The sequence below is a fragment of the Antechinus flavipes genome, chromosome 4 (assembly GCF_016432865.1).
Source record: "Antechinus flavipes isolate AdamAnt ecotype Samford, QLD, Australia chromosome 4, AdamAnt_v2, whole genome shotgun sequence".
NCBI classification, from domain to species: domain Eukaryota; kingdom Metazoa; phylum Chordata; class Mammalia; order Dasyuromorphia; family Dasyuridae; genus Antechinus; species Antechinus flavipes.
Window position 1 is genome coordinate 140,752,778 of NC_067401.1, and position 65,576 is coordinate 140,818,353.

A 65,576-nucleotide genomic window follows, 5' to 3' on the forward strand; every position below is an offset into this window, starting at 1 on the left:
GTTCCTGAGGAGTAATTTCCCCTCAATGTAAAGCTTCCTACCTAATTCAGAATTAGGGGTTTTTGCATTATTATCACCACTTACTATCTTTCAAGTATGTATCGTAAATAGACCAGTACAGAAGATTTATGGCTCAATCAATCAACAAGTTTATGAGGTAAGGAACTTTGGGGCCTCCTTCTAGCCCCGTGTGGCTTGAGGTTAAAGGGCTTTCACTTTGATAATCAGAGGCTCCTTATTGGCTACATAGCCCTAAGGGCTGATGATTCAGTGGATAGGGGTTTAGGCAGCCTTTTCACTATTCTCTACCTCCAACTGCACATCACCTCAGGACTCTTTGAGCTATTTCTCCAGAAGAGGAATGGGAGAAGGGCATCTTGCCCTCCATCCAGCACCTCAATCTCCATGCAACTGTGAGCACATGGTGTCAAAAGCACAAGTCCTGGACCTACAAGCATAAAGAGTGTTTTAGGCTGCCTCTTTTCTGTTCGTTCCTTTCTGGTCTTAGGCTAATGAGTATCTACTCTAAGATGTTAACACTATATTTTCAAAATTAAAGGGTACCCTTCACCTTTCTGATTATACAAAGTATATTACATAACATAAGGTCTTGATCAAAGGAGTCTCACAATTAGCTTATAGATAAAAAACAAAAACAAAAAGTCTTCATTGTAGACTTTGTTTCTGCCATAGAAGATGCCGACATACCCATTTGGTTCACCAAAAGTTACTAAATTAGGGATGAATTGTTGACTGAAACTGTTGGTTGAAATAAGTGGATTGTTGTGGCTCCAAAACTGAAATAATGGCTAAGAAGCTAAGCTAAAATACAGGAAAGATACAACCTAGATTTTTTTCCTTCCAGTGTTAATCATGAGGTATTCAGACAACATAGGCAAATAGTGTCACCACTCTAATAACATTAAGTGTGTATTCCTTACCTAAGAGAAAGGGGCGTGGAGAGGAGAGAAAGTTAAAACTCTCTGGAAAATGGGACTTATCAAAATATCAGGAGTTGCCCCTCTCATAACTCTAATTCATTTTCCTTCTAATGCTAACTATATTAAGTCTGAGGTGGTGGTTTAGAGCTCTCGAAAAAACAATTATCTAGCCTGAGGAGAATTATATGGATTGTTTTGAGATATGCTGGGGGAACCTTTGCTTTCTGCAAAGTTATGAGCGATGAGTCTTTTGTTTCATTTTCTGTAGGATGAAATAAAGGTTGCCCTGTACCCAGTATATTTGTTATTTATATTTATCATTATCTTAAATACTTATATAAAATCCTTTTACACTCATTGGTGGGTTGATGGAGGCTAGACATGAGCCCTATTCAGAAAGCTTCCAAGATCAGTTAGAGATAGGGGCAAAGTGTGCGAAAATAAGAGTGATGAGAAGGGCTTTACCTGGTTTCAACTCACTGGAGTATGGTTATATTAAAAACAAACAGTCTGATTGTTATAGGAAATATGCTTTATGAGATTGGTAGGGTGTACCTCTTCCATGGTCATTTCAAACAAAAGCTATTTTTTTTTACAAAGGAAATATTAAATCAATTATTGTTACCAGTGACTTGGATAGAGGCACAAATATTATGCTCATTAAATCAATAATGACCAAAAAAAGTGAGAGTGATAGTTCACATATTGGACAACAGAGTTAGAATCCAAAGAGATCTTGACTATCTAGAGCAAAGCTTCTTAAATTGTGGATTTCGATCCCATATGGGGACTTTTAAACTTTAGTTCACAGTTTGAAGAGGCAGCCAACCCCTATCCACTTTCCCCAAAGTGTGAAAATTGAGTAATGTTTAGAGTCGTAATTTCCATGTCCAGGGAAGTGGTAGTTTCAATGTACTCTGTGTCCTGCCCGGCAGAGACCACATATGAAGGGCTACATTCCATTCCAAAGAACAGAGATTCTCTAGAGAACATCCAAAGGGAAGAAAACAAGATAATGATGGGTCTAAAATCCATGTCATGTATCTGTACCTATAACTAGTTAAAGGAACTAGAGATATTTAGCCTGGAAGAGAAAAGACCTGGGGAGAGGGGAAGAGAGGAGGGAGGCAAGATAGCTGGCTTCTAAAATTAGAAAGACTGTTATGTCAAAGATGAATGGATCAGGAAAAACTTTATAACCAATAGAATATTCCATGGTTGACATAAGGGGTGGAGGGTTCCCTCCATCAATCAGAGGCAAGATAACCACTTGACTGGCATGTTATAATAAGGATTCCTTTCAGGCATGGATTGCATTTCACAAGTCTGATGAGGCATATCTGTAGTTATCCTTTTCTATTGCTCTGTAAGGTGATTTCTATTTGTTCAAAAGGTACTTCTGTAAGCACTTATAATTACTATCATTATCTTATTCTTATCTGTTATTGCTTTTGTAATTGAATACAGTGGTAAGAAGGTAGCTCATTTTTTGCAGATCATTACAAGTATTTTCACAGAAATTCTGGGAGCATACAAGATGATGGGGATGATGGTAAATTCTACAAACCTGCAATTTCCATCATTTTATTGCATGATTTGCATGAATCATTAAGCTTCAGGTCCTTAAGAATAATCCTTTTCTATAATTTATAGTGGTAATTATTTAATTCTAAAAAAAAAAGTGCCCTTCCATTTCTATAAACAAATCCTTATGATTTACTTATTCATTTGTTTCACACTTTGTCAACATACTGTTGATTGAGTTCATTCGAATGTTTGACCATGGTGAGTCTTTTGATTCTATGACATTAAATAGTTTCCTAACTCATTAGGTTACACTTAAATGTACCTGTTCTCAGCCTTTACTATTGCTTTATGAAGTGAACTTTTTTTTCCCAAAAAATATTTCTGCTTGTTTGTAATATGCTCTGAGAAGATCTCTCAATTCATTTCTTCCTTTTTAAGGAAGAAGTAGTCATTTTTCTGTTGCTGCCTCGGGGTGATAAGCATTGTGTTGTGTTAACAATATTTTGATTTGGGGGGGGGGCTCTCTATTATTATCTTTTTATCTTATTCCAAAGAGTTCAAATTACTATTAGGCTATTATTCTTTTATATTTAGAGTTCTATGGACTACTGCATAGTGAATGAATGAATGCAAAAACATTAACTGCTACAAGTGTACCAAGAATTGTGCTAAATTCTAGGAATTATTGAAGAAACATACTACATACTCTGTCATAGGCACCCATGTGTCAAAAATGATTTTTACTAATTTAGGTTATTCTATATCTTACATTTTTCTTCTTAGAGAGAAATGACCAAATTGATACTCTCCACATGCCCTTGAACAGTTCCCTAACTCCTAAGTCATTGCTAAGTATTTTTCACATGTAATCAAAAGACTGCTTTAGGCTTATAGTCTCAAGAGGCAGATTTTAAAAGACCTAGATTCTTTATGATTCCGCCTTTGTTCCCAATTAGAGTGAAGTCTTTAACAAGTAACTTTGAGATTGGGACCCCAGAACTGCATTAGGAGGGGGTCATTCTCTCTTCTGTGGTTTCTAAAACTCCCACACATAGTCATATACAAATATTTATGAAAAATAGGATTAAATCAGTCTGAAGCAGTATTCAGTAGAATTAAAGATCATACTTAGACACAGGTGCCAGTCCCACTCATCTTAGTAAAGCAACGAAAGAAGTTCCTTCTTATATGTGTGTGAGGGTTCTAGCATTAAAGACTAAAAACAAAACCACAGTCATATATCTTACTATTTTAGTCTCCTGGGAGGACAGGAAGTCACCAGGATGTGGTGGAAAGTCTCATCTTCTCTGAGTATTCTCTCTCATTTTTAAAGAAATCCTCAAAATTCCTATAGTAGGGGAACTTCTGTAATGCCGGACAAACTGAGGCAGGATAGAGATTAGAGAGTATTTAATAATTAAATAGGAGACATTTACTGGGACCAAATGGATCCATGGTTTGGTCCCAGAGCTGAATGAGACTATCGTCTCCAAGAGTCCAGCAAACAATGAAAGTTCTCAATGACCTATATATACACATGGCTCAGACTGAGGGGGTAGACTGAGGCAGGGGCAGAGTCAAGGTGCTGAGAGCCAGAACATGACTCTAACAGAGGGGAGTGAGCCTCCAGAGAGGAGACGGTGGTGGTGGGGCATCCCAGACATGGGGATATCTGACATTCCGATAGTTTGAAATGGGGAGAGATATTCTGATATTCTAAAACATAAGATCTTTTATCCTTATCAAATATTCTGATAAAGAGGGAGCAGAGGTTTTGCAGGACTGAGCTTTAAGAAGCAAGGAAACTGAGTCAGGACTGGGTCAGGATAATTATGGAAACTCAGAACTGTGGCATAACACTTCCACCTAAAATCTTTCTTTAGCTTCTTCTTTTCCTAAACTAGAAGGAAATGATAGAAAGATTGGTACACATATTCAACTAACTAGCATTTAGTAAGCTGCTAGTTTTGTGCCAGCCACTATATTAAACCCTGCAGACACAAAAAAAAAGGAAAATCGCGGCAAGGTTCACAAGAAGTTTAGGAAACAATTTAAGTAATAATTAACTTCATCAAAAAGAATAATATTTAGTTCTAGATACACAACTCAAAGAATCATTTTTCTAAAACCATTTAATTCCTCTTATAGAGTACTTAAGATTGTCTCACTTCCAGGTTCTGTTTGACCTTCTTTTTTCTGCTTTCTCTGTCAGAGAAAGTGGGACTGATGACTTTGCCAGTCCTGCCTCACTTAAATCCAATTCACTTGCAAATCAAGACATCCTCCTCCTGAAATCATTGGTCCTCTTTAAGAATAAAGGACCAACAGTAACAAGAAACAATCTAAATTACATTAACTAAAGTAGTCCAAGAATTGTCTTCCTCCTTCCTCCTTATTACCTTCATTGCTTTAGGGAATAGGAAGTGATCTTTATGTAATCACTTCTGGGCTTGGGAAAAGGCAATAATAACCTTAATTAGTTCTGAGGTTTTCCTATTCAAAAGTCTAGTTAACACAAATCTGGTAACGGTTTCTGTTTCTTTCTCTTTTTCCCTCCTATTTTTTCCAATGGTATTTTATTTTTCCAAATAAATGTAAAGATATTTTCAACATTTATTTTTGTAAAAACTTTGTATTCTGAATTTTTCTTCCACTCTTTCTAATCTTCCCTTTCTCCAAGACAGCAAGCAATCTGATGTAGATTAAATATGTGCAATCCTTTTAGATCCTTTTTATATTTCCATATTTGTCAGGTTGCACAAGAAAAAATTATGCTAAAAGGGAAAAAAGACCACGAGAAAGAAAGAATTAAACAAAAAGGTAAAAATATATGCTTCGATCTACAAGCAGTCTCCTTAGTTCTCTCTTTGGACGTGGTTGGCATTTTCCATCCCAAGTCTATTGAAATTGCTTTGAATCATAGAAGAAGAGCCAAGTCCATCACAGTTAATCATCACATAATCTTTTTTACTGTGATTGATGTTCTCCTAGTTTTTTTCACTTCACTAAGCATCACATATGATTCCAGACTTTTCTGAAATCAAGCCTGCTCATTATTTCTTCAAGAACATTAATATTCCATTACTTTTGTTTACCATAACTTATTCAGTCATTCCACAACTGATGGGCATCCATTCAATTTCCAATTCCTTGTCACTATATAAAAAGGCTGCTACAAACATTTTTTGCACATATGGATCCTTTTCCCATTTTTTACTATTTTGTTGGGATACAGACTCAGTAGTGACACTGCTGGATGAAAGGGATGTAAACAATTTTATAGCTTTTGGGGCATAGTTCCAAATTACTCTCCAGAATGATTGGATCATTTCACAACTTCACCAACAATGTGTTAGTGTTCCAGTTTTCCCACATCCCTTCCAACATTTATCATTATCTTTTCTTATCATCTTAATCTGAAAGATGTGAGGTAATGTTGCAGAATTGTCTTAATTTGCATTTCTCTAATCAATAGTGATATAGAGCATTTTTTTATATGACTAGAAATGGCTTTAATTTATTCATCTGAAAATTGTTAATATCCTTTGACCATTTATCAATTGAGGAATGACATATTCATATAAATTTGACTCAGTTCTTTATATATTTTAGAAATGAGGCCTTTATCAGAAACACTGACTATAAATATTTTTTATTAGCTTTCTGTTTCCCTTCTAATCTTGGCTGCATTGGCTTTATGCAAAAACATCTTAATTTCATGTAATCAGAATTATCCATTTTGTGAAGGTGGCCTAGCTGTACCTGATTTAAAATTATATTATAAAGCAGCAGTCACCAAAGCCATTTGGTGTTGGCTAAGAAATAGATTAGTGGATCAGTGGAAAAGGTTAGGTTCACAAGACAGAATAGTCAACTATAGCAATCTAGTCTTGACAAATCCAAAGCCCCTAACTTCTGGGAAAAGAATTCATTATTTGATAAAAACTGCTGGGATAATTGGAAATTAATATGGCAGAAATTAGGCATGGACCCACACTTAACACCATATACCAAGATAAGATCAAAATGGGTCCATGGCCTAGGCATAAAGAACGAGATTATAAATAAATTAGAGGAACATAGAATAGTTTATCTCTCAGATTTGTGGAGGAGAAAGAAATTTGTGACCAAAGATGAACTAGAGACCATTACTGATCACAAAATAGAAAATTTTGATTACATCAAATTAAAAAGCCTTTGTACAAACAGTTTTGTTTGCATTAGTTTTAATGCAAACAAGATTAGAAGGGAAGCAACAAACTGGGAAAACATCTTCACAGTTAAAGGTTCTGATAAAGGCCTCATTTCCAAAATATATAGAGAACTGACTCAAATTTATAAGAAATCAAGCCATTCTCCAATTGATAAATGGTCAAAGGATATGAACAGACAATTTTCAGAGGATGAAATTGAAACTATTACCACTCATATGAAAGAGTGTTCCAAATCATTATTGATCAGAGAAATGCAAATTAAGACAACTCTGAGATACCACTACATACCTGTCAGATTGGCTAAGATGACAGGAAAAAATAAGGATGAATGTTGGAGGGGATGCGGGAAAACTGGGACACTAATGCATTGTTGGTGGAGTTGTGAACGAATCCAACCATTCTGGAGAGCAATCTGGAATTATGCCCAAAAAATTATCAAATTGTGCATACCCTTTGATCCAGCAGTGTTTCTATTGGGCTTATATCCCAAAGAAATACTAAAGAAGGGAAAGGGACCTGTATGTGCCAAAATGTTTGTGGCAGCCCTGTTTGTAGTGGCTAGAAACTGGAAAATGAATGGATGCCCATCAATTGGAGAATGGCTGGGTAAATTGTGGTATATGAATGTTATGGAATATTATTGTTCTGTAAGAAATGACCAGCAGGATGAATACAGAGAGCACTGGCGAGACTTACATGAACTGATGCTAAGTGAAATGAGCAGAACTAGGAGATCATTATACACTTCAACAATGATATTGTATGAGGACATATTTTGATGGAAGTAGATTTCTTTGACAAAGAGACCTGAGTTTCAATTGATAAATGACGGACAGAAGCAGCTACACCCAAAGAAAGAACACTGGGAAACGAATGTGAACTATCTGCATTTTTGTTTTTCTTCCCGGGTTATTTATACCTTCTAAATCCAATTTTCCTTGTGCAACAAGAGAACTGTTCGGTTCTGCAAACATATATTGTATCTAGGATATACTGCAACATATCCAACATATATAGGACTGCTTGCCATCTAGGGGAGGGGGTGGAGGAAGGGAAGAGAAAAATCGGAACAGAAGTGAGTACAAGGGATAATATCGTAAAAAATTACCCATGCATATGTACTGTCAATAAAAAGTTATAATAAAAAAAGAATTATCAATTTGTATTTCATAATGTTCTCTCATTCTTCTTTGGCCATAAATTTTCCACTTCTCCATAGATCTGAGGTAGACTATCCTTTGTTCTACTCATGTGCTTATAAAGATAAGCACATATCTTTATATCTAAATCATGAACCCATTTTGACTTTATTTTTGTATAGAGTGTTAGATTGTGATCAATGCCTGGTTTCTGCCATACTATTTTCCAATTTTCCCAGCAATTTTTGTGAAATCATGAGTTCTTATGCTAAAAGCTGGAGACTTTGGATTTATCAAACACTAGATTACTATAATCCTTGACTGTTGTGTCTTGTGTATTTATCTAATTCTGAGAGAGGGAAATTGAGATCTCCCACTAATATAATATAGTCTTTTTCTTCTTGCAATTCACTTAACTTCTCCTCTAGGAATTTGGATGGTATACTACTTGGTGCACATATGTTTAGTGTTGCTATTACTTCAGTATCTATAGTATCCTCATTGTTGGTGGAATTGTGAACACATCCAGCCATTCTGTAAAGTAATTTGGAACTATGCTCAAAAAGTTATCAAACTGTGCATACCCTTTGATCCAGCAGTGTTTCTACTGGGCTTATACCCCAAAGAGATACTAAAGAAGGGAAAGGGACCTGTATGTGCCAAAATATTTGTGGCAGCCCTGTTTGTAGTAGCTAGAAGCTGGAAAATGAATGGATGTCCATCAATTGGAGAATGGTTGAGTAAATTGTGGTATATGAACATTATGGTATATTATTGTTCTGTAAGAAATGACCAGCAGGATGAATACAGAGAGGACTGGCGAGACTTACATGAACTGATGCTAAGTGAAATGAGCAGAATCAGGAGATCATTATATACCTCAACAACGATACTGTTTGAGGATGTATTCTGATGGAAGTGGATCTCTTTGATAAAGAGAGCTAATTCAGTTTCAATTGATCAAGGATGGACAGAAGCAGCTACACCCAAAGAAAGAACACTGGGAAATGAATATAAACTGCTTGCATTTTTGTTTTTCTTCCTGGTTTATTTATACCTTCTGAATCCAATTCTCCCTGTGCAATAACAGAACTGTATGGTTCTGCACACATATATTGTATTTAACATGTAAAGGACTGCTTGCCATCTGGGGGAGGGGGTGGAGGGAAGGAGGGAAAAAATGGGAACAGAAGTGAATACAAGGGATAATGTTGTAAAAAATTACCCTGGCATGGGTTCTGTCAATAAAAATTTATTTAAAAAAAAATAAATTTCATCTTAAAAAAATATCTATCTATCTATAGTATCCTTTAGCAAGGTATAGTTTCTTTCCTTACCGCTTTTAACTGGATCTATTTTTGCTTTTGCTTCGTCTGAGAACAGAATTGCTACCCATGTTTTTTTGTTTTTGTTTTTGTTTTTACTTTAACTGAAGCATAATATACTCTACTCCAGCCTTTTATCTTAACTCGATATATACATACATACATATATATGTATACATATATATACACATATGTAGATATAGATATATATACTTCAAATGTGGTTTTTGTAAACAACATATTTATAGGATTCTGGCTTTTAATCCACTCTATCTTCTTCTATTTTATGGGGAAAGTTCATCCTATTCACATACACAATTAAGATTACTACCTTTGTATTTCCCGCCATCTTATTTTCTCTCATATATACTTTTCTCTCTCCTTTCACTCTTCCCTACTCACCAGTGTTTTGCTTCTGATTCCCTCCTCCCTCAATCTGCCCTTACCTTTATCAGTCCTTCCCTTTCTTATGCCTTTCCCCTTTTTACTTCTACCCCACTTCTATTAGCTTCTCCTTTTTCTTTCCCTTTGCTCCTTCCCACTTCTCTATAGAGTAAGACAAATTCCATATCAAACTAAATATGTATATTATTCCCTCTTTGAGCCAAATCCAATGAGATTAAGATTCAAACAATGTTCATGCCCTTCCCTTATTTCACTCTACTGTAATAGGTCTTTGTTTCTTCATGTGATGTAATTTGCCCCATTTTGTCTCCCCTTTTTTTCTTTTTTCAGTATAATCCTATTTTTACCCCTTAATTTCTTTTTTATGTCATCATATTAAAGTCAACTTATACTTACATCCTACGTCTGTGTCTATGTTTACCCCTTTTAACTGCCCTGACAAACTCTTTTTAAGAGTTACAAGTATCATTTTCCCATGTAGGAATGTAAACATTTTAACTTTTAAAAAACGTAGTTTTTTTTTTTTTAATTCTTTCCTAGTTACCTTTTTATGCTTCTCTTGAGACTTGATCAAATATTCTGTTCAACTCTGGTCTTTTCATCAGAAATTACTGAAAATCCCCTATTTCATTGAATATCCATTTTTCCCCTGAAAAATAATGCTCAATTTTGCTGGGTAGTTGATTTTTGATTATTAATCTAAGCTCCTCTTCCTTCTGGAATATCATATTCCATGCCCTCCTCCAATCCTTTACTGTGAAAGTTGTTAGATCCTGGATAATCTTGATTTTGGCTCCTTGATATTTGAATTGTTTCTTTCTTGCTGTATTTTCTCCTTGATATGATAATTCTGGAATTGAGCTACAATATTCCTTGGAGTTTTCATTTTTCATTCTTTCAGGAGGTGATCAGTGGATAATTTCAATGTCAATTATTTTATCTTTTTGTCCTAGGATATCAGGGCAGTTTTCCTTAATGATTTCTTGAAAGATGATGGCCAGATTCCTTTTTGATCATGGCTTTTAGATAGCCAAATAATTCTTATATTAACTATAATGTTTTGTCTAGCTTTCTGGAAGGCCTTGGTACCAGCCCTGGTTTCAGCAGAATAATCAACACATAAATAATCAAGAATAAAGTCCAAAGTCTTTATTATCTTCTTCATAGTCTGTCTCCTTCACCTGGGACCAGGCTAGCTTTCTGGGGGACCTTCAGACAGGCTTTGATCTCAGTGGAGGAATGCAGAAAGCAGAAGAGCCACCAAGATAGTGGGAGATGGAATGACTCTCTTCCAAGCCTTGTTGGCTCTTATATACCTTATTGCAATTACATCATTACAGCATACTGATTATGTGTGAACTTAGAGAACCATTACATCACTATGCTAAGTACTAAGTATATGTAAACTAGATAACCATTGTCTTATCAATTCCTTTTAGTTAACACCTTGTTTCAAGTATACTTCTCCAGAGTTCTGGCTCTCTACAATTACTCTCCTGGATCTATTTTCCAAGTCAGTTGCTTTTTCCAAGGAGGTATTTTATATTTCCTTCTATTTTTTTCATTTTTTGATTTTGTTTGACTGATTTTTGATGTCTCATCAAGTCATTTATTTCTATTTGTGCAATTCTAATTTTTAAGTAATTATTTTCTTCAGTTAGTTTTTTGACCTTTCTTTGTCAATTGTACTTTTAAAGGGGTTGTTTTATTTAGTGGATTTTTTTCCCCATTTTTCCATTTTCCATTTTGCCAAATCAATTTTTAAGGAGTTGTTTTCTCTTTCCATTTTGTCAATTCTATTTTTTAAGGAGTTGTAGTCTTTAGTATATATATTTTTTTCCATTTTGCCAAATACATTTTTAAAATAATTATATCTTTTTAATTGACAGAACCCATGCCAGGGTAATTTTTTACAACATTATCCCTTGTACTCACTTCTGTTCCCATTTTTTCCCTCCTTTCCTCCATCCCCTCCCCAAGAAGGCAAGCAGTCCTATACATGTTAAATATGTCACAGTATATCCTAGATACAATATATGTGTGCAGAACTGAACAGTTCTTTTGTTACACAGGAAGAATTGGATTCAGAAGGTAAAAATAACCCGGGAAGAAAAACAAAAATGCAAACAGTTTCCCAGTGTTCTGTCTTTGGGTGTAGCTGCTTCTGTCCATCATTGATCAATTGAAACTGAGTTAGATCTTCTCTTTGTCAAAGAAATCCACTTCCATCAGAATACATCCTCATACAGTATCATTGTTGAAGTATATAATGATCTCCTGGATCTGCTCATTCCACTTAGCATCAATTCATTTAAGTCTCTTCAAGCCTCTCTGTATTCATCCTGCTGGTCATTACTTAAAGACAATAATATTCCATAACATTCACATACCACAATTTACCCAACCATTCTCCAATTGATGGGCATCCATTCATTTTCCAGTTTCTAGCCACGACAAACAGGGCTGCCACAAATATTTGCCAAATATATTTTTAAAGGAATTGCTTTCTTCAATTAATTTCTGTGCTTCCTTTTTCAAGCTATTAGCTTTTCTCCCCAAATTTTCACAATTCTTCTACATAGCTCTCATTTCTTTTCTTCATTTTTTCCTATTTCTCTTTTAAGATCTTTTTTGAGCTCTTCCAAGAGAGCCTTTTAAGCTCTCTTGGAAGTGAGAGTTCATGTCCTACTTCGAGGCTTGACCTAGAGGCATTTTGCCATTGCTGTCCTCTTCTGGATTTGCGTTCTGATCTTCCTTATCTCCATAATAGCTCTCTATGGTCAGGGCTCTTGTTGCACTTTTGCTCATTTTTTAAAGTTGAGCTTTGCTCCTAGGAGGGACTTTAGCTTCCTATCTTATGTACTTTCCTATTAAGTTAGACTTTAAGCTAGAATATGGGAGCTAATGGCAGTTTTGTTTCCCCAAGATAAAAACAAAACATTCCTTACTCTCCTGGAACTCACACTGGACTCAGGGGAGATAACACATAAAAAGAATTCAGTTGTAGGATATTATTATTCTGTAAGAAATGACCAACAGGATGATTTCAGAGAGGCCTGGAGTGACTTACATGAACTGATGCTGAGTGAAATGAGCAGGACCAGGAGATCATTATACATGGCAACAACAAAATTATATGATGATCTACTCTGATGCATGTGGTTCTCTTCAACAATGAAATGATTCAAACCAGTTCCAATTGTTCAGTAATGAAGAAAATCAGCTACACCCAGAGAGAGAACTAAGGGAAATGAATGTGGCCCACAATATAGCATTTCCACTCTTTCTGTTATTATTTGCTTGCATTTTTGTTTTCCTTCTCAGTTTTTTCTTTTCTTTCTAGATCTGATTTTTCTTGTGCAGCAAGATAAATGTATAGATATGTATACATATATTGTATTTAACATATACCTTAATATATTTAACATGTATTGGACTAACTGTCATCTAGGAGAGGGGGTCGGGGGGAAGAGGGGAAAAGTTGGAACAGAAGATTTTGCAAGGGTCAATGCTGAAAAATTAACCATACTTATGTTTTGTAAATAAAAAGGTATAATAATTTTTAAAAAATAAAGTTAAAGCAATTTACATATTTTTTAAAAAGAATTCAATTCAAAAGGGAAAGAAAGGGTCTGGAGCTCCTAAGGGTAGATAAATGGGTGAGATCAGAAGGCCTGAGGATCCTTAAGGCACATTGGCTCAGATAACACTGCCTATATGTCTTGGGAGGTATATGGTACATGGTAAAGGACATTCAGAGGCAGGGTCAGGGCAAAAAGTAAAGTTTAGTGTTCTTCCAATATATCAGAAAGCTTGCTGTTGGTGCCTCCCAACTGAACCAAGTGATGTGAACAGCCATGCAGTCTTCCTTCCATTTTCCTTGTCCTGCTATGCCATAGGGTCTGGACCATTCTGTAGCATCAGAACAGCCCCTAGGTGGTTAGGGGGAGAGCAGAAGGAAGGCATGGTGAGAAAGATGCTGGGTCAAGTCTGAATAAAATAATTACTTTTTTTGTAGATGAACAAAAGTATTGGGAGTAATTTCATTTTCTGTTGTTCTGAAAGGATATTGTTGCTTCCTAGTTCAACTATAGTACCAAACTGAATGATGGTGATGGTATAATTATTGAAGTCATGTACCTGAATGACTTTTATTTCTTCTGCTAAGTTTTTATGTTTTAAAAACTGCTGATTCAGATGACAATATGGAAGATGTGAGAAGTCTAATTCTCTGGATAGGACTCAAGAAAGATTAATGATAAAGAACCAATTAACTTTCTCCAGCGAATCTAGAATGGTACAAAAAAGATGGGATGAGGGAGTGGGAAGAAGCCCCATGCTAGAGACACTGCCAGACATGGACATTCTATCTCTCTCTTCCCTCCTCTCCTAGAGACAGTAAGCAATCAGATATTTTTCACTTGTTCTATCACATTATAAAAGAATGTGTTTGTTCATGATGATTATAGTATTTTTCATCTTTTAAAAAAAAGAAATTAACCTGTTTTGATATAATTGATGTACTAGTTGGGAAATCATGCCATCAGATTACAAAAGTTCTTTTTGAAATTCCATTTCCCGTTGAAAGATAGGAATTATATTTATCATCCATTTTATTATTAGATATAATGGCTGTTGTTTACATTCAGTGAAGATTTCCCATAAATTCAGTTTTTTGCTCTTCAGATTTAAAGCTCAAAAAAATTCGTGCTCATTTTGTTTAGATTTAGAGATAAAGTTGAGTTTCTATATTTGCTATATAATGGTCAGCAATGCATTGTTGTGCAGGTTGGAACTGAAATTACCAATAACAAAATGCATCTTGACCAGGAGATCATTATATATTTCAACAATGATACTATTTGAGGATGTATTCTGATTGAAGTGGATCTCTTCGATAAAGAGAGCTAATTCAGTTTCAATTGATCAAAGATGGGCAGAAGCAGCTACACCCAAAGAAAGAACACTGGGAGATGAATATAAACTGCTTGCATTTTTGTTTTTCTTCCCGGATTATTTCTACCTTCTGAATTCAATTCTCCCTGTGCAACAAGAAAACTGTTCGGTTCTGCACACATATATTGTATCCAGGATATACTGTAACCTATTCAACATGTAAAGGATTGCTTGCCATCTGGGGGAGGGGGTGGAGGGAGGGAGGGGAAAAATCGGAACAGAAGTGAATGCAAGGGATAATGTTGTAAAAAATTACCCTGGCATGAGTTCTATCAATAAAAAGTTATTTAAAAAAATGCATCTTGGGGACTTCCGGTTAAGATGGCGGAGAGGAGGCACACAGCTGTGTAGCTCCACACTTTCTCTCACTATCCATTTCATTACAAGCCTCTGAATTAATGCTTGACTGAAAAAAAAAAAAACAAAAAAACACAAATAGTTACCAAGAGAAGCCATCCTTGAGATTCGCCAAGAAAGGTCTGTCTTTACTGGAGGGCTGGAATGGTTTTAGATCAGGTGCAGACGGCGGGCAGCGGCATTGAGAGCACGGGAGCAGACTGGAGAGGGGGTGGGGAGTGATTGCAGCCGTCTCTGCGGGGAGAGCTTCGCTACAGGACTGGATACTTTGCTCCGGCAGCAAGTCAGCAGCCCAGCAGAGAAGCTAAAAACCGGGGGTGAAGAATACAACCCCAAACAGCTGGAGTCTCTCAGGACCTGGCCGCCCCCCCCTTCACCCCCCCCCCCCCCACAGTGACTCAGCACGCTCTGGGATCTCAGAGTGCAGGCACAGCACAGTCGGGCTAGTGCCTCACTGCTGCCTCCCGCAGTCTGTAGAGGAAGCTCGGTAACACACCCAGCCCCTCCCCCAAAGAAAGACTCCAGTTTTTTTCTGTTTTTCTTTGCTAGTTTGTCTTTGATTATTAGACAGAATGAGCAAGAAACTGAAGAGGACTTTAACCCTTGACAGCTTCTATACAGATAGAGAGCAGACTCTAAATCCTAAGGAGACTAAAAACAGACAGTCCCCAGGTGAATCCCCAAAGGAGGAGATCATCTGTTCCTCAGCACAGATGAACCTCATAGAAGTAATTAAAAAGGCTCTCGCAAGGGAGCTAGAAGAAAAATGGGAAAAGGAGAGGGAGGCTTGGCAAAAGAGCCTGGAGAAGTCAGTTAAAGAGAGAGTGGATAAAGAAGTAAAATCCTTGAAAATTAGGATTGGTGAACTGGAAAACAAAATTGGTGAAATGGAAAAAAATTCCACAGAACAAAAGAACTCAATGGGACAATTAGAAAAAGATTTTTAAAAAGTGAGTGAAGAAAATACTTCACTGAAAATCAGAATTGAACAATTGGAATTGAATGACTCGAGGAGACAAGAAAAATCAGTCAAGCAAATCCAAAAAAATCAAACAATGGAAAAGAATGTGAAATACCTTCTGGGGAAGACAACAGACCTGGAAAACAGATCCAGGAGAGACAATCTGAGAATCATTGGACTCCCAGAAAAGAATGATGAAAAAAAGAGCCTGGACACTATTTTCCAGGAAATTATCAAAGAGAACTATGACAAAAGTCATAGGAACAGAAGAAAAAATAAACATTGAAAGGATTCATCGATCACCCACTGAAAGGGATCCTAAAATCAAAACACCAAGGAATATAGTGGCCAAATGCCAGACCCTCAGATGAAGGAAAAAATATTGCAAGCGGCTAGAAAAACCCAATTCAAGTATCAAGGAGCCACAATAAGGATCACCCAGGATCTGGCAGCATCCACATTAAAAGATCGAAGGGCCTGGAATATGATATTCCGAAAGGCTAAGGAACTTGGTATGCAACCAAAAATAACTTACCCAGCGCGAATGAGCATCTTTTTCCAGGGAAGAAGATGGACATTCAACGAAGTAAGCGAATTTCATCTATTTCTGATGAAAAAGCCAGAACTTAACAAAAAGTTTGATCTACAAATATAGAACTCAAGAGAAATCTAAAAAGGTAAAGATTAATCTTGGGAACTATATTTTGACTATATAGATGTATAAAGAATACATGTATACCTTGTTCTAGAAATTGATGTGGAAAGGACATTGTACCAGAAAAAGGGTAAAGTGGGGGTAGTACATCTCATGAAGAGGCATAGGAAACCTATTATATCTGAGAGAAAGAATGGAGGGGGATGAATATAGTGGGTATCTTACTGCCTTCAGAATTGGCTTTAAGTGAAAAATCTTGAGACATATTCAATCTATGGTGAAACTTCTCCCACCTCATTGAAAAGTGAGAAGGGAAAAGTGAAAAGGGAAGGAATAAGCTAAGAGGAAGGGAATACGGAAACTGGGAGGGAAAGGGGTAAGATAGGAGGAGGAACTCTAAGGCGGGGGGAGGGATACTAAAAAGGGAAGGCTGTGAGAAGCAAGTGGTGCTCACAAGCTTAGTACTGGGAAGGGGGGAAAGGGGAAAGAAGGGAGAAAAGCACAAACTGGGGTTAACAAGATGGCAAGTAATACAGAATTGGTCATTCTAACCATAAATGTGAATGGGGTAAACTCCCCCATAAAGAGGAAGTGGTTAGCGGAATGGATTAAAAGCCAGAATCCTACAATATGTTGTTTACAGGAAACACACCTGAAGCGGGGAGATACATGCAGGTTAAAGGTAAAAGGTTGGAGCAAAATCTACTATGCTTCATGTGAAGTCAAAAAAAAAATGGATCTTGAAGCCCTTGTATATGGCAGATAAAATTTGTTTCCTATTTTGTCATGGAAGGAAGGAGTCAAACATTTGTTAAGCACCTACTATATACCTAGCACTTTGCTAATAACGCTTTACAAATATTATCTCACTAGATCCTCACAACAGTACTGAGAAGTAGGTACTATTATTATCCCTATTTTTTTTGTTGTAAATGTTAAAGAAACTAAGATAGAGGTTAAGTAACTTGCCCGTGATTTAATTAAGCTAGTAACTATCTAGGCCAGGTGCAATTTGTCAACCTTTCAGAGTTCCTGCTTTCACAGCTACTATAGCTCCACAAATTCTATTATTTTGCTGTTGGCTCATTTCCTACTCTCCCTCCTTACACACATACACAATGGCTGAGTTGTTGAATTTGAATATTGTCATTATTATTGTTATTACATATAGAAAATGTTAATGCAAACCCCATTTTGAGAGATTGCTTTTCTAAGTAGAACAAACATTTGTTTTATATATGATTTAATTCTTTTTTTACATTCTTATTAAGGGTTAATAGTATTCTTTTTTTTTCTTTCTAAGTCATTAACTATTTTTTTTTTGTCTTTGTTACTTTTAAAAATATATTCTATTTCAGGGCAGTTAGGTGGCACAGTGGATAGAGCACCAGCCCTGAAATCAAGAGACCTAAGTTCAAATCTGGCCTCAGACACTTAACACTTCCTAGCTGTGTGATGACCCTAGGCAAGTCACTTAACCCTAATTGCCTCAGCAAAATATATATATTCTATCCCCCCCCCCCAATTGCATTTTTTTTCTTTGTTTATATATTTATTTTATTTTTTCAGTTACGTATAAAACAATTTTTTACATTTGTTTTTAAAACTTTGAGTTCCAAATTCTCATCCTTCTTCCCTCCCCCTCACATTGAGAAGGCACATGTGAAGTTATGCAAAATATTTCCATAAAAATCGAGCTGAGAAAGAAAATACAAATCTTTATCCCCCCCCCCCAAAAAAAAAAACTTGAGAAAAATAAAGTGGTTTTTTTTGTTGTTGTTGTTGTTTGTTTGTTTTCTTAAGTATGCTTCAATCTATATACAGACACAAGCAATTATTTTTCTGGGTATGGATAGCATTTTTCATCATAAGTTCTTCAGAGTAGTCATGGTTCATTGTATTGCTGAAAATAGCAAAGTCATTCATAGCTGATTATCCCACAATATTGCTATTACTTTGTATATAGTACATTGCATTTTGCATGAGCTCATGGAGGACTTTTCTGAGAGTATCCTGTCATCAATTCTTATAGAACAATACTATTCCATCATAATCACATACCATAGTTTATTCAACCATTCCCCAACTGATAGGAATACCTTCAATTTCTAATTCTTTGCCCTGAGAAGGCAAAAAAATATTTTTTAACATATTGGTCCTTTTCTTTTTTTTAAAAAAAATCTCTTTTGGAATTCATGCCTAGTAGTAATATTGTTAGATCCAAGGATATGCATGATTTTATAGCCCTTTGGGCACACTTCATATGTTTTGATCATTTATAAATTGGGAAATGGCTCTTATTTTTTATAAATTTGCCTCAGTTTCCTATATATTTGAGAAAAGAGGCCTTTATCAAAGAAACTTGCTTTAAAATTCTTTTCATAATTACTGTTGCTAACTGTATTCACCCTAAACTGTTTATTGTATTCTCTCTCTCCTTTCACTCAGCCTTCCTCAAAGTGTTTTGCTTCTGACTACCCCCTTCCCAAATATGCCCTCCTTTCTATTACCCTCCCCCTTCTCATATCTACTTCCCTTCCTTCCCCTGAAGGATAAGATAGATTTCTATACCCATGTTGAATTTGTAAGTTATTTCTTCTTTGACTCAATTCTGATGAGAGTAAAGTTCATTTACTCCCTCTCCTCCACTCCCTTTTTCTTTTTCCACTGTAAAAACTTTTTCTTACATATGTGTGTCCTGGTTAACCTTGAAAAGATTGTCCATGGGTTTCAGGCCCATTCATGACCGCTATTTAGTTTCCTTAAAGCTTCAAGAACACATGAAAAGCAGGGCTTCACTGATCAAGGTATTGTTTGAAATAAAGCCTTTTATTTCAATCCAGCCTCAAACAATTAACATCACCCTTTCTCTTTCTCCCAGTACCTTCCTCTCTCACCCCTTAATTTTATTTTTTGGATATAATCCCTTCATATTCCACTTATACCTATGCCCTTTCTCTTGTAACTCTGAGTTATCAACTTTTCATGTAGGAATGTAAACAGATAAATCTTATTAATTCCCTTATGATTTCCCTTCCTGATTATATCCTTATGCTGCTAAGCCCTGTATCTGAAAATTAAATTTTCTCTTCGACCTGGGAGTTCTGGAATTTGGCTATAATATTCCTGGGAGTTTTTATCATGAGATCTCTTTCAGGAGGTGATTGGTGAATTCTTTTAATTTCTATTTCACTCTCAGATTCTAGAATATCAGGACAGTCTTTCTTAATAATTTCTTGAAAGATGCTGTCTAAGCTATTTTTTTATCAAAGTTTTCAGATATACTAATAATTTTTAAATTATCTCTCCTGCACTGAGTGAATATCAGTTGGGAAATGTCAGAATAAGTTAAGGGATATGAAGGTTTTGATATTATTCTGTAAGAAATGATTAGCAGGATGATTTTAGAAAGACCTGGAGAAACTTTCATGAACTGATGGTAAGTGAACAAACAAGAGAACATTGTACACAACAACAACAAGATTAGGTGATGATCAATTGTGGTGCACTTGGCTCTTTTTAACAATGGGGTGATTCAGGCCAATCCCAATAGACTTGGGATGGAGAGAGCCATTTCATCCAGAAAGTGGACTTAAGGGAACTGAATGTGAATCATAAGATAGTATTTTCACCTTTTTTGTTGTTTGCTTGATTTTTTCTTTCTCAGTTTTTCCTTTTTGATCTGATTTTTCTTGTGCACCACAATAAATGTGGAAATATGCTTAAACGAATTGTACGTGTTTAATTTATACTGGATTATTTACTGTCTAGGGGAAGGAGTAGAGGGAAAGATGGAAAAAATTTTGGAACAAAGTTTTGCAAGGATGAGATTATTGAAAACTATTTTTGCATGTAGTTTGAAAATAGAAAGCTATTATTAAAAATAAAAAGAAATTATCATCAAAACAAAAAAATTTAAATCAAAGTTTAAAAAATAATAATTAATTATCAGTTGTTTTTCCACTGAGATATTTCACATTATTTTCTTTTTTTTTCATCATTTTGTTTTTATTTGCTTGTTTCTTGATTTCTCATAAAGTCATTAGCTTCCATTTGCTCAATTCTAAAGAATTATTTTCCTCAGTGAGCTTCTGTACCTTCTTTCCCAATCAGCCAGTTTTGCTTTTTAAGGTATTCTTCTCCTTATTAGTTTTTGATATTGCCTTTTGCATCACTCTCATTTCACTTCCTAATTTTTTCTTTTTCCTCTCTTTCTTGACTTTGAAAATCCTTTTGAGTTCTTCCATGGCCTGAGATCAATTCATATATTTTTCTTGGAGGCTTTGATGTAGATGCTTTGAATAGTATTCTTTGAAACACAGTGCTTACTAAAAATCCAACTCCTTTGTTTTTCCTTTTTCTTTTTTCTTAATTTTTTTTGAAGGTAACTTCAAAAGCCAAAAGCCAAAAGCCTAAAAAAGGCTTTGGAATCCACCCAAACCTCCTATGTTATGTAACCTTCAGAATGGACCCGAGTTCAAATAGGGCTTCAGAAACTTAATACTTCTTGGGCAAGTAACTTAACCCCAATTGCCTCTCTAAATAAATAAATAAGTTTGGAGAACAAAGAGTTATGTCCAACCTTTGGAAATAGGTCTTTGGACCTTGGACATGGTTGAGCTCAGAGTGTCACCTAGTGGTTAAGGTTGAGATTGCACCAAGATTCACTATTTTAGGCCACACTTGTGGGAACAATTTGCTCCTACAACACTCAGGAAAAGGGAGTAGATATATGAGAACAGAGGAAACTACATGGGCCATCACCAGTAACCCCTTACCTATAACTTAAGTTTTGCAAAGTATTTTACATATGCTATCTTTGGTGGTGTTCGATTATTTCCATTGTGTCTGATGCTATAATCCCATTGGGGTTTTTTGGGGCAGAGATATGGAGTGGTTTGTCATTTCCTTCTCCAGCTCATTTTATAGATGAGGAAACTGAGGCAAGCAGGGTTAAGTGACTTACTCAGGGTCACACCACTAGTATTTGAGCCTGGTTTTGAACTCAGGAAGATGAGTCTTCCTGATCCCAAGCCTGGCACTATAGCCACTGTGACACCCGTCATTGTTAAGCCAGTTTTACAGGTGTGACAACTAAACCTCTGGCTATGTGCCACAGAAATAGCACAGAATTTGAATTTTGATCTTTTGATCCAAATCCAGTGCTTTCCCAGTGGACCACACTGTCTCTCAAATAACTTCTCTGAGTCAGTTTCCACAAGTCAAATATAAGCAAGAATAGTTCAAAACCTACCAGACCAGAGTTGGTGGAGCTATATATGTGTTACAAATGGCACACGTTGACTTTAATGAGATTTTTGTTCTGATCTCAACGTTCTTAATATGTTCAACAGTCTGGTTGAATGTCTGAAATGTCCAGGCTGTAGGTCTCCTTACAGACGGTAAGATATAGTTTTAGACTTTCTGTTGAATGCTAAAGCTAACATTTCTGTAAGTGGATTGCTTGGAAAATCTCAGCTTTGAGAAAATGGATCCTGTTAGAGAAGACATACTCTGAGAAATACTTCTCCCACACTTAAGAGCCATGGATGCTTTCCTGGTACTTGGTTGGGTATATTTATGTAATACTAGTAAAATGACTGATCACCACAAAGATCTTACTTATGAGCTTTGTACTTCCTTCCAGATATTAAAAGAATCAAAGCATACAAGGTCCAAAGATTAGTTAGTGTTTATATACTCCAAAAATGCAGCAGAAATTGGCAGTGATTTTTTTTGCACCCCACATATAAGTTTTACACTCCTTAGTGATATCTACCACCATCCTGAAATAGTAAAATCTGCTTATTACCTTGACCCATATGTGCAAAGTTATGATGTGATGATTTCATAGCCATAAAACTACATATTCTACATAGGGCCAAGTACTTTTAGTACTATGTATGGGATCAATCACAGTAGAGTTCTCTACTCCATTGCTTTAACTACATTAAGGCATTACATTATATTACAGTGTCTTCAAAAGATTGGAATTTGAGTTCTTTGACATGATTCCTTTTTTCTTGATTTGTATGATTTCTTCTAGTCCACCATCAGCCACATATTCTCATTGCCAATCATCTACAGGCAACTGAGATAAAGAATGTTGATTTTTTTAAAAGAATGTTGATTTAATAAAACATATATTTTTGGCTGTTGGCTATGCCAGTGGAACAGTCACACTTCCCCCTTGATCATAATCCAACTTCCTGGATATCAAATATAGTTTCACACTTTTAGTACTAGCATCATTTGGAAGTCATATGGTCTTTACATGCAAAATCTGGCATGTGACTTCCCTTTATATATATATACACATACATATATATGTAAAATGTATGCTATTCATAACTTGCTACTATCCATCTCTGAAAACAACATTCAAATTAGCTGGCATCAAAATATGTCAGTAGATTGATTACATTCTCTACTTGGAACTTTGGTCCATATATGTAGACTTTGAATTGTTCAATGAATACTATGTCAGTGGTTCTCTATTGATAAATAAAATTGGTTTCTGATAACCATCACTCTCTTACTACAGGACCTTCCAAGTCCTATACTTTGGCATCTTGTGTGCAAAACAAAAGGTTTCTTAAGGTACACTTAGGCCAATACTTGTGTGTATGTGAGTTGATCAAGTCTCTGAACACTTATTCATGTTTTCCTGTCCATTGATCTCCAAATGATTTTATAATTTCAAAGCAATATGTCATTTCTTGACTTTCTGCCTTTGGATCTCTTCAATCATGGATGCATGAGTAAAATCATTTAATGATTTCATCCAGTGCTTCAGGTTTCATTTCATTCAGTGGTTTCTTAGTAGAAACATGGTTATTAAGAAATAATAAACAAAAATTGTCCAAACTTAAAAAGTCCTCATATCTCAAAGATTTTATAGCCAATGCAGGAGAGCTACCATTCCTGCATTAGTGATCATGTCTTGTTGAGACACTGTATTACCCATATACTTAACAGAAATTCTATAAAATTGACATTTGTCAATTGGCAAGTCCCAGTGAAACATGCTACTTATACCAGAGACCATACCTTAGAATAAAGTTGTCCTGAACTATCCACTCCTGAATGCATCCTGGATTAATTTGTAATTGATAGATATTTAATGCAATAATTAAAAATACAATAATACATAAATAATATCACATTTTAAATATAAGTCACTATGTAGCCTGTAAGGATCTTTATATACAGATTGATGAATGCTTCCCATTTCTGTCTGAGTTTGACACCATTTCCTTAAAGAAACTTCTGCCCTGGCACCTCATTCTCCACTCTGGTGATGACCTTTCAGAACATTATTCAAGAAAGCCCCAACCATGCTTCCCTCTACACCCCCACCATCTTTTCAATTACCTTCTGGACAACTGTTTTACCCACCAAGTACTTATCTTCCTTGTTCATGTCCCCTACAATTCTAACATGAATTGTAATTGAATCACTTCAGTCACTGTGGATGTGGATAGAGTATGTCAATATACTTTTCTATGTCCCCATTTACTATCCCTGTAACTTTTTTTTTTTTTTAACAAAGTGCCCCCTCCCCAACCCATCTCTTCTTTATGTGTTTTCCCCTTACAATATAAACTCCTTGTGGGCAGGGACTGTTTTAGCTTTTGTATTTTTTATCCCTAGTGCTTAGCATATAATAAGCACTTAAGTGCTTTTTTGTTCATTCACATCGACTTTCTTTTGTTGGCACAACACTTTCATTAGTTTTCCTTTTTGTTCTTCCACTGCCTTTCAAAAGACAGTGAGGTTATCTATCCAGGTATAACAACACTTATAGATAATTCATATATCCGACTATCTTCTCCATTAGCGGTTGGAAGGGAGCCAGTGCCTCTAAGATGACTTCCAGGAAAGACTCACATTGATGAAATCCTGATAGCTGAAAAGATGAAAGCAGTCTTTGTCTTTCTCAGTAAATAACAATAAAACAAATTAATAATTATATTATATCAATGAGCAATAGTATGTAATTATAATATGTTGATATATTTAATGATATTATATCAACATCAATAGATTTATATAGCACCTACTATGTGCCAGACACTGTGCTAGCATTTTACAAATATTACTTCATCTGATCTGCACAACAATCAAAGGCTGAAAATACTGGCAGTATAGCAGACAAGCTAAGTCATCCTTCCCCTATAGCATAAAATACTCATCCAGTTCTTTTGCTCAAAATCTACTATTCTTTAAATATTTTTATATTCCCACTCTTTTTCCACTATAGATTATTCTTATGGGCTGTTGGACTTTGTAATAATACCGTTGACCATTAGTATTTTTAAATGATTTCTGACCAGATCAAGAAATTTTTGTAGAATGTTCTCAGAAAGTTTGGAAATCAATAAGTTAGATATCAATAAGTTAAATAAGGTTTCTCCTCAAGGTAGGTCCCTTATCTCACTCATTCAGTGATAATATACTTGTAGATGCAAGTCACCAAAATTTTTTTCTTAGGATCGTCTCCTTAGTTGAAAAAGCCAATGCTCTAGTGGTATTTATGAACATCATTTGCCTCTTTTCTCCCATAAATCTTCACATAAAGAGTCAAAGCATGAAGATATTAGGTCCCAGATGGTTGCTTATAGTATTCCACTAATAATTTGAATAGTATAGAATTGGGTTCCAATCAATGTTTAACTCTTTAGTTATACTTTATAGGCTTGGGCATACCAGACTTTTGTGGTTAAGTTTGCTGTTAATTATCAACAACTTTCCTTGGAAAACTTCTAGTTTACTCTAATGTAACCAGATATATATTATATTTTTAAAAATTATTTTTGCTATCGTGAACTTGACTTGAACTACTTCATCTCTTAGCATCAATTCATGTAAGTCTCCTCAAGCCTCTCTGTATTTATCCTGCTGGTCGTTACTTACAGAACAATAATATTCCATAACATTCATATACCACAATTTACCCAACCTTTTTCCAACTGATGGGCATCTATTCATTTTCCAGTTTCTAGCCACTACAAACAGAGCTGCCACAAACATTTTGGCACATACAGATTCCTTTCCCTTCTTTAGTATCTCTTTGGGGTATAAGCCCAGTAGTCTGCTAATTATTTCTTATAGAACAACAATATTCCATTACATTCATATACCATGACGTATTCAGCCATTCTCCAACTGATAAGCATCCATTCAATTTCCAATTCTTTCCCACTACAAAAAGGACCACTATAAACATTTTTGTACATGTGAGTCCTTTTCCCTTTTTTATGATCTCCTACAGGCCCAGTAGAGATACTGCTGGATCAAAGATAGCCTAGCTCACTAGCAGATGAAAGTTGCATCTCTTGAGCTCTTCCTCCAGGACTAAACTTTGTCATTATAATTACCAAATGTTCAGTTTCATTTCATCATTCTTATTACTATATTCCTTGTGTATATTGTACTTTTGTTTATTCTTATTTCATTATGCATTACTTCATACATACCTTCCCACATGTCTCTGAATTCATTATATTTCCTGTTTCTTACAATACAATAATATTCCATTACATTCAAGTACCACAAATTCAATGGGCCATTGCCCAATCAATGGGTACCATTTTGTTTCCAGTTCTTTACTACCACAAGACTTGCCTCACATTAGACTCATGTGAAGATAACCTTGCATATCTTGGTATTATTTTTTAAGGGTCTTTTTGGTTAATAGTTAATGGATCTTTACCTGCTTATATTTCATTAACTATGCTTTTCCTTTTTTTTTTATCCCTTGGAAAGAAAGTACCAATCAACAGGACACCTAAGTAGCATAATGGATAGAGGTTAGCATTGCAAGTCAAGAAGATGAGAGTTTAAATCTTACCTCAGCCACTACTATGGGGATCCTAAATGAGTCATTTTCTCTGTGCCTCAGTTTCCTTCTCTGTAAAATGAAGACAATAATAGCATCTAGTTCACAGAGTTGTTGCAAAGATCAAATGAAATAATATATGAAAAATGTTTTGCAAACTTTAAATCAATATGTGAATGTTGGCTGTTATTTATTAAAGTATGAGTTATTTTTATGTGTCAGGTAATGGACAAGGTACTGGGCCTAAAATTAGGATATGCATCAGTGCCCTAGCTGTAGTGTTCAATTCTGATCAGCTGATTAAATAATAAAGAATTTTCCTCTAAGCAGTTTGAAACTGTGCTCAAAAAGTTATCAAACTATGCATACCCTTTGATCCAGCAGAGTTTCTACTGGGCTTCTATCTCAAAGAGATCTTAAAGGAGGGAAAGGGATCCATATGTGCAAAAATGTTTGTAGCAGTCCTTTTTGTAGTGGCAAAAATTGGAAACTCAGTGGATGCCCATCAGTTGAAGAATAGCTGAATAAGTTATGGTATATGAATGTTATGGAGTTGTATTGTTCTGTAAGAAATGACCAGCAGGATGACTTCAGAGAGGACTGGAGAGACTTACATGAATAGATGCTAAGTGAAATGAGCAGAACCAGGAGATCATTATACCCGGCAACAAGAAGACTATAGAGACAATCCATTCTGATGGATGTGGCTCTCCTCAACAATAAGATGATTCAAACCAGTTCCAATTGTTCAGTGATTAAGAGAACCATTTACACCCAGAGAGAGAACCATGGGAACTGCGTGTGGAGAACAAATAACATAACCCACTCTCTCTGTTGTTTGCTTGCATTTTGTTTTTTCACAGTTTTTTCCCTTCCTTCTTGATTTGATTTTTCTTGTGCAGCAAGATAATGCTATAAATATGTATACGTAAATTGGATTTAGCATACATTTTAACATATTTAACATGTAGTGGGCTACCTGCCATCTAAGGGAGGAGGTGGGAGAAAGAGGAGGAAATTTGTAACAAAAGACTTTGCAAAGGTCAGTGTTAAAAAATTACCCATGCATATGTTTTGTAAATAAAAAGCTTTAATTAAAAAAAAGAAGAATTTTCCTCCAGTCAAGTCACACAAAGACATTCTATCCCGCTCTTACTTCAATTTTCCTCATCTGTAAAATGGAAAATAATGATGTATCCCAAGGTCCCTATCAGATGTAGAGTCCTGGAATCTACTGGGATGAAGGCATACAAAGAACCTCATAGCTTGTAAACTCCACTGATTTTTTTTAAACCAGACTAGTTGGAGAACTACAAGTGCAAAGCAAAAGAAATTTAATTCATTAACGTAGCAAAATCAATAAAAAAGCATACACACTGAGAAAGGAAACATGTATGGGGAAAACATATGGCTAGAGTGGGAAAGGATTACAAATCAAAAGAAAGTGTAACCAGCCAGAATAAAAATCATTGTCCTATATCCCTGCCAATAATAAAGGGGCTCTTTTCCCAATGATACCTCACAGGGATGTTGTGAAGATGAAGTGTAAGATAGATCCACAAAATGCCATCTAAATGTCAGCTACCGTTATTATTCTTTAAAGTTAACATTTCATTTTTCCCCAGTTACAAGCAAAACAATTTTTAAAAAATTTTTATTTAATAATTACTTTATATGGACAGAATCCATGCCAGAGTAATTTTTTTACAACATTATCCCTTGCACTCGTTTCTGTTCCGATTTTTCCCCTCCCTCCCTCCACCCCCTCCCCTAGATGGCAAGCAGTTTTATATATGTTAGATATGTAAGCAAAACAATTTTTAATCTTCACTTTTTAAAATTTTGAGTTCCAAATTCTCTTCCTCTGTCTCTTCCCTTTTCCCCTCACTGAGAGCCAACTATTATTATTGACAGTATGATATAGCTAGTTTTTATATAACTCCTACTATGTGCCAGACACTGTGCTAAACATTTTACAAGTGTCATCTCATTTGATCCCCATAACAACCCTAGGAATAGATGTTATTATGAATCCTATTTTACAGTTGAGGAAACTGAGGCAAACAGTTAAAATGACTTGTCCAACTTAGTAAATGTCTGGGTCTAAATTTGAACTCTTCCTGACTGCAGCACCTTCACTCTACCTTTCATCATCTAACTTCCATATATAAAAATGAGTTATTAGGACTCAAACATCCCAACTCTCCATCTAATCCTCTTTCCCCTATACCAAAGCTTCTTACTCTGGGCTGCAATCCCATATGGGGTCTTATAACTGAATGTGGGGGTTGTAAAATTATGATTATCAGCAAATGTTTGATTTGTATACCTATTTTATATACTTATATGCCAAGAGTCATGTAAAATTTCTTGGACAAAAAGAGGTCAATAGAAGAAAAAGTTTAAGAAGTTCTGCCCTATGCCATGCTATTGGTATGCATTATTGCCTATAATCACAATAGTAAAAAAAAAGGAGTTTGGTATTCAAAAGGGACCTGTCCCACAAAAGGAAGGGCAGGGCTAAGAAAAGGCTAGTAGGTAGACTATCATTGGAGACTAGGGTCTCCAAGAATCTTGAGTACGGTGGGTGCTTTGGAAAGGAACTTCACTAAAATGAGTGAGCCGAAGGATAAGAAAGAAAAATGAAGGCGCTCTGAAAACAAAATGCTGACCTTATAATTTAGCCTAGGTCAAGCTGACTGTCTTACTCCAGTATATGGGTTCCCCTTCGACTTCTATTTCTTTCTCTCATTTTCCAAACCAACAAGTTCTGTCATGCTACATCAGTGAGTAACCTATACAGAAAGGGACCCTGGTGTTGGGAATCTGGAAACTGTTTTTCCCAGCTTCATCACTTGTTAACCTTCAACCTCCCAGTTTCTTCATCTATAAAATAAAGTGAACTAAATGGTCACTGAACTTTCAATTCTTATGTCTACCACAGGCTCTGTCAAATACCATTTCTTTCTTCTCTCTCTCAATTCACCTCCCCTTGCCCCCATCCCAACTCCATCTTTACCCCTTGTTCTCAGTTTGCTTTGGAAAGTATCTGCTAAAAGCCACTTTGGACCAAGTATTAATGACTATTAAGTTTAACATCCCAGCTCTCAGAGATGCTAAATAATGGAGTCTTAAAGAAACATACCCTAATATGCAATATATTGCAGGTAATGGGATAAGCCAATAAAGGAGGTTTTATTTAAAGTTCATTTTGGAGGGGGTGAGTTTGGAAAGAGTCAATGTCTAGTGATGCCTGAGTTTAGCCTGAGTTGCTAAAGATTGATACACAAGTAGAAGACAGCTTTGTGAAGCATTTCTAAGGATATATCAAAGATCAACATCAATTTGTCTAGGACTTCCAGATTGGAGATGGCTCTGGATTTTTTAAACTAAAGTCTTTCCAGGTCTCAGTTTGTCTGAGGCAACACCCATCCAGTGATTAAGGGTAGGTAAAAAGAAATGAAGCAAAGAATGGCCTTTTTTACTCAGTCAAAAAAGAAAAAAAATCAATCTGGGAGAGGAAGATTCTCAGGATTAGAATATTGAAACTAAAGTCAGGAAGCTCTGAATTCAAATCCTGCCTCAAATCCTTACTAGCTTTTTTTACCCTGAGTTAGTGTCTTTATCTGTTCACCCCAGTTTCCTCAACTCTAAAATAGGGATAAATACTAGCACTTATCTCCCAGGATTATTATGAGTGTGAGAAATAAGCCTCTTGGATTAAAGAGTGGTGAAGTTAAAAGATCACATTATTATGTAATTGTAAGAGCATATGTGTCTGTGGAATAGATACAGACTTACAGAAGTGAGAATAAGCATTATATCCCTATTCCTGAGCACAAACTACCTCTCCTCTTTCCCCATTTGCTGGGTATTACAAAATATACAACTTCCTGGTAGGCCTAGTACACATTTACCCCTAAATATGTTCTCCCTCTCACTACATATATTGCATGACCATTAAAATGAGCCTTTTTTCCTCCAGAGGAGAAATTGCACATGAGCACTCCAAGCAAAGCTTAATCTTTATTATACTTAACTCTCTCCTAACCTTGAGCGGGACAAAACCTGTTAAATCCCATTTTATCTAGTTCTTCTGCTAACTGGTATTCTAAATTTATGGAGACAAACACTTTTATATCTCTCATGAGGATCAAATGAGATATTTGCAAAGCATTTAGCATAGGATACTTGGTACCCAATAAATGCTTGTCCCTTCTTCTTCTTCATACAGCTGATCTTCTCTAGCTTTAAAAGTCTATCTAGCAAAGACCTGGAGAGGCTTACATGAACTGATGCTGAGTGAAATGAGCAGGACCAGGAGATCATTTTATACTTCAATAGTACTATATGATGATTAATTCTGATGGACATGACTCTCTTCAACAATGAGATGAACTAAATCAGTTCCAATAGAACAGTAATGAATTGAACCAGCTATACTCAGAGAAAGAACTCTGGGAAATTAGTATGAACCATGACATAGCATTTCCACTCCCTCTGTTTTTGTCCACCTGCATTTTTGATTTCCTTCTCAGGTTAATTTTACCTTATTTCTAAGTCTGATTTTTCTTGTGCAGCAAAATATCTGTATGGATATGTATACATATATTGCATTTAACATATACTTTAACATATTTAACATGTATTGGTCTACCTGCCCTCTAGGAGAAGGAGTGGGAGAAAGGAGGGAAAAAGTTGGAACAGAAAGTTTTGCAAGGATCAATGCTGAAAATTAGCCATGCATATATCTTGTAAATAAAAAGCTATAATAATAATTTTTAAAACTATGCTAGGCATTGTGAGGGATTCAAAGAAAATGAGACATGGTCTCTGCGCTTAAGAAGCCTACAACATTCAGGGAGATGTATACATATGAATAAACACTTAAGTGATTTGACCTTTGTGGATATTCCTTCTACCATATCCAAACTCCTCTACAAATTATTTTTTTTAAATAATTTTTTATTGATAGAACGCATGCCAAGGTAATTTTTACAGCATTATCCCTTGCATTCATTTCTGTTCCTCCTCTACAAGTTATTAACTAATCTTTAAGAGTTGCTCTGACGGCAAAATGTACTATTAGGCTTTGCCAATCTTAGTCTGATCTTAGATGGTAGAAACAGTTGTCCATCAGCTCCATACTCAAAAGACTTTCCGCTTTAGCAGAACCTTTCAAGAGATTGTATTCTGCTGGCAAAGTTTTCAAGTATAAAAGAATGACATTCAGGCAGAGATGCAGGAAAAAACATCGATTTTTCAGATCTTGCCAATATGGGAATTTTATTTTTCTGGACCTCAAGAGTGCTTGTGATGAAGGTTATACTGTCTCCAGTTTATCCTTTTATTGATTATTTATACATAGTTTGCATGTTGTCTTTGCTAATAGACTGTGAGCTCCTTGAGGGCACAAATCATCTTTTGTAATTAAAAAAAAATCTCCAGCATTTAACATAATACCTGGCACATAGTAGACACTTAAAAAATACCTGATGTTTTTAACAAATTTGCTCAAGGAAAGGCGCAAAATGAATTAAAAAAAAAAAAAAAGAATAAAAGGATTAACAGAGAAGGACTTCAGTAGATGAGACTTAATTATTTGGGGAAAAACAGAAGAGAATAAACATTTATTAAGCATCCACTATGTACCAGGTATCGCGAAGAGCGCTTTACAAATATCGTATCATCTGATTGGCTCCCCCCCCACACTAATAAACAGCAAAGATCAAGTTCAGGGGAAGGCAGAGGTCATGGTGGACTGGGAGTCTCCAGGGAGAATTTTTGGAGGTGGAAGTTGAAGGTCTTCAGGAAGGCCCAAGGTATTTGAATGGGAGGGACTCAGCTCGAATTAAAGGAAATAGGTAAGAACCGCTGAAACTCAGCCGCCCCCGCAGGCAATCATCCATCCACGACTCGTCTGGATCTGATAGTAACCAGGAGGCGCTACTCTCCCCATCATCCAGGGGCCGGGAGGTAGCAAGGTAACAGGCTGGAAACCCAACCACCCCTCCTCCGCTCTGGAGGCCCGCCCCGCCCTCTTTAAACTTTAAAGCCCGGCCTGCAGCCTGCGCCGTAAGAGGCGGAGCGAGCCAAGCAGAAATATCAGCCAATGGGAAGGCGGGGAAGGCGGGGACAAGGCGGGGAGCAGCGTGAAACGGAGGGCGCGCGCCATCTGCCAAGCCTTTTTGTCCCTCTGTGGACGCCGTCCTGCCTTGTCGCGCAGTGGTTGGGTTGTTTCTAGGGGCGGAGCGGACGGGAAATTTAAACTTAGAGCCGCGGCTGAGGGCGCGGGGTACGGGGAAAGCGGCCCAAGCCGGAATTGAGGAGGAGGTAGGGATCGAAAGATGGAAACCAAAGAACGAAAAGGAACCTTGAAATCGATATGGGGAAGGAAAACAAACAGGGGAAGGAGCCCGGTTGGGGGTGGGGTGCCAGAGAGGGGCATCTCGAGGAGCACTGTGAGAAGGGGAGCGGGGGACGTGGAAGGGGCTGGGGAGCACGGATTAGACTGGGTCCTTGGAGGGAGCTTGGAGACCGCAGAATGAGGAAGCGGGGTAGGAGAGTACAGGTCAAGGAGAATGGGGAACACCGGTTAAAGAGAATGGAGGGGGATGGGGAGCACAAGGAAGCGACCTAGAGGGGGATGGGGAGTACAGTAAGGAGAATGGAGACATAAAACGGACTGGGATACACAGTAAGAAGAATGTAGATGTGGAGGGAGATGGGGCTGTAGAGAGGGGTAGGGAGCACAAATTAAAGAGAATGGGGACGTGGAGGGGGAGCAGAAGTTGAAGAGGGCCTGGGAGAAGATTAGGAAGTCATGAGGGACCACTAGCAAGAGAGCCTTTTCTGGTCTCTGAGCTGAGTTGCAGACAGGCTGAGGGAAAGAGCCTGGGGCCCATGCGTGCTGAGCAGCTGCTCTCTTCTCCTTTCCCAGGTGTGTTGTCAGGGTCTTCCAGCCTGGGAAGCTAATGTCTGAGATGAGGCTCCAGCCCCTGTCTCCACATTCAGGTAAGTGTTCAAATCTGTGTTTCTCATCAGTGGACTTGTTAAGCCGGGCCTGACTCTTCTTGACCCCATTTGGGAGTTTTTTGACAAAGATAACAGAGTAGTTTGCTATTTCCTTTTCCAGCTCATTGTACAAATGAGGAAACTGAGGCAGATGGAGGTAAGTGACTTGCCCAGGGTCACGCAGCTAGTAGGTATCTGAGACTAGATTTGAACTCGGGTCTTTTTTTTTTTTTAAATCTTTATTTAATAATTACTTTATATTGCTAGAACTCATGCCAGGGTAATTTTTTTTACAACATTATCCCTTGCACTCGTTTCTGTTCTGATTTTTCCCCTCCCTCCCTCCACCCCCTCCCCTAGATGGCAAGCAGTCCTTTATATGTTTGATATGTTGCAGTATATCCTAGATACAATATATGTTTGCAGAACCGAACAGTTCTCCTGTTGCACAGGGAGAATTGGATTCAGAAGGTAAAAATAACCCGGGAAGAAAAACAAAAATGCAAATAGTTCACATTCGTTTCCCAGTGTTCTTTCTTTGGGTGTAGCTGCTTCTGTCCATCATTTATCAGTTGAAACTCAGTTAGGTCTCTTTGTCAAAGAAATCCACTTCCATCAAAATATGTCCTCATACAATATCGTTGTCGAAGTGTAAAGTGATCTCCTGGTTCTGCTCATTTCACTTAGCATCAGTCCATGTAAGTCTCGCCAGTCCTCTCTGTATTCATCCTGCTGGTCATTTGAACTCGGGTCTTACCCCTGACTCTGGACCAAGAACTCTATTCACTGTGCCACCTCAGGAAGGGAGATTTTTTTTTTTTCTTATTGAGTTTATAGTAGATGGAAGTAGAAAGCTTTGGGCTTGAAATTGGGAGACATGATTTGCCACTAACTGCCGTAATCCTAGGAAAGTCACTTCCCCTCTCTGGGCCTTAGTTGCTTCATCTGAAAAATGGAAGAATCAAATGAGATGATCTTGAGGATCTCTTTCTTTCAGTTCTCTCAAGTTACTTTGTATTTCCTTATCTATGGTATACATTGTATTACCATTAGAATATAAGTTTCTTGACAGTAAGAGACTTGTTTTGTCTGAGGCAATGGTGAAGATGACAATAGTAAGAAATGAGGACCAATGGATATGTTTAGAAACAAAAACTAATCTTAACTTTAGCTCTGATTGCTGCTTTATCAGCCTGTAATCTTTTATTAGTCACTTACTGTATGCTAGACACTTGGTTTACAAAGACAAAAATGAAATAGACCAAACCCTTGAGGAACTCGCTGTAAGGAGGTATGCTGAGCAACTTGGTATAAAATATGGATACAAAATAAATATGAGATATAGGGGAAGGTGAACTGAGGAAAGGTTTCATGTAGGGAGGTCCTTGTACTAAACATTGAAGAAAATGGAGATTCTCAGAGGCTAGGAGAGAAGGGAGTACATTTCATGCATGGGGAATGGCCAGTGCAAAGGCATGGAGATGGGAAATTGAACTGTGGATGAAGAATAGTAAGATGGCCACTGCATGTGGAAAGGGAAGAATATGTTATAAGACTAGAAAAGTAGCTTGGGACCAGATTGTAAGTGGCTTTAAATGCCAAACAAGAATTCATATTTGATTCTGGAGGTAATAAAGAGTTGCCAGAGTTTATAGAGTGGGGGAAGGAATTATGAAAAGTCAATGATATGTAAGCAAGCAGGATTGTAACTTTAAACATTCGAGGTATCCAAGAAACTCACAAATATCTGTAAGGGGAAAATGCAAATATGATCTTCAGCGTTTTGTCAATGAGAAAATTAGCAGGATAAGTGAGTCAAGTATCTTGTCAGTGTGGATACTCTAGCAATCATCAATATTTTGTTTATTGTTCCTTTTTACTATCTCTTTTTTCTAGGGGCTCAAGTGGTTAGTTGGTTAGGAAAAAACTGTAAAGTACCTCCTGGTGACATGAGACAGCCACTTTCTGGAAAGTCCTTCTACTTGGATCTGCCTGCTGGGAAGAATCTTCAATTTCTGATGAAGGCTATTCAGCAGCTGGGTGGAGTGAGTGACAGATTTGTCCTTTTTGGGGGGGTTAGATATGGAGAGTGCGTCTTGTTCCTGTTGAGGCTAAGTTTGTATCTCAAAGAACCAACATTAGATTGTCAAATTTATTTCAACTAATTAAATAGTATATAAGTATGGCATGTGATATCTTCTAGGGAAGGTAAGAGCAGGGTAGTGGATGCATTGTGAAATCATGCAAATAGAAAATTGTCAAAACTCTAAAAAGATTGGGACTTAATTGAGTTAGTTGTATACTTTTGAATTTAGCAAATAGTTAAATTGGAGAAAAGTTATTAAACAGAGCTTAAAGAAGTCATATGAATAGATGGTGAGGGCGGAGATCCCATGAAGTTCTATATGACACTTTTCTTTGAAGACAGCATAGTGAGTTACTAGTACCTGGTTCAGCAGCAAGTAAACACAGAAGTTTAAGCTTTGTCCAAACTGGGTTAGCGTACAAAAGTTCCTTGCCATCAGACTGGTAGGAAAATTTGAGCAAAGAAACCTTGGTATGGGGGATGGAATGAAGAGTTGCTGATCAGAATTAATCTGGTTAATTTTGTCCTCTCCATTCATCACAGTGATTCTCCTAACTTCTGACAATAACATAATACTTAACATCTACATAGCACTTTAAGGTTTACAAAGCATTTCCATCTTTTATTTCATTTGATCCTCGCAACAAATCTGGTAGGTGTTATTATTAGCCTCATTTTGGCATTCATTCTTGTACATATTCAGTTCAGTCATCTATATTAGTAACAACCAGAACTTTTCCTCAGTCTCTTTTCTGAATAACAGTGCTGTCTCAGTATGCCATTTGAAAGGACTCTGTCTCCTTCTTCTAACAACACCTGAAGAGCTAGCGATTCTTTCATTAGAAATCACAAATGGCCTCAAATTCTTTTCTTCTCTTGTTTTTCCTAAGCTCCTTTTTGAGAATAGTCTTGTTGAAATTAAAGATTCATTTCTCACATGGATCAGTTCAGTTCATGTTAAAAAGAAAAAAAACTGTTCCACTTATGTTTACTACCAAAAGAACAGCTCACTATTCATGGCTTTTAACTGGTCAAAAGCATTATGTCTCTACAATTGACTGAGTTTGATTTTATTTTGTTTGTTTATAGTTTAGGCAACCTAGGATTTTTCTACATAGCTATCCTCAAATTGTTCTAAAACATTAATATTTTTTCACTTTTGGCTTGATGAGAAGGAGAATTATCTTCCTAGACCCTGGCACTGATGATTCTATTCTGCAATTGCAATCTTTTTTTTTTTTTTTTTTTTTTTAAACTACCTTTCCCTCTCTGCTCTCAGGTAATTGAGAGCTTTCTAAGCAAGGAAGTAAGCTACATAATTACTAGTCGAAGAGAACCCAAAGCAGAGAAGAGTACCTCGGGTCAGCAAGGCTTTTCAAATCTTAGGAAAAGACGGGTAGAAATGACCTCTCCATCTGATCCTAAAGTCGGCCAGAAGCTTGGACCAAAGTCAAGAGATACTGTAAGAATTTTTGAAACAATTGTGAACTTGTTTTTATGTGTTCGTTTAACCTTGGGGGGTGAGGAGAGCTCTGCCCAGAAAGAGGTTGTTGAGCTTTGACCTTTGTTGTTATTGTTCACTACCTCCTACTTTAATTTGGGACAGACGTCTCTTTTCTGAATTTTCATCATGGCTCAATGACTCTGTAAACATGGTTGTAGTATCTTATTACTCCAAAGTGCATTTGTCAGTACAAATCTTCAATAATAGACACCATTCCTCTTTACACAAGAAGTGGCATGTATGTTGCCTGAGTGTGCATGATAAGATCCCTGGGGAATGGCTTCCTTTGTCTTCCATACAAATACTATTCCAATATCTATTGGAGCCTTAGAGCCACCAACAATAATGTAGGTAACTCAAAAAGTCACCTTAACTTAAACTAACGTAAGTCAATACTAAAGTTTTCAACAAGAGCAGCAATAGTTAGCATTTATTAGCATTTTTAGATTTGTCAAGTTCTTTATAGCCATTACCTCATTTGGTATATTCCCTGGGCACAAATTGACATATTGGCCAGGTCAGATGTATACTGCATTTGAGAAAACCTTAACAACTTACTGTATATCTGCCTCCATGTAGGCAGGTAGGGTCAAAAATTCTAGGCTAGGATTTAAAAGACCAGAGTTTTAGTCCTAATTCTGCAAGGTCTTCTCTATCTTATATTTGATAAGACTTGTGGATTTTTCAGGAATGGCTCTATTTGTCACTGTTTCTGAGACTTTCTAATAGGATGGGATTTGACTAGAATACCCATACAAGGGTGTCAGTCTGCTTTTGGCTCCCTGAAACTCTGGTGTTCAGTCAAATTTCATTCCTTAACAGTGACTATACGCATACTGGGATAAAGAACATGCCATCCTAGGGAAGAAGTATCAGGACTATACCTGTAAAACTATACCTCGTGCTGGGTGAACATCAGCTCTGCAATGTCATTTTGTCCTTTTTCCTGCTAGGTCCCCATGAGCAGAGGGAAAGAGCTGCTGCAAAAAGCCATCAAAAATCAGGCAAGCTTGGGAAGGGCAGTAAGGGGAGAGGTTCGTTCTGCTCTGAATTCTCTGGCATCTCCTGAAATCCACCAGAGGATGCAGTGGGCCAGTGGATTTGATAGATGTTGCCAATTTTTACCTAAAAAAAAGGAATGTAAATGTGCTTTCCATTCTCGCCTAGTGAAAGAAGGGAGCAGTGTGGAAAAATGGAGAGGATACTGGCTCTGGGCTCAGGATCTGGGTTCAAATCTTGCTTCTGACATTTTCTACTTTTGTGACCTTGGATAAACAGTGAACTCCCCCCTAGCCTCAGCATCTTCATCTGTAAAATATGAGGATTGGAATAGAGCCTCATCCCTATCTGATATATGATCCCATTAAGACATATTGTATGAGCTATTAGATTTGGGGAGGCAGTGAATGGAGAAAAAAGTCATCAGACTTGTTTACCCAGAGGTTATTTCTGAGGCACTTTCCCCTTCTGTTGTCTCACTCTGTCTTCCCATGGAATAAAGAGTCATCAGTAGCTGTCCTAAGACTCTGAAATAGTACACAGACTTCTAGGGACATCTTGGTGCATGTTCTAGTAGCTGGAGAAGCAATCTCAATCCTAAATGGACCATTTACCAGTTGTGAGAGTTCTCTCTGAGCTTCATTTCCTTCCTTGTTGCACATGCCTCTGAATTATGAAAGGAAAATACTTTAAGTGTATTATCATTTATTGTTCCTTTTAGTTCTTATGGTTATCTGAGAGATGACTATAATAAAGATCTGGACAGTCCAAATTCTCAGGTCTAGAGATAACTTTAGGGTCTAACTCTTGTTCTCCCTTTTCAGGGTAGCATCAGTAGCAGCCCAGGTGGTAGCAGTAGCCTCCTGACCAATGCCCGATCCTGGGGAGTACAGATCCTCCACGTCGATGGTACCTTTTCACTTTCTTCCTTTTGTGTAGTCAACGTGGGTGGGAATTAATGAACATGGGACGTGAATCTGTGTGGGACAAACCGTAGGTGGTTTAGAACATTAGTAATGAAACAGGGATGAGAGGATAACAAATTCTTTTAAAATTTTATTTACTAATTTTTAAGTTACATCAATGCCTTAAAAAAATACTAGCATTCATGTTCCAATATATCTTCCCATTTAACAAAGAGAGGCAGTTAAGAAAAGCTAACTCTCATAACAACTTTGTACTCATTATTATGTACTGATTGTTTTCTGAGTCCTTACTGAGAAAATGAAAACCTGTTTCAGCTTCTGGCCTTTGGAACTTATATTGGGTATTACATTGAATCTAGGACTTTTTAATGCTTTTTTCATTTGCATTTTTATAATCATTGTGCATATTGTTCTGCTGGCTTTGTTTTTCTTTCTGCTTTAGTTTATATGAGTCTTGTCCTGTTTCTGGGGTTTTGTTTTTCTTACTTTCTCTGTGGGAAAGGAGAGGATGTGTACTTAAAAATAAAATGACACTGAATTTTTTTTTGTTTTGTTTATTTTTTTATTTTTATTTTTATTTTTAAATTTTTATTTAATAATAACTTTATATTGACAGAATCCATGCCAGGGTAAATTTTTTTACAACATTATCTCCTGCACTCGTTTCTGTTGCAATTTTTTTCCCCTTCCTCCCTCCACCCCCTCCCCTAGATGGCAAGCAGTCCTTTATATGTTGGATATGTTGCAGTATATCCTAGATACAATATATGTTTGCAGAACCGAACAGTTCTCTTGTTGCATAGGGAGAATTGGATTCAGAAGGTATAAATAACTCAGGAAGAAAAACAAAAATGCAGATAGTTCACATTCGTTTCCCAGTGTTCTTTCTTTGGGTGTAGCTGCTTTTGTCTGTCATTTATCAATTGAAACTCAGTTAGGTCTCTTTGTCAAAGAAATCCACTTCCATCAAAATATGTCCTCATACAATATCGTTGTCGAAGTGTATAATGATCTCCTGGTTCTGCTCATCTCACTTAGCATCAGTTCATGTAAGTCTCGCCAGTCCTCTCTGTATTCATCCTGCTAGTCATTTCTTACAGAACAATAATATTCCATAACATTCATATACCACAATTTACCCAGCCATTCTCCAATTGATGGGCATCCATTCATTTTCCAGTTTCTAGCCACTACAAATAGGGCTGCTACAAACATTTTGGCACATAAGGTCCCTTTCCCTTCTTTAGTATTTCTTTGGGATATAAGCCCAATAGAAACACTGCTGGATCAAAGGGTATGCACAATTTGATAATTTTTTGGGCATAATTCCAGATTGCTCTCCAGAATGGTTGGATTCGTTCACAACTCCACCAACAATGCATTAGTGTCCCAGTTTTCCCGCATCCCCTCCAACATTCATCATTATTTTTTCCTGTCATCTTAGCCAATCTGACAGGTGTGTAGTGGTATCTCAGAGTTGTCTTAATTTGCATTTCTCTGATCAATAATGATTTGGAACACTCTTTCATATGAGTATAAAATGACACTGAATTTTTTTTTTTTTTTTTAAGCCAAAAAAAATTTTTTTTGGAAAAAGGGGATTCTGGTTACATTGCTAGAGCAGAACAGATATCCTTCTTTTTATACTCAATTAGCCAGTCTATAAGCATTTTTGAAGTATTGGCTTGGGCCCTGTTCTAGATGCTAGGGATATGCAGATATGGAACTTACTGGAAGGATATAATCCCAAAAAGCCAAGTCTCCTTACTTCTTAGAATTCCTCATCTTGTTACGTCTTAAGGCACAATAATTCATTATTTGTTGTAGTGTTGAAACATCCCATTACATTCATATATACACTTTGTTCAGGTAATCTCAAGCCAATGATATTTTTAAGGTTTCTTTTTAGGGTTTTGCTACTGAAAAAATCTCGATATGAATATTTTAGTATATATATGACCTTTCATATATATACTCCTTTTAGTATATTTATGATAGTAGAATGACCAAGTCAAAGGGTATGAATAATTCAGTTGTGTTTGTCCCATAATTCCAAATTGTTTCTCAAAACAGTTGCATCACTTTGGTAGTATCGCCAAAAGCATATTAGTGTTCTTTCTTACCATAGCCCTTCCAATATTGTTTGGTTTTGGATTTTATCATCTTTACCAGTTTGCATACTATAAGGTGAAATCTCAGAACTTTTTAATTTGCATTTTTTCTTTAAAAAATTGTTCATATCCTTCAACTTTTGAGGAATGGTTTTTAGATATATATTGCATCAATTCCCTTTATATATCTTAGATATCTGACTTTTATCAGAAATATCTGATGCAAAGATTTTTGTTTTGTTTTTGTGGGAGTGATATAGGAGTGATTATATCCCCAAATATTTTATCAGGCGTTTGGAGTACTTTTCTAAAAGGGATATATTAGATTTCACTCCTGCAATTACAGGTATGTCTGGAAATGCCAATTTTAACATCTTTTCAGTTCTAAGCCTGAGTCTTTTGGTTCTTTCTACTTTTTTAACTTATAGAAAAATCATTTATAGAGTATAGAGTCCCAGATTTAATCATGAAGAACCATCAAAACCTGTGTCAGAAACTTCCTATGACTCTAAACAAATCATGACCGTTTAACTCCTCTTGTTTTCTACAAAATAGAAACATACCTATCTCATAGCATTGTTTTAACTATTAAAAGAAGTAATTTTAAAAAGGGTTTTATAAATCTTAAAGTTCTATAGTACTTCAAGTAAAATAAATTTAACCGTCATTATTGACTAGGGATATTAATCTCCCCCCATTCTAGGTTTTAAGTCCATCCCCACAAGCATGGTGTACTGATCAGCAAGCTAGTTTTTTTTTTTTTTTTCTCTCAATTATGCTTTTATTTGAGTCATAATAAAAAATGTTCAACAGCACAAGACAAGGTAGTATCTCTTGAATGTCACTTTCTAATTCTGGTAATTCTATAATAATCTATTTGCTACCTTAACTTTAAGAATATGAATGTTTGTCTTCTAATCCTATAGTGTCTTTCCCTCTTTCTTTTTTTTATTATAGCTTTTTATTGACAAAACATATGTATGGGTAATTTTTCAACACTGACCCTTGCAAAAACTTCTTTTGCAACTTTTCCCCTCCTTCCCTCCATCCCCTCTCCTAGATAGCAGGTAGTCCCATACATGTTAAATGTAGTTAAAGTATATGTTAAATACAATATATGTATACATATTTATACAGTTGTCTCAGCAAGCTAGTTTTAAGTATCCCTGATCTAGAGGGACTTCGAGTTAATGAAAATTAAGTTTTTCTGCAAATTCTTTGCATTTTTTTTTTCTGATGAGTTAATTAAGTTCTGGAATGGTTAGCCCCCTACCTCTACTTTGTAAGAAGACTGCGGGATCCTTGGAAGTTATTTTCTCTGGCTCTTGAAGTTTACCCATCTGGGACTGTTACTTATTAGCATTTGTGAGAAAGCCTTGATTTATATCTAGCCAAGTCTTTCTTTCCCCTATCTCCAGAACAAAGGATTTCCAGTCTGCCCCGGGCCATTTTCTTCTGTTTTCTTTCAAAAGTTGTAAGAGCTATAAGCTGCCAGAAGGTGGCAGGCAAAGCTATTGGAGTCCATGAAGCAGGATTTGGAGAATAATTCCTGGGGACTCCATGGATAGGATGAATATAGGGAAACAAGGACTAGGCCCTTTGGTCCATAATCCCTCTTTTTTTTTTTTTCCCTCCTCCCAATAGAAATGTTGACTCATGTGCAACAGCTGTGCCTTGGTATTTTGCGTATGACTGAACAAGAACAGAAGAAGTCAAAGGTAGGTTGGAAAGGGTTGGGGTAGTCTGTCTAGGTCAATGGTTCCTAAGCTTTCAAGTCTGTTGACCATTTGGGTAATCCAGCGGGCCATCCAAATTATTTTCACTTGCTACCCCGTTTCTTCTAATACCTTTGGAGCAGATTTCTTTGATCCCAACCCTATTGTATATTATCTGTATGATCTTAGGTAAATCATTTAATCTCTGAGTATCAATTCCCTTTTCTGAAAAGTTCAGGAGATGGGAAGAAATTACCTAAGATCCTTTCCAACTCTAAATTTATATTCTATATTCTACTTTACTCCCAACTATCTGACATGTAGAGTAAACCTCTTTCTCTTTTTTTTCCTCCTAATGTTCTCTGGGAACTTCACATAGATACTAGCATATCCTATCTTTGCATTTTGTACCAACCTACAGGTCACCCTAGGGGTCCACTTGGGCCACTAGTGAGCTAAAGAACACATCTGGAGAATTACTGCTTTTGGTAAAAGTCTTGAGCATAAGTTTCCTGTTAGCCAAGAAAATAGTTAAGGCTCTTGGCACAGGGATCAGTGCTTGAAGCTACCACAGACTAGAAAGGAAATTTAGAAAATGTATTACTTTTGGTTGACTTGTCTTTGGTTTAAGATTATATGCACAGTACTAGGAGATTCCCCTATTGATTTAGTCCCCTTCTCCCACCCTCCAGCTGCATTAAGATGTGCCAGAATAGACAGCTTACTTTCAACATCTTTCAAGGCTCTTTTAGTCACAGACCCTAGTTCAGCCACCCTGGATGGTTTCCATGAGCAAGGAATTTGGGTTTGACCAGCTCTCCTTAATAGGGAAATATAGGAGAAAAGCAGCATGGATCATATAGTATTTGTTCTTGCTGAATGTCATCCCACAGTTTCTTCTTACTTTTAATCTATCTTTCTTCCCATTTAGAAAACATGTGCAGCAGTAGAATCAAGAGCTCCTAAAGGTCAGTGTGGAAACTTTTCAGCATCTAATTGAAATTCTTCCCTCCCTGAACACCTCTGATTCCCTGTGTGATGACATCTGTCCTATCCTATTTGTGGCAGGAAACTAGTCCAATCTATATCCATTCCTGCCTCAAACACACATTCATTCCCAGTGCTTTGTCAGCACAAAGATCTGGTGCCCTAATTTGTGGGTGGAGATGAGCAACCACCCTTTAATTCCAGCTGAGGGGCTGCTTCTGGGAGAGTGTTTTCAGGGGCTAGGCTCTCAGGATTCCTCTGGAGCCAGAGTTGTACACACAATTGTGTATACTTTTGGATCCTCTGACTGTATTTAGCCATGGAGTGAATTTGGATTTGAAACACTTCTTTCCCTCTTACTTTTAATTCTGTAACATTCTAGGGTGGGCAGTTTGACAGCTGCTTTCCATTTTTAGAAATGCCAAACTCCTTGAAACTTGACAAACAGGCAGATTGACAAGATTTTTCTTAATCATCTTATTTTGGACAGAGAGTTTCTCCCGGAGATGCTCTTTAAGTGGCATTTACACATCCAAAAGCAGGAGCAAAGAAAAGTCACTTGGCACTGGTCTTTGAAATGCAAAGAAATCTTAGAGGAATTGATTTTAATCCTTGTGTCTAAGTTAATTGGAAAAGAGAAAGAATCACCCAAAATATGATTAACAAAAGCTGCTGTCTTAAGGCTAAAGAGGCTGCTCTTTGATGTTGTCAAGATCCTAAATTTGGGTTGGGATGCCTGGTGATACCAGCCTTATCTTGAAGTCCTGGTGCTTTCTGGTGTTTTTCAGATCCCTTTTTGAGTATATGCTCTATTTCTTCATCTCTGGCTATTTTTGTTTACTCACACTATCTACAATTCTGTCAACAACTGGGCTTCTCCATGTCTGATCTCCAAATGAATTCTCACTCTCTAGCACCTCTGCTCCCCAAGAAGAAATGGGATTAGAAAGTAGCATCACTATCCAGAATTAGATATTCAAGGAACTGCCACTCCTTGTCTTTCCTCTACTGGTGTGCCCCCAGAATGAGTGAACAGTGATCAGCCCCCCAAGTTTCATAGGTGGACTGCAGCAAGAGCAGCGTACATTACTAAACTATTTACCCAGCAGACATTGTAGATTTTATAAGCAACTCAAGCTAATAGTAAGTACATTTTTTTTGTTGTTGTTGTTTAACTTGGTGTTATTTCTAAAACCAAATGCCTTTTTTAGGTTTCATCAGCCACATTTTTGTTTTGAAACTTCACTCCCCATTTTAGAGCTTAGATGTTTTGGCCCTAGCCTCTTAAGTATGGCTGTTACTCCAGCTATCTCTTTGATCTTATCACCTTTCCCTCTTGTATAGTGTGGAATGATATTTTGAGAGATTTTTAGGACCCTTGAAATTGGTGTCAAGCCTTTGAGGAAGATCTCACCAACACTCATAACTCAAGACAAAGTTATAGAAGTGACTTTTTAACAAAATTTGTAATGGAAGTAGGTGTGGGTAGGTTTTCTCCTACCTAAACAGAGCTTTTGTATAATAGCTCATGTTAGCATTCTGTTTTATTTACTGGTTTCCTGAATGTGTTCTCAGAGACTTTCCTGTTCTCTATTGAAATCAGGAGACCCCTTCCCTATATATTACTATTTCTCTTTCTGGAAATCTCAGAACTGTTAATGTTATCCAAATGAAGGAGGGAAAGAAAAGAGTAGAAAACTTATCCCTTGCCAAATGGAAAGACCCATCTCAATCTGTCTTGTTTTTCTAGCTTATGAGAGCCTTTCAGACTTTGGCAGAATATCCCTTCTCTTCCTGTACATCCTGTTTATAAAGAAAACCCTCCTCCAAGTCTGATCTGTAGGCTAAACTTGTATGTTGTTGCTCTTTCAGTGGCAAGATTGAAGGTTCCATTCTTAAAGATCGAAGACAGCAGCAGGTAAATTAAAATTTCCCCCAATAAAGCTCCTTAATGCCTGCCTTCCTTTGAGTTCTTGACAAGGAAATGACTTGTCCAAGGATGCACTGATAGTGACTAACCTGCAGTTAACATTGGAAGTTCCTGAGATCCAGTATATGCTCCTGTTCCCTCTTCAGAAAGAGCTTCCCTCCGCATGTGCTAGGCAGAAGCCTTAATGAGAATAATATTGATCTGGTCTTTAATCATTTCAGGTTATTGTTCAACAAATGACGATACTCCCTGTACCTAAACTACTCAAGGGGTTGACTATTTAGTGTGTGTATTACTGAGATTTCCTATTTTAAATGCTAAATTTTTATTAACCCTATTTAACCTTTTTAGGGCTTATTAATACTGTTCTTTTTTTTTCTGAGTGTACATATGAATGTGAATATCAGATTATTTTAATAATCTAAAAGTTTTAAGAGTTTGGTATGGGAGAAGATCCATTCACTTAGCTTAAGTGAATTTTTGACTTTGGTTGTTTCTCATTCTACTTAAGAATATTTGTACCTAATATTGTTGAGGAGATGCTTGTTTGTTTTTAAGCTTCTCTTCCCCCCTCCCCCCTCAAAAAAAAAAGACCTTTTATCTCATCTCATTTAATCCTCACAAATCCACACTATCCATTTTTTAGACGGGGGACCTGTCTGGAAAGTTGAAATTATTTGTCTACAGCTACACAACTAGTTAATCACAATGCCAACTAGAATCTGATTTCCAACCTGTTCTGTCATGTTACTTCTCTCCTCTTACAAGGATCACCTAGAGCTGATGAGGCAGGGCTACCCCAGTGTTAGACCAATGAGGATTATCAAGCCTTTTGTTTTGTGAGTACCTATCATAGATGAGCCTCTGCTCCCTGGGGTACAGGGATTCCCAAGCATACCATTGAATGAAAATAGCAGAGAACTCTGCTAAGAGGAACATAGCACATCTTCCAAGGAAAGCTGTCCCTACTCCCCTTGGCAGCAGTCAGAGTAGAGGCTTAATGGGACCCAGAGGATTGGCAGGGGGCAGAAAACCCTATAAATGGGAGTAAAGTATGTGTCTGTGCTGAAAATGTGTTAGTAATCGGCTCTGAGATATTTATACAAATGGATGAGAACAAAGATATGAAAAATCCAAAATAGCATATACAGGGGGGAAAATTAACAACAGTACTCGAGTGGAAAGAACACTGGGCTCAGAGTCAGAAAAACTAGGGGGTAAGCCCCACCTCCATTACTTCTTAGCACCATAATTGTGGGTGAATTCCTAATCTTCATTTATTCTTGAGTAATATGGGGAGAAGCATTTCTATCAATGTGATTGAGGAGATCAGATAAAAGGGCTGACATGTGAGTATTCTGTAATCTAAGGAACTCAGTCTATATACAATGTTAGTATTCCTGAAGTTTTTCTTGCAACCCAGGATTTACAGACAAATCTGTATCATAAATAATCTAGATTAACTCATTTCCCTAGGAGGGCAACTCAGAAGCCATATAATCCAACCCCCATGTTTTACTTGTGATCACACTCTGGTCACATTTTACATATGAGGAATTTGAGGCCACGTAAGTTCATTGACTTGTCCAAGGTCATCCAGATGGTAAGCTCTAGCCATGGGGATTGAATTCTGGTCCTTAGGCTCCAGAGCTAGTACATTTAGCACTTTTGCAGAAGTGTTCTCTGTCTTTGGCCTTTGTCTGAATCACTGTGTAAACAAAAAGCACCTGATCGTGTCCAGTTTGTATTGTAAGGACAAAGAGAGTTGATCTACAGCTGAGGCCTCTTGTGTTTTTTTAGCCCTTTCATTGAGTAAATCATGATTAGCCTTCTATCCCACAAGCATCCAGAGAGATGCTCAGCTATAAACACTAATGGAAAGAAAGCTCAGTCCTAAAGAAAGGAGAGTGTATTGAAAGAATGATACATCACTAAAGGACTATGTTCTAGTGATTTGGTCTCAACTCTAATCTCTGGAATTTCTAAAAATTAGTTTTTTATTTTGTTTTGAAAGGCATTTTTATATTTGAATTTGCATACTAAAACGAGAATCTCTCAATCATCTGAGATACTGAGTTTCTTCAGACATAATGCTGAAGTCACACTGTGAAAATCTGATTGTCAGGTCTTTGCTGCCTCATCCCCTCTTATTCAACTTCTTCAAACTTTTCTGCTGATCCCTGCATAAAAATGAAAAGATTGTATCTTCTTGGGAGGTAAAAATACTAAAGAACTAACCTAAAGCGGAACTCTTCTTTGCCTATAATCTTGTTGGGAGGAATGAGGGGGAATTATTTTTCTGAAAATCATCTGTTTTCTGCTGGATCCTTGATCATCTTTTATTCTCTTGCTACACTTTTCTCCTTGAAGGCTTTGTCCATTCCCATGGTTTCAATGATCTCTTCTATGTTAATGACTCGGAAAATCTATAGACTTGGATCTCAAGCTTGACAGCCTTTCAATATCTCACTCCCAGAATGTCCAGTCAAGCTTATCTTTCTCCCAAAACTCATCCAGCCTCCTTGTCGATTTATTTCTGTCGAAGGCAATTCTCTAATTCCTCAGTTTCAAACCAATCAATTTTGACTCTTCATTTGCTGTCACCTTTCTCATCTAGTCCCTTCCTTCTTTCCACTGCCACCACTACCATCACCACATAATTTACTTCTTGTCTAAATTAGTGGAATAAATCTAATTGATCTCCATGGTTTTGATATCCTCTTTTTCATGTCTGTTCTTTATTTGGTTGCCAAAGCAGTCTTGCCAATGCCCAGTTCTAAGTATGTTAGTTCCTTGCTCCTAGACCTTGAGTGGTCTCCTACTATCTACAAGATAGTATATAATTTCTGAAATTTGGCATTAAAGGGGGCACAAGCTGGCTCCAGGGTTACTTTTCAGCCCTGTTTCACTACCCTTACATGCTTCAAGCCAGACTCATTCTCATCCTCGCCTTTCTTGCCTCTTATTTCTATCACCCTGTTTCCTGTACTGCTGAGGACAGATCTTCCCCCCAGTTCCTACCATTTCTTTAGGGCTCTTCTTAGGGCCACCTCTTCCCTGAAGTTCTTCCTGATTCCCTTCTGTACTAGAAAGACTTCTTTTCATAAGTCTCATATCTCCTTTTTTGTTGTGCCTCTTGCCTTTGTGACATTCTAATTTCTATTAGATACGTCTCTTCCCTCATCTATATTGTCTTCCCTCAAAGACAGAGATTGTATCCCCAGAAACAAGCATAGTTATCTTGTAGTTAATAGGTGTCTAATAAATATAGAACCCTTTTTAACTAGAATAAATAAAAATCCTGTCAAAGTTGCTCAGATTTGAATGGAGCATAGTCATATGTGTGACTTTAGATAAGTTCCTTCACTTTTCTGTTTCCCCTTTCCAGTTCTAAATTCTATGCTCCTGTGATCCACATCATTGGGTTTTTAATAATAAAAAATAGCTGATATTTATGTAACTCTTGCTACTGCCAGGTCCTGTGCTAAGTGCTTTATAATTACTTTCTCATTTTGTCCTCACAAAAGGTACTGTGATTATCTCCATTCTGTAGTTGGAGAAACTGAGGCAAACAGATTTGGTGACTTACCCATGGTCACACAGCCAATAAGTATTTTGTTGACTCCAACTCCAGTATTTTATCCCCAGCAATTTGCTGAAAAGTTCAAAGGAAATAATGAGTATGAAAATATTTTAAACAGTATCTAAATGTATTCATTTAGATATAATTGATATTATTTTTGCTTTGAAATTTTTTTAAAATTAAACTAAAATTTAAATATGTAATTAGAATTGTTCCTCTGGACCTGTTATGTGGATTGATCCTTTGTCTCCTTCTCTCCCCAATTATAAACTTTGGAACTTTATGGGTTTGTTGTGTTTTTGTTTTTCAGGAAATTCCAACCTTTCTACCATCAGTTCAAGCGTTTTCCCGAGCTTAACTTCCTGGGACCCCAAAACTCAAGTCCATTTGAAACTGTGAGAACTTCCTTCCGCAAACACAAAGCCAAGTAGGTCTTTCTGGCTTCATTCCTGAGTACCTGAACATGGAGGACTGGTACAAATGAAGGGTTATAAAGATTTACTCTGAGTTTCCATCTGTGCTGTTAGCATGAAAAGGGAGTAGACTAGGTGACCTCCTATGGTTCCCTTTGGTCTTTACATAATGAAATTATTTTGTATCCACTTTAGTCCTGTCGCTAGTACCAGGCAGTCCCTGGAAATGCCATCACTGACCCAAGTGATATATTGGGGAGAAGGAAAGTTGTGTATCTGCTCAAGTATTTCAGCCAAGTTCAGCTGGCACTTGATTGTCTAGATGATGAATTCCTGTTAGACAAGAGTAGCTCAGCAGCAGTTGTCATCCCACCACTTAGACTGAGACCTAGACGAAGGTGAGCATCATCTAAAGGAAGATAATGGGAGGAAGATTTCCGATGGAAAAGTGACAGAATTTGATTTGATGAATGATCACAATTAATTTCAAGGCCATGAGAGCCAACATGACATAAAGCATTTGTTCTCAAAATGTATTTGCTCATGGTGCAGTATTCCTTATTAGGAGAGACAGCAACGCAATAGACTTTTAAGTTGCTAACACAGTGTGAGAGTCAGGAGACATAGCATATGAAGTTTCCCATGACCAAGAGTAGCTGTTTTGTCAAGTTTTATATGAGTTCAAGGTCTAATGTGATTTGAGGTTAGTGTATATCTGTGATAAGCAAGTTTTCTGAATATTTACCATAGCAAGTATGGTGGGTAAAAATTTATATTATTTTACCCACAGGAACATCACCTATCTAGCAAAGCTCAGCCATGGCACAATCACAGAGATAGAGAGCTGATCTTGGAATTCAGAAGACCTGTCAGATTTGTTTTCTGATACGTAATCACTGGATCTTATACAAGTTAGTTTCTAAATGTCTATGCAAGTCTCTAAGATATCATATGTAGATTAGTTGTAGGTCTATTGATTGGGTATTTCATTACTATGAATACTAAAGAAATTTTAATTATAAGAGAATAAGAAGGTAGAGAAGAAAATCTTGTTTTCAAGGATCAGAAAGAGGTTGGTTAGACACATTGATGTGAGCTGCTGGAAACATTGAGAAGCAAGGATGGAACAAGAGTCCAGGCAAGAAGTGGGTGAGATGGATGGCTAGATGGAAAAGTCATCAGTGTAGACTTCAATTGCTGCCCTCCCAGAGATTTCCTTTAGTGTAGCACAGGGAGCTCCTGCCTCTGTTGCTCAGCACTTGGGGCATCTCAGACAAGTGCTTTTTCCCTCCAACCTTCACTTTTCTTGTATGTAAAGTGAAGACTTTGAATGAGAGGATCCCTCCTGGCCTTTCTAGCACTGAATCTTTGATCTTAACACTTAGGATCAGGTGGACAAGGAGATAGTCACAGATTGACTTCAGAAAGATGGGAAGAATGCTGCAGTTTGGAGGAGAAAGAGTTTGTGATTTTACCTATTTTGCTTTGTGGTCTTTGTTTTATTTTGTCTCAGAAGTCAGATTGGTTTGGTGGTAGACAGAATTTGGTTCCCTACAAGTGGTCCTCTTTGTTTTCACAGATGCTTTCTCTATGCCCTCAGGTCAGGGATTGGGTTGAAGAAGCCCACCCACATCCACTGTCAGGCAAGAGGAAAGCTAGAGGTCAAGAAAGAAGGAGTTCTGAGTCACAAGAAAAAGACCTCCAGCCTGGTTTCTACCACCCTCTTTATATTCTCTTAGCTGCTAGAAGATAATAGACACTGAGAGGGATATTCCCAGTATGAAGTGGAAATAAGAAACATGTTTTTTTCTTCCTTATTGGTCTCTTTCCAGTGCCACCATCTCCTTCCCAGACCCTGCATCCTCAGGGCTGTTGGGTTGCAAGTCAAAAGGTATCTGGAGATATAGGTCTTGGAAGAAATATAAGTGACTGGCTTAGTTTTTGAAGGGTGCTCTCAAGGCATCTTGTTGTGTTTCTTTCCCTAGACATCCTGAAGGTGAAGAGCTGAGCCCCCATTCTCCAGCCTGTACAGTGCCCAGGAGAAAGAAGGGCTACTGTGAGTGTTGCCAAGAGGACTTTGAGGAGCTCCATATGGTAAGGCTGCTTCTTCAGATGACTGGGGTTTTTTAAAGAGGCTTCCTTCTCACTCACAGAGGTTTTGGTGTATTACAATAATGTAGATAGGGCAACTAGGGGGCCCTCAAATCACAGATCCTTCACCCCCCACCCTTCCCTGCCAGGATAGCCAATTTGGGGGCAGTACTCATGCCCCAATCATCAGCATCTGGCTTTCAGCTCCCAAGGGAAGCTCAATAGTGCCCTTGTCTACATGTGCAATCACCACTTCATTTAAAAGTCTGCATCTCTGCTTCCCATGCAGCATCTCCAAAGTGACCAACACAAGGGCTTTGCTGTGGAAGCCTCCAATTATACAGCAGTGGACCAGATAACTTCCCAGCTCAGCAATAACTTTGCTGAACTCTCTATTCAGGTGCTACCCCCCAGGTGAGTTGGACTTTCCCAGTTGTACCTGGAGTGTTGCCTTTGATAATCTCTCCCATTTCAAATGCTTGGGACAGGGGTAGAAAGAAATTGCAGGTTGTTGGGATCTGCAGGGGTGAGGAGGGAATTATGTGGTGTTTTCTTCTCTCTCCTTCATCTTCTTCTCTTGGTTTGTGAGTGTGAGAGTGTGTGTGTGTGTGTGTGTGTGTGTGACATCAGAGAATTCTCTTCCCTCTGGGGGAAAGAAGAAACAGATCAGAAAAGAAAAAAAGAATTCTCCCTTTAAAAAGAAACTAAATCACCTCAGATAAAGTGGGAATATTTCTGGTGAGGAAGGAGATTCTGAGGGACAAAAGGAAGAGACAACCTCTGGTACTCTGAGCCAGCTTTGGTTGTGGGCAGCCCAGAGCTGCGGTTTCACCTCCTCCCTGTTGCTGCTGCTTCTTCCTCTGCCCTCTCCAGCAGCACGCCCCCACAACAGGATTCCTTTGTTTAGAGTCACTAAATAGGCTGCCCTCTCACCTGCTCCTCTCTGGTCAGCTCTGACCACAAGGCCACACAGCCAAGACAAGAGGGCATTCTGGAAAACCAATGCAGGGTTGAACTCTCAGCTGTTTCACTGGGGTGCACAAGGACCTCGGAGAGAGGAATGCTGATCTTTTTTAGTTGGGGAAAAAACTGAGTCTTTCTCTTCTCCCTCTCTGTGAGTCTCTACTTGTAGCTGATCAAGGAATTCTCTTTCTAGGCTGTCGGATTCTCCAGCTGTTGGCCCGGAACAACATAGCTTGGGTTCTTTGCAAAGACCACCTCCTCTCGACCACTTTCCAGATCCCAGGGCATCATCTCCCAGGACAAATGGAGATCCGGGAAGTGCCGGGAAGACGCAAGGTGATCATTTGTCATCAGACACGCTTGCTCTCTTGGCACCAGCTCAACAGACTAGTGGTGGAAAAGCTCTAGGAATGGAAAACTCTGAGAAGTTGGGGCAATTGGGTGGGACAGTTGGGAACTCCTCAGGAGCACCATCCCTTGTTCACCAGCTCACTCTGGCCTGTGCTGCTTCTGGGAAGCTCTTGGCTCAACCCTACTGCTGTGACGAGTCAGCACCCCCTCCTTTCCTCAATGATCAAGACAGGGCAGGGATGGGCCATAAGCGGAAACTCCAGGCCCCTAATTGTAGGGCTGAGAAGAAACTTCGGGTGCCCATTGAGGCTCTGCCCTGCCCCAGCATCACAGATACACCTGTCCTATGCCCTCTAGTAATGAGCCAGGAGCAAAGAGACACACTCTCTCCCACTCATAACCTTACTTTGAATCCAGACATTTTGCTTGCCTCTCCAATTGGTGCTACCCACAAGTCTATGTCTCCCTCGCAGCCCAGCTCCCCTAGCAAGCTGCGGAGAGATTCACCGTGCTCTGGTCACCCAGGCTTGGAAGTAGACATAATAACAAAGGTGTCTGAAGAGGGAAGCCCTTTTTCCCTCGAAGAAGATGCACAAAGAACCCCAAGATTGTCTCCCTGTTGGGTCTCTAGACCTTCCCCTGACCATCATTCTCAGTCTAGCCTCTCAGCCTGCCAACCTGCACCCATCCCACTGACAACCTTGAACTCCAAGAAGCATTTCCCATCATCAGAGGATGTGGGATCCCTACCCCTTTGCCCACCAACAGAGAGACAAGGTAATCCGGATGGCACTTGGTGCCCTGTCCCTTCTGCAGCCCCTGCCTCTCTCCTTCCTGCTAAAGTTAGCTCGCCGCTGCTGGAGGAGCCCTGTTCTTCAGAGTCAGAGTGGGACACACAGCTCCTCTCAAAACTGGAGAGGCCACAGGCTTCACGAGACCGCTCCTTGGATGCCGAGGGTCTCCGCCGGGCCCGGATTATGATTCTAGACAGTGGTTATGAGTCTCACCTCTATTCTGTACTACAGCCCAAACCAGAGCTAGACTGGGAAAGGAAAGAAGAGCAGAATAAAGGGAACTGCCGGACAGAGACAGATGGGGCCCCCTTTTTGACCTTTGAGGCCTGCCTGGACACATGGACCAACTGAATGAACTCCTTGAAGCCAGTAGTACAGAGAGCTGGGAATGTGTGGACCCAGCCTAATCTAGCCTAGCTGACCTCTAGAGATTTCATATGGAATGGCCTGGCCTGGGCTGATCTGATGCTCCCCAGTTGTGATTTCACCATCTACATGCCTTTATGCAGGGCAATGATCCTTAACCAGGATGTTACTACCTCCCTCCCTGCAGGACTGGTGCAGAGAAGGCTTGCAAATACAACAAAAGTTACATTCACCCTTGTTTTTTATTATATCCAAAGCATTTACCCCCTTAAAAAGGCTAAAGTTTCCCTAGAATTAGCCTCCCTTCCCACAAACATCTGGTTCACTTGTGTCTGATCTCCTCCTCCCCCTCTGTGTCTGTCAGATAAAATCATCCTGAATCTGAATCAGGAGGGGGCTGGGGCGATTGGGACTTGCCAAGCCCATGGAGCTTCCTCCCTACACACTTAGCTGACTTCCAGCTCTGACCTTTCCCCTCCATTCCAGCATGGGGCTGGGTGGGAAGCTGATGTCAGCCCTTCCAGCCATCTCCCTAGGCTCAGAACCACCCCCAATAACTTAGAAGTCCTCCTTTTCTGAGATAATTGTCTTCACTCCACTTACTCCCCCATTACGCTCCTCACTCTGAGCCCTCATTCCACTCTGCTCAACCATTAATCTGTAAATAGAGATGGATTTGCTATTGATTCCTTGTATGCTCTCCCCCCCACCGCCCCTTTTAATCTATGCTGCAGCTCTCATTCTCTTGTCTGTCTGTGTCTCTCTCCTCCACTCATTCTTTTAATTGGAACTGCCTGAGGCTTGATGCTATTAAATGACAAAGTTTAGGAGAAGGTTGGCATAGGTCCCCATGAATACCTTAGTTAATAACTTGGAAATGAAATAACTGAATATACAAGCCCCAATTCCCTGTTTGGCATTTTAAATAGTATTTCTGAGTAAATTGAGAAATTTTAACTTTGTTATAAAGAAAATAAATAGATTTGTTAACAAGGTGACAACTGATTGTGTATGTAATGCTTTACATACACCATCTCATCTTGTTTGATCAGAACAATTACACAGTGGAAAGAGTACTGAATTTAGAGTCAGAGGTTCAAATCCTTGCACTGCAAATGAGTAATGGGCAAATCATCGAATATCATTGAGTCTCAACTTCATCTGTTAAATAAGAGTTCAACTAGGGAATCACTGTAAGTCCTAGCCGCAAGTCCTGTGGGCCTTGATAAAGGTCCTTTCCATTGAGTACTATGGAACTCCCCATTGCAACTGTAGCCTGGCTTTTACCCATATGACATCATCTCCACTGAAGTTTCCAGTAAGACCCCCCGGCCCCCTCAGGGAGTTGTTTACCCGCTCTGATTGCTTGTAGTGACACTTCTGGACTGACAGTTCACCAGCATCCTTTGTTCTTCATTTGAAGACTTTGCCATTGGACAGCGCTAACTATTCTATTTAACATCACTATTCTCACTGGAGTTACTTTAGTACCTGTTCCTCTATTTTCTACATAGCCTAACGCCATCATCTTCCACTACTTCATTATTAAGTGTTGTAAAATCCTTATCCTATTAGAGACCTGCATCTTCTACTTGTGCACCTTATCATGACATGGCAGCCCCAATCCCAAACCTTTTCTAGTCATAGTCTTATTTGTCATTGTTACCACTGAACCATCAACTCAATAATGCCAGGAGTAAGCCATTGTTCTCTTCTGACTTCATAGCCAACTACATCAATACAGACTTCCCTAAAATTCGGTATGTTTCATCTTATTTTCCCTAGTTCTTTCCTCCCACGAATACAAATGCATAATTAAATGGTTCCTGACTCATTTGCCAGTCATTAATGTAGAACTCAGTTATCCTTTACTTTTGCTTTTCATTCTCCATATCAAATTAGTATGCAAGTTCATTCATAATATCCTTCAAATCTTCCCTTTTTATTTATACTTCTGTAGTTCAGGGTGACTAGGTGGCACAGTGAATAGAGTGGCAGGCCTAGAGTTCACATCTGGCCTGCTAGCTGGATGATCCTGGGTAAGTCATATAACCCTGTTTACCTCTTCTTTAAAATGAGTTAGAGAAACCACTCCACTATCTCTGCCAGGAAAACCCCAGATGGTCACAAAGTGTCAGATACAACTGACATGACCCAACAACAAAAATTTCTGTAGTTCCAGTCATTTAGCTTTTTCCTTATTATATTAGTCTCCTCAACCTATTCCACACACTGATGCAATACTAATCTTTTTTACATTCAGTTACCTGGTAGGTTTCCCATTGATTACAAGAGCACAGTAAAGATATCCCTTTCTCTATAATAATGCTGGCAAATAACAAGAAAAAATCAAATGTGTAAACAGAAGCAAATAGATAATACCATCCCTATTTGTTTACAACATGATGGTTTACTTGGAAAACTAGATATAGCAAAAGAAATTAATTTAGACAATTGCTTCACTAAAATGGTAAAACAATAAATCCACAAGGGTCAATAGAATTTCTGTAAGGGTAATAAAATCTAGAAGGAAATAGTAAAACGGAACCTATCATATCTAAAATAATATATGACATCTGGATGCCAATGTACTAAGATGAACTCAATATAAATACAAAACACTTAATTACCACTAATTAGAAGGATATTTGTGCTCATTATATTGTCCACCAATATAATAAAAATTCTATTTACCCAAATTAGCATATTCAGTAGCTATACCACTGAAATCAGTCATTTGGAGGAACACAATGTTGAGAATCTTAAGGAAAATAATAGGGATGGGAAGAAGGAATGAAAAAGGAATACAATTTTCAGGTATCAAATTAAAAAGCAATAATTAGGAAAACCATCTGATACTAATCTAATGCAGTTACCATCCTGTTTCTCCTCTAACAACTATTCTTCCCCATAACCTAAAAGATAAACTCCAAGCAACTTAGAAATCAAATTAGAATTTTTATTCGCCTCTTTCTCTGAACCCATTGTTCCAACCTAACTGGTTTACAACATTCTACTGTGTTCAATCCTGCCTTGGAATGCTCTCCATGTCCTAATTGCTACTTCTTCCGTAAAGTCTTTTCTGATCATCACCTCCCACAGATAGGAGTAATGATATCCCTCAAAGGTCGTGGTGTTTTTTGTTGTGATTTGGGGGAGAGGGAGGTTGCAGCTAGAAGAAACCTTTTAGACTCTTTAGTCCACTGGCCTGAAGTCAGGAGTTCAAATCTGGCCTCAGACACTTAACTCTTACTAGCTAGGCAAGTCATATAATCTCAACTGTCTTTCCTCCCCCACCCCCTTATCCCCCCCAAAAAAGATCATCTAATCCAACCCTCTCTTTTTATTAAAAAAAAATTCCCAGAGTGGGAAAATGTGACCTTTCACTCAGAATGGTAAGGATGATCATTATTGAAGAGGCAGCAGCCTGCAAGAGAAGCTTCCTGTCCTAAACCTTTTATCAGACTAGGAGTAGGAGTCCACTCTGTGCTCTTCTCAGCCTCTTTCATCATCTGCCCCTTTCACTAATGACAAGGATGACTTTCTGGGGATATTTCTGATTCTCACACCTGGACTCCTCCTCAACCATCATCACTTGGCAACTTTTTTGAAATTCATTCCTTTGTCCTTGTCACCTGATCCAGATCCAGATCCCACTTCTAGGTCGTTCTCCCTCTTCTCTAAAGGAGTTTGATACCCATTGTACTGTTTTCTTTTATCATCCCAGGGTTTACCTTTATCCTTCAGTATTCACATTGTTAATGCCTTCAACTGTACTCTCTGCCATTTCACCAATCTGCTCAACTCCCATGACCAACATTTCCAACTCCACTTCAGTTACCCCAAAGGGATTTAGATTTCATTATTGCCCCAGACTGTAATTCCCGTGATTTTGAATACAGAAATTATTCTCTGTGGTCATAATATCTTGTATTTCCATGTCTCTCTCTCTCTCACTTCTAAATATAATTATGATTTCCAATCTTTGCTCAATCATCCCAACAATGGCCCTAATTTCCTTCCTTTGAAATCTTCATCCTCTAGTTAACCATTTTAATTCTGTTCTTCACTAATTGGTTTTATTTCCATTAACCCCTTGCCAATCCTGATCAACTCTGAATCATCCCTATCATTCCCTTTTACCCCTTTTTGTTTAATCATATCCAATTCTTTATTTTCTTAGCAAAGCTCCTAGAATGGTTTGCCATCTCCTTCTCTAGCTCATTTTACAGATGAGGAAACTGAGGTAAACTGAATGAAGTGGTTTGCCTGGAGTCATACAGCTGGTGAGTGTCTGAGGCTGCATAAATCCTCCTGATTCCAGGCACTTCGCCGCTTAGCATCATGATTCCCCATTTCATTTCTAAGTTGCTGAATGTGCTAGAGCAAGTCCCTTCTGCCCAGGTCTGCTACAGAATCATATTATTTACTATCAACCAGACTTCTCTATTTCAATGTAATGTTTTTAGTCTTCTGTCCCTATCACGCTGCCCTCACTGGCTGCCCCAGCCTTTTCACGCCTGCAGTACCACTTGTTCCCAAGAAGCGAATGACTTTGCCTCTTTTAATGAAAATCTAGGCCATCTCCTGTAACTCCCTCATATCTCCTAATCTGCATCTAAAAATCTCTCCACATTTTCAGCCATTCACTTTTCCTTCATTCCAATCTCTGAAGACAAGTTAGCCCTCTGCTTTTCAACACAAATCCCTCTATTTATACTTGAACCTGATTTTAGTTCAGGTATTTACTGTGACCTTGGACATGACATGTAAACCACTAGGTTCTTCTTCAGTTTCTTTCCTTTTTCAAATAAAAATTGTATTTTGATTTGACTGGTGAGATCCCTAAATGAACCTTCTGTCTCCCTCTTCCCCCCATTTCTCTACAACTCACACTTCCCCCACCTAAACACTGTCTTCTGCTTTGACCTGTTGGGAGTAGAAAGGGAGTTCCTGTGATTTCGTCAGTGTAAGAAGCTACCAATGAAGAGGTTCCCTCAAATTCAGATCTGCAACTGTTTTACAAATTTATGTCTTAGAGAATTATCTGGAACACACAGATATTACCTGATGTGCCCATGGTCACACACTAACGTGTCAGCAGCAGTATGTGAACCCATCTTCTTGACTTCAAGGCCAGCCCTCCATCCACTAGGCTACATTGTTCCTCAAGGGTTTCAACTAATTGGTTTTTAAATATAAAATATTATTTAGCTAATAAATAATACTCTTAATTACTATTGAAAATTAATATTAAGTATTAAGAATTTGACAAATGTTATAAAACATGTTCTTTCCAAATTCAAAAAACTAGAAAAAGCATTTTATACAAAACTACATCTTTTTATAACTCCTTGTTGGATTTTTTTTTTGGCAATTGGAGGTAAGTGACTTGGTCCCACAGCCAGTAAGTGTCTGAGAGTGGATTTGGACTCAGGAAGGTAAGTTTTCCTGACTCCAGGCCTGGCATTCTATTAGCTGCACCACCTACCTGCCATATGCCTAGTAACAATATTACTGGATCAGAGGATATACAGAGTTTAATGACAATTGGGGTAAGGTTCCAAATTGCTTTCTAGAAATCAGACCACTTCACAGTTCTATCACCTATGCATCATTGTGCTTTTCTACTCACGGATCCTCCAACAACTGTATTTTTTCTTTGTTATCTTTGCCAATCTGATAAGTGTGAAGTGAATCTGCAACTTTGTTTTACTTTGCATTTCTATAATTATTAGTGATTTGGAATTTTTAGAATATAGTTCATATCAATAAAAAAAAAGTTGAGACACTTCATACTCTAAAGGATTTCACAATGTAATTGGGGGAGATAAAACATATAAAAAGTTCAACTACAGGGTAGATAGAAAGGGCTGAAAATCCTAAGAGTACAAGGACAAGATAGATAACAAGGCCTAGAGAGGAGCTCTTACAATAAATAAGCAAGTCATTTGGTATTTTCAGGGGACTTTGTCAAATAGGAAGCCCTATTGGTTCTCCACATCACTGGAAGAATTGGAATTGGTGCCTCCCAGCTCTTCCAAATGTTCTGAGTTTCTGTGTTGCTCTTCCTGGCTGTCCATATTAGGACCTGGGCACATCAAGATGAGGGGAAAGGAAAAGGAAATGTCCCCACTGGACCCTAGGTGGAATGTTATTTCATTATATGAAACACTGACTATGAATTATTCAAAAAACTTTGGAAAGACTCCAATGAACTGATGCAGAGGGTAGTAAGTAGACCCAGGCAAACAATATACTTAATTACTGCAACTATAAATGAATAGAAAAAAAAACAAGAGAAACTGGACACTGTAAGTGTTAGTGTCGTGTTACTGTAAAGTGTCCAAAAAACTTGGCCTAGAAATTGAGAAAATGTGCCTCCTTCCTCTTTTTTCCAGAAGTAAAAGGCTATAGTTATAGCTATCTAATATATATATATATATATAATGTTGGACTCAGTTGCCATGTTCATTGTTTTTGCCTCTTAAAAAAAATTCTTTGCTGCAAGCTTAGTAGGTCAAGTAGGAGAGGGGTATATTCAGAAATGAAAGTGATATTTTAAAAATCAATAGAACATTTTTACTATACAAAGTCATCCATTTTTATCTCAAATAATCCTTTTAAAATCTTATATGGTTATCTATAACTGTGAAAGGTATATTCTTCCCTATTCTTCTGATTTCTTTATTGATATGAATGACCTATATCCATGTAAAGCCATGGATACATGTGGTCATGTATTCAGATCTTATCTTGGCATATGAGCATTAGGTCTAAATCTAATTTCTGCCAAATAACTTTCCAGTTTTTGTTTCATGTTACAAGAAAATTGAGGTCCAGAAAGGTGGCTTGACCAAAGCTATACATTGCATTTGGAAGAATCAGAAGCCTGATCTTATAATTCCCAATATAGTGCTTTTTCTATTGTATCATAAAACTCCACTATCACCTGGGTCAAGTTCCTTCACTAGTCTGGTTTCTTTGCTTGTAAAATGAGAATGATAATAGTTACTTCATAGAATTGTTGTGATACAAATGTCTTCAACAATAAAATGCTGAGAAGCATTATTCCCATCCCCAATTTCTTTCTACTAACCTATATCTAATTTCCCCTTTTCAAATATAACTCACTTCCCTAACTAACATTACTCTAATGTATCTCCCTCAGCCTGAGGACCTCAGTCCTTTGCTCTATTCTCTGTGTTTCTCCTTCAGAGTTTGTAACCCATCTTCATACTATCTCCCCAAGCATACCAGATACTGACCTTAGATTAAATTTGCTTGTCCCCCTGACTTCATTTCTGTTTGTGGTAATCATTGATACAATGCATTCTTCCATAATAATATTTGATGATAATTGAATCCACAGAAGGAAATGAGATTGACAATGGGGACCATAAAGAAGGAAAAGAGCTTAATAAGAGGAGAGATGGATGCTGCTGCTGCTATAAAGGAAACAGAAGGAATGATCTAACAGTTCAGGAGAAACAAAACAGGGTTGGGAACCAAGGAAAGTGAGAGTCTCCAGGAGAAGAGAATGGGCAAGATAGTCAAAAGCTTCAAGGAAACTGAAGAAGATGAGCAACAAGACAAGGCCATTAGACTTACTGATTAAGAGATTATTTTAGGAAAGCCTTTCAGGATAATGGTGAGGTCAGAAGCCAAAATATAAGGGGTTAAGAAGTGAATGTAGACTATTCTAATAGTTTTTGGAATTTGAAGAGATGGCAAGATCAAGTGAAATTTTTTTAAGAATATGTGAGATGGACTTCCAATTAAGATGATGATATGAGATATCACAAAGGAGCCAGACTCTCTAGAAAAATCTAAAAAATGTTCCAAATCAAATAAGGATCAGGAGCTCAAAAGAGAAACAATAGTAAATACCCCCATTCATCCCCCCAAAATGGCCAGAAGTCTATGGGCACTGGCAGAAGGGTCCCCCCAGGAAAGCCAGGACAAGTTTAGATAAAGAGACCCAAGACTTCCAAAGATCTGACCATGGATGCTCTAAGGGAACAAGGACCCAATGGTGCTGGCCAAAGATATTGGGGAAGAAAGGTAAGGTATGGAAAAACCAAGGGACAGTGAATATTATTGATTGAAATATACCCAAGAGATAAACCTAGAAGAAAAGTAAGTACAAGAAATGACTAAGAAAAATAAATGTCTTAGGAGGAGGGACAGACAGAGAGAGAATAGAAAGAACAGTTATTATGTTCCAAGGACTATACTAAGTTTTGGGAATACAAAACAAACCAAAATGTAAAAAAAAAAAAAAAAAAAAAGCATTCCCTATTTCCAAGGAGCTTACTTTCTAATAAAGGAAGACAACATATAAAAAGGAGATGAAAAATGGGAGGTGAGTGAGGAAAGGAACAGAGAGAAAAGTTTAAAGATTCAGGAGTGGAGCTGGGAAAGAAGTAACAATGAGTGGTCTAGGCACTTCCTAAAATGGTGGTTCCTTCCTAAAATGTTGGTTCCAGGTAGAAATTTATCAATCGGAAGAGAAGAATTCAGGAGCAGAGCCTTCTTCACATAGAGGTGGAAAAAATGGGGAGTCTGGAAGCAAGTGGATTCCAATTTGTGACTGAAAGGAAACAGACGATAAAAAATGAAATTAGAATTCAAACCAAAAAAGAGGATGGTAAATAACTTTGAATAGGAAGCAGAAAAATCTTACTCAAATAATGAACTCCCTAAAAAATAGAATGGAGTAAACAGAACTCAATGATTCCATGAGATAAGAAATATTAGAACAAGTCAAACGATTGAAAAAATAGAAAAGCATATGTATCTACTATTGAAAACAGCTGATCTGAAAAATAACATAAGTAGGCATAAATTAGGAATCTTTAGTCTCTGAAAATCACTATCTGAATACTATATTTCTTTTTTATAATAGCTTTTTATTTTTCAGTTCAATTCAATTTCAAAATACATGCAAAGATAGTTTCCAATATTCATCCTTGCAAAACCTTGTGCTCCAAATTTTTCTCCCTCTCTCCATTCCGTAGACAGCAAGTAATCCAATATAAGTTAAATATTTGCAGTTCTTATGAACATATTTCCACACTTATCATGCTATACAAGAAAAATCAGATCACTAACACCTTATATTCACCCTACATAAAAGGTTGAAATAGGTTCATGATTTAGACATAAAAAGTGATATTACAAGCAAATTAGAAAAATAAAGGATAGTCTGCCTCTCAGATCTGCGGAGAAGGAAGGAATTTGTGAACAGAGAAGAACTAGCGTATCTCATGGAATGCAAAATGGATAATATTGATTTTATTAAGTTAAAAAGTTTTTGTACAAACAAAACCAATGCAGACAAGATTAGAAGGGAAGTGATAAACTGGGAAAAAATTTTTACATTCAAAGGCTCTGATAAAGGCCTCATTTCTAAAATATTTATAAGAATTCAAGTCATTAGAATCACAATTGGAGTTTTATTCTATTCTGTTGGTTTTAAGAGGGAAAAATAGAGAGGGAAAGATTACACTAGGAAAGAAATGAGCAGCTTACTATTTCTCACAATTGGGGTTTGATATATGATTGGTCCATGGGATCAATGGGAGATGGGAGAAACATGATAGCAGTATTGGAATCCAGGGAAGGAGAGAGTAACCAAGAGTAAAGGGTAGGCAAAAGAGTCAAAAGCTTCAAAAAAGTTAAGGAAGGTGAGAAACAAGACAAATTAATTAAATTTACTGGTGAAGAGATTATTTTGAGAAAGCATTTCAAGACAGTGGTGGAGTTAGATCAAATTGTAAGGGTTTGCAAAGCAATTGAGTAGTTAAAGGATTAACCATGCTAGAGGATATCCAAGATGGTGGAAAAAAAGAAAGTAGCAGAGACAAGTTCTCCCCACTACTATTTCACAAAGATCTAGAAAATTTGCCAGACCAAATTCTGATTCAACATCCAAGGGAAAAAAAAACAAAACCACACTCAACAAGGTATCATAGGAAACTAGACAAAGAGATTTTTAGACTCTGAAGATAAGAGTCTTTTATTGTTCACTTTTTTCAGTTGCACCAAACTGTGACACCATTTGAATGTGGTTATTTTTTTTTTTTTGCAAAGATATTAGATTTCTTTCTCCAGCTTATTTTATAAGTAACTGAAGCAAACAGGATTAAATGACTTGCCAAGAATTACACATCTACTAAGTATCTGAGCCCAGATTTGAACTCCCAGAGATGAGCTCCTGCCTGTATTTTATTCCCTGAGTCACCTAGCTGCCCTATTAAGCCTTATTTATGATGTTTCAGAAATCAAGAGATCACCCTTATGGTGCTACTTGTCCTAAGGATGAACAGAACAAGAAATAAAGAATTTAAATAACAAATCTCAGGAAAAGGAATTGAATGAATGATAAGAAAACTCCCAAAAGGATTCTCTTACATAGATTTGTAAGTAATCTCTACCAAATACTCAAAACCAATTAATTCCACACTACTGATCAAAACAGCAAAATAAGAGATTCTATCAAACCTTTCGGAAATTCCCGCCCTGGGATTACAAAGAAAGACCAAAAAACTCCCTGCCCTTAAGAAACTCAATCTACTGGGGAAGATAACATGCCAACAGCTACATATATAAAAAAGGCATAAAATGAGGAAAATTGTTCAAGAAAGGTACTAGCATTAAAGGGTTTCAGCAAAAGCTTCTTGTCAAAGATAGGGATTTTGCTGGGACTTGAAGGAATCTAGGTAAACCAGGAGACAGAAATAAGGGGAGAGAATTCTAGACATTGGAGACAGCTAGGAAAAATACCTGGAGTTGGGAGATGGAGTATTTTGGTGAGGAACATTGAGTATGTGCACTGAGTAAGTAAGATATGACTGGAAATATAGAAGAGGGCAGTTTATGAAGGACTTTGAATGCCAAACAGAAGGTTATATGTTTGATCATGGAAATAATAGGGAGCCACTGGAATTTATTTTATTTTATTTGTTCTATATTTTTTCAATTACATGTAAAAACAATTCTTAACATTTGAGTTTTTTAAATTTTGAGTTCCAAATTCTCTTAATCCCTCATCACCACCTCACATTGTAAAGGTAAGTATTTTGATATAATTTATACAACCGTGGTTATATATGTGTGTGCATGCACACACATACATAGATAAATAAATTTTTGCAAAACATATTTGTGTATTAGTCATATTGTAAAAGAAAACACATTTTTAAAAATACATAAAAAATAAAATTTTTACAAGTATTTTTTAATAACTCCATCAGTTCTTTCACTGGATGTGGATAACATTTTTCATCATAAGTTCTTTGCAATTATCTTTCTGAGAAAAGCTAAGTCATTCACAATTAATCATTATATAATATTACTATTACTGCTTACAATGTACTGGTTCTACTCATTTCACTTTGTATCAGTTCATATGAGTCTT

General features: G+C 37.5%; 1 protein-coding gene across 1 annotated transcript; it reads left to right on the forward strand.

Moving 5' to 3' along the window:
• Positions 1 to 33,265: 33,265 nt before the first annotated feature.
• Positions 33,266 to 55,155, forward strand: DBF4B (DBF4 zinc finger B). Its single transcript, XM_051994852.1, has 12 exons — positions 33,266 to 33,335; positions 35,232 to 35,380; positions 36,701 to 36,883; positions 37,879 to 37,929; positions 38,749 to 38,833; positions 42,606 to 42,679; positions 43,608 to 43,644; positions 45,536 to 45,581; positions 49,487 to 49,603; positions 51,575 to 51,683; positions 51,970 to 52,094; positions 52,837 to 55,155. The coding sequence occupies exons 1-12, from the start codon at positions 33,296 to 33,298 to the stop codon at positions 54,137 to 54,139; spliced, it is 2,319 nt and encodes a 772-aa protein (XP_051850812.1). The 5' UTR covers positions 33,266 to 33,295; the 3' UTR covers positions 54,140 to 55,155.
• The last annotated feature ends 10,421 nt before the right edge of the window (positions 55,156 to 65,576 follow it).

Bases quoted from the DNA above. Each gene is read 5' to 3' on its own strand.
- DBF4B (XM_051994852.1), top strand. From the start codon at position 33,296: ATGTCTGAGATGAGGCTCCAGCCCCTGTCTCCACATTCAG. The intron at 36,884-37,878 runs GTAAGAATTTTT...TTTTCCTGCTAG, and splicing joins GACCAAAGTCAAGAGATACT to GTCCCCATGAGCAGAGGGAA. The intron at 49,604-51,574 runs GTAGGTCTTTCT...TTCTTTCCCTAG, and splicing joins TTCCGCAAACACAAAGCCAA to ACATCCTGAAGGTGAAGAGC.